This window comes from Lissotriton helveticus, chromosome 5_1, assembly GCF_964261635.1.
Source record: "Lissotriton helveticus chromosome 5_1, aLisHel1.1, whole genome shotgun sequence".
Taxonomy (NCBI): domain Eukaryota; kingdom Metazoa; phylum Chordata; class Amphibia; order Caudata; family Salamandridae; genus Lissotriton; species Lissotriton helveticus.
Window position 1 is genome coordinate 1887977256 of NC_136065.1, and position 72089 is coordinate 1888049344.

Below are 72089 nucleotides of genomic sequence, written 5' to 3' on the forward strand. Positions count from 1 at the left end.
ATGCTGTATCTTTCAAGTCCCTTTTCCTTTCTAAAATAGTTTTTTTATATATAGTCCTTGCTCTAGCTATATCTACACGATTTTTAGGCGTGGCTTTCAGTGCTTTGAGTAGCTCACCATGCGCCTTTGAGCATTTTTTATTGAACCATCTTTTACCCAAAAGCGGCTTCTGCCTAGATTCAGTCTGTAAACTATGATTAATTTCTATGCAGATATTATCAAACGCCCCTATAACTTCTTTATTTTGTGTTCGATTTGCTAAACATATAGCTACTTCATCCTCCACTTTAGACAGTACCTCTTGAAGGAATGTTTCAGGGACTATTTTTGTCCATTTTAACCTGCGTTTCTGATCCTTAATGGCAACATTTAATCCCCCTCTATGTTTCACTGTTTTTAATGAAAGTAGGTCTGTGTGCCTCACTTCAAGTAGGACAGGATTATGGTCGCTAAACACTGATACCTCTGTATAATAATTTATTACATTATCCAACAAAAGGAAGACATAAAAATATAATCTATAATAGTGCCGTCATCTTTTCCTTTAAAAGTAGGGGACCTACTAATACCCTCCCCGCAGCCTGACTCATATAAGTTCCATCTCGCTAGAAAGGTTTCAAGATGCTCTCCTCGCTTGGTGTGTTCCAAGTGGGTAGATGAGGAGAGGGGTGGACCTTCATCATCCTGTCTAGTGCATGGTAAGGTGCATGGGTGAATATTAAAGTCGCCTAGAAATATTAATTCAAAAGTATTTACATTTGCGTTATAGTCTGACAGAAATTTGTCCAGTGCTTCCAGGTTATGACTGGTACATTCATTTGCGTTGGAATTATAAAAATTAACAAAAAGAATCTTGGCCTTATTCTGAGTGGAAAGTTCAACAATCAAACAATTTTCACAACCAGAAAAACACTCAACTAATTTACCTTTTACATCTAGTTTAAAAAGGGTTAATAAACCTCCCTTGGCTCTTCCTGCAACGCTACTGATAGCAGGTTTGCAAAAGTGGCTGTAGCCATCCAGAGAGAAACTATTCGATTGGTCCCAAGTCTCTTGTAGGGCAATAATATCGAAAGATTTTAATGTCTTTAGCCAATCAGCATTTCCAATTTTATTCTTTAGACCAGCAACATTCCACGTGGCAATTTTAAAAATCGGTACTGGTGGTTGGTCAGTGTTCCCCAGTGAGGTAGGCAGTCAATCATTTTCCTCAAGCGAGGATAAAGCAGTATACCGGTTGTATAATGGTACGGTGTAATCAAATTGCCTATTTGCTAGCTGGTAACAATATGCTTCCCCATTGTTTTGACGTTGTTGGGCAATTGGAACACAACCAGCCACCCCCCTTCTGTGCCCATTTGCTGGATACCTATGCTGATGTGGTAGTGGATGTTGCGTGTTATCCGAATGATTGTAGAAGAAACCCAGGGGTCTAGCACATACATAGTTTTACTCAGTTGGTAAAGAGGCTGCTCTGAGAAGGACTGTTGCCACATGTTGTGGATGCTTAAAGTTTACAATAATACAGTCCCCTCTCGAACTCTTTCTAGCATTGCCAATCCAACTGACTCTACGGGTGGATATTATATCATTTGAAAAAGCAAACGGAAAACCACAGTTCCTGTTTAACCATGCAAGAGTTTTATTTTTTAGAGCAGCATGGGTTTCTAGTCTGGAATCAGTCAAACAAGAGTCAACCTCTGGAACATTTGTTAATACCACAGTGTATGGGACACACTCAGGTGGAAGGTTGACAGAATTTTTCCTCCTGGGCCTACTTCTCCCACCAAGTTCTCCCCCAACTGTAGTGTTCTGACTAGCCGTAAGTGATGTCGCTGGTTGTACTGATGGTTGAACTATTGAAGTTCCCCCCGATGGTAAGATAGAGGGTGGAGTTTTCTGTGAGCATAGAGCTGATGTGTTCTGTACAGTGACCGCTGAAGCTGTATCCCCAGTATTAACAGAAGCAGATACTACGGCCCCGGCTATGATGTTACCAGAAGAACTAGAGGAACCTGAAGGGGGGCTCGTAGATATATGAGGCCGAGTCATGAATGGATCTAGGAGGCCCCCTAATCTAGAGACCTCTTGAGTGACCAGCTCTAACTTAGCCACCAGTGGTCTAATCGTTGCTTCTAGTTTTGACTCAAAGATGGTTGCCAGGAGCTCTATATGGGCAGGGTGCAAAATATTGGCCTCAGCGTTATTTATGGGTTCTGATGTACTTCCCCCGCTGTTTGATGCAGTTGATGTAGTACCAGCCTTTTTTGACTTCCTGCCCACCACCCTTTTAACAGGGGCCTTCCTACATGCCCGCACCATCCTCCGAGCTGGTGAATGGGTTGGTGTGGCCCTTGGGGAGGGTGTCGGGCTCTGACTGGGGATAGAATCGGTTATAATTACCCGCTCATCTGGTGTCACCGTGATGGATACATCACTGTTGTCAGTGACGTTAGGGTCAACCAGGCAGCTATCTGAGTGGGACAACGAAGTAGTAGGCAAACTCAGCCTTATCTTGTCTGGGCTTACCCTATTTAGTGATAATCGCCTTTCTTTATTTATTTTATTAACAACCTTGACAAGATAGTTATCCATAGTCCTTATATCATTAGTGACAGCTGGTTTTGTTGCTCTAAGCTTTGACGTACCAGAACCAAGGAAACTATACACAGACAAGGATGTTTAACAATATCTCACCCAGTAAAAATAAAATACTATATAGATTAAAAAAGCCAAGAAACAAGAAACAGTTAAAAATCAGAAAATATTTCTTACAACTAGTCCTGAGTCCAAGAAGATAGAACCAATGTCCCTGGCCCAGCCCAGCCTCCTCCGGCCGCTGAGGGCCCGCCTTTTGCCCGGGCTTAGCCCGGCGCGTCCGGCGCGTCCCGCGCGCGTCCTCGCGGGACGAGGGAGCAAGTGATCCTTTATGCGCCCCCAGGCGCTTCCTGTTTGCGTGCGCGGCGGCGTCCTTGCCGCGAGGGGCTGCTGGGTGTAGTAGTTTCTTGCGGCCCGGCGGAGCCAAGCCCGGCCAGGCCACCAGCGGAGCAAAGCCCAGCCCTCAAACACCACCACGAGGGACAAGAGGTCGACGGAGCCAAGCCCGGCCACGAACACACGGCGGAGCCAAGCCCGGCCGTCTGCAAACACTCCGGTCAGTAAAAGCGGCTCCCCCAGTTCACTGTCGCAAGGGATCCTTTATGCACCCCCAGGCGCTTCCTGTTTGCGCGCGCGGCGGCGTCCTTGCCGCGAGGGGCTGCTGGGTGTAGTAGTTTCTTGCGGCCCGGCGGAGCCAAGCCCGGCCAGGCCACCAGCGGAGCAAAGCCCAACCCTCAAACACCACCACGAGGGACAAGAGGTCGGCGGAGCCAAGCCCGGCCACGAACACACGGCGGAGCCAAGCCCGGCCGTCTGCAAACACTCCGGTCAGTAAAAGCGGCTCCCCTTCAGTAAAAGCGGCTATATATACATATATACACATCATGAGCCCTGCAATAACTGCGTAGATGGTAAATAAATGCAGGGCAAAAAAAGAGAGATCAAACTAAGCAAAGAGAAATGCAAAATTCATACATGGCATATATATATTCCACAACTTTTCCCCGAAGAGGAAAAAATGGGCCGCACACCCAAGTCAGTTCACAAACTCAGCTTTATTTGTATTTTATCATACAGGGGCTGACAGCGCGTATTGATCTACGCGTTTCGGTGTCTCTCCACCTTGCTCACAAGGTGGAGAGACACCAAAACGCGTAGATCAATACGCGCTGGTTCACAAACTCAGCTTTATTTGTATTTTATCATACAGGGGCTGACAGCGCGTATTGATCTACGCGTTTCGGTGTCTCTCCACCTTGCTCACAAGGTGGAGAGACACCGAAACGTGTAGATCAATACGCGCTGTCAGCCCCTGTATGATAAAATACAAATAAAGCTGATTTTGTGAACTGACTTGGGTGTGCGGCCCATTTTTTCCTCTTCGGGGAAAAGTTGTGGAATGTGCAGTGGCGTGGGTTCAGCCGCAGGGTAACGCACCAACGAAGAGCGCTGCAGAACCGGAAATTGAAACCGATGTGGAAGGATATATATATATACATTTCTTTTTTCACACCAATTCCTCAGGTAGAGGAAAAACGGGACGCATTCCTGTAATCTTCTCAGCATACGTTATTTATTTTTCACCATATTTGCATTCAAGGACAAAAAGCGAGATGATCTACACGTTTCGGTATCCCTGATACCTTCAAGGTTAAGGGCAGAGGCTTAAGTATCATTTATGCCGCAGGTGCAGTGGCACCAGAGACTTGAGAGGCCCACTAAACTCTGATCATTGCTGTATTTTATTTCACAACCAGCTGTAAGAAGACCCATGTTGCTTGCTTGCACGAGAGCCCACTGCACCCTCGCTATGCCACTTGCAGAGAGAAGCTTTCACGTTTTTTTTTCTAAATCCCCTTAAACGTTATGAAAAACCATTCAAGGGCAGTGATGATGTGGCTGATAGAAGTGGAGGCAGAAATGCTGCTTTTCTTCTGTTATTTTACTGAGCAAAGAGTGAAAACTGCCAGTCTTCTTCCCTTCTCTACTGTAGAATAAGTACATTGCCTACTTCTTAAGGCGGAAGATATGATTTTATCAGAAATGTCCATAGTTCTAATTGCTATTACTTTCTCCATCCTATAAAATATTAGTTCTTAGGCAGATTCCTCTGGCAGGTGACACCAAACAGTGGCGACTCTAGGGGTGTATTTTAGAGGAAGCACACATTGGGCCACGGATAAAACTGGCAGGGCCACCTTCAAAAGATTAAAAAGTTCACCTCTCACAAAAGAGACTCACCCATACCATCCTCCAACTGGCAGTGCTCATGAAGATCAATAAGCAGCTCCTTGCTAACAGAACATGTCATGACCTTCCTACAGGTGCTCCCGTCTCCATCCTTTTCAATCTAGGTCTTCCCTTCATTAGCTCCTCCCTTCCACTACAGGAATGCAAACAATACACTACTTCTGTCTGGGAACATAGTCCTCACACGCCATCTTGTTAAATGCTAGGCCTGGGGCATTCAGAATGGATCTCATTTGCCTACATTGCTCAGAATCACTCTCACACACAGCTTATCACTAGCGCTCAACATAGACACAGGATGCCCGCTCAAGATTCTGCGCATACCCCTAATAGTAAAAATTTAGTCAAGTGGGCCAGTACGTGTCACTTCGAGTAACACAGATAAAAGGTACGTGGATACCACTGCAGTACTATGCACTACACCCAGGACAGGATACCAATTTATAAATGTAACTGGGCAATCAGGGCAGGGGAACACACCTGCATACTATGCAAGGAGCATGCTCATCCCAACACCGGCTGATTAGGATCTAGCCGGATCAAGTCCCACTACTGAGGCCACCCTGACAAACAGAGCCCATCCCTGGACGCTACACTTTGGACTGAATGCATGCTCTCTTGAATTCCAACTCTTCTCCAAAATACCCAATTACTTTGATGGGCTTGTACCTATAACTTTCTCCCCAGCACACAAAGCGCTCTACGAAATCGGACCCGAATGCCTCAACACAAGACTGTCCTTCTACACCCCCTCCCGCCAGCTACGATCCGCCAACCTAGCCCTTGCCACTGTTCCTCGCATCAACAAAACCACCATGGGAGGTAGATCCTTCTCCTACCTGGCAGCTAAAACCTGGAACTCACTTCCCACTCACCTTCGCCTTACTCAGAACCACCTAGCATTCAGAAAGCAACTTAAAACGTGGATATTTGACAAGTAATTCCCCACCCTTCTCCAAGCGCCTTGAGACCCTCTGGGTATGTAGCGCGCTATATAAATTTATTGACTTGACTTGACTTGCTAAATCCACTATCAATGTATTCAGCTACTGAATTCACTCTTCCCTTCCCTCTATCAAAATTCCATTCTTCTTTTTACCTCGGCACGCCCAGGCATATAGTGCCCCTTCATTTTACATTAAATACAAACCTGTCATATGGCAGGGCAGCTGTTCTCCAGAGATAAATGTTCCTTGTCAGAATCACACTAGTTGCAATTATTTCTATCTGTTTTTCCCTTAGTCTTCCTCGTCACCCTTATCAATTCCTGGACTTTTCATATTTTTTTGCCTTGCTCTACCTCCTCTCCCTCGGCACCGGTATCTGGCATTTTCTTCTGTCTTGACGACTGTTGCTATGTTAAGCGCTCCAATACCTTGAGGTCGAGTTCAGGCGCATACAACGGCGCAAAAAAAATCTAAATCATGATGTCACTTCCATCACCTCTAGCGTTATGGTGAATTAACATCCTTGGTTTGCAGGCCAGATTTAAGTGATTAAAAAAAGTACACTCGCACAATACAATCACGCCTATCCCATATTCTGACGCATTTCGAGCTCATTTGAGGCTCCGCCCTGAGGTCTCGAGATTGGCTTCTATAGAGCTAGCAAACACGGCTTAATCACCTGCGGCCAGCGTGATTAGCCACCCGAGAAGAGTCTTATCGCTGCTGCTATGGTAACTGATTGGTCAATTACCTAAACACGCTGGCTGGAAGACACCGGTTCAGAGGGGTTTGGTGGCGTCTTCAATACGATGGCGCAAGGACGGATTTTCCTGCAGTCGCCTTTCTTCGTATTTTCCAAAGAAGTCCGTCTGTCTGGGCTTTATGTTGATGTAAACGCGTCATTAGGGCGTTACCCCTTAACCCCATTGTCTCACCATTTTCGTTATTTACTTATTGCAGTTTTACTTAGAGCCAACTCTACCCTCAGGTATTGGAGCGCTTTACATGAGCACCAGTTATATTACAGAGGTGACGCATTCATTTTTTATTTTTCTCACGGGGATATTTAGTCATGTGCCCAGAATCTCAGGATGCTGTGCCCAGGCCTAGACTCCACACTGTTTACCCAGTTCCAAAGTCGGCAGCGCTGGCCATTACGCCACATGAAAGCTATTTCTCTCCCAAAGCGCGGCCTCTCTTTCCCTTTGTGAACCAAGCGTTCATAATGCGACTTTTAAATCGCATTATGAACGCTTGGTTCAAGCATAGCAACACGCGTGTATGTATGCAGGCCTCAAGAGACATGGCATTTAGCACGTAATAACTAAACTGTACAATAGATATGGAACGCAGCGCTTAATTTGCACCGGTTGTTGGCAACCTCAACATTTCTTAGCACCAGTGGCGGCCTTCTAAGGGAACCTATGTACCGATGCCCCCACTCAATTAAGCACGGGTCAGTCTTATTACATGGAGTGGAGGTGGACTTCGGGAGACGTTCATGCTTGAGGGGTGGAAGTCCTGGTTTGGGCACACTAAATTTGCTGTATTTTCTGGCTCCTGTGTTTGAAAACGTTTGGCGTTTTATGACTTTATAAACATCCGTGCAGGGTGTTAAAGAAAAAATGTGAGCAGTGACTGCTAATTGAATGAGCAAGATGGTCGCTAAATTCTTCCTTGCCAAGGAAATTGATCTACATAACCATCAGTCCAAATATTTCCACAAATTGTTACTTTCATATAAGTATTAAAATCTAGCTTGGAAGTATAGAGAGTCCCTTCCCTTCTCCTGTCCCATTTCCCCTCCCCCTTCACCTCCCCATCACCTTTGCTTCCCTTGCTCTATCCTTTTTCCTGTCCTAATAATCTAATAATCTGGTGAAAGCTGTGAAACTAAGAAGGCACTAAGGGAGTTGGGCACACAGACACTGTACAGACCTGGTGGTGCCCGGTGCCACTGGTGAGAGCTGGTGAATGTGTTAGTTTAATCAGCTGTTGCAACTAATCAGATCTGGACATGCTGACGCAGGTGCTACAGGACAGGAACAATCATTGCATACCAATTGTGCAACCAAACCAGTGTTCATTGCCCTCCACTGCTTATGAAACCGCCGCACTGCGCTGCACTGCACGAGGAAAGCAGGTCTGGCTTCAAGGGCCTCTTACTTGGAAACGGTCATTGCCATAGTGGGCACTTTTCAACTTCTAGTCCATTGGGGCATGAGGTACGCCTTGTGCTCTCCCCCAGAAGCAGGCGTGGTGGCCCAAAAATGAATAAAGAAACTAGCCTTGGTGAAGGCTGTGGAGAGCAGTCACTAGTCAGGACCAGTTTTCCCAGTTCTAGACATCTGGGAGGGCTTCTGTCGGTGATTTGTATTAATGCGCTGCTATTTATAATTTTCATTATGCATCCAGACAGGTTCACGTTACATAAGAGCTCTTAAAATGAAACTCGTCTGTGTATGTGGAATAAATTAAAAAAGGTGTGAAATGAAACAACCTATGCTCAGCTTTGATGGTACCTTTTTATGGTGGAGTAAGAAACATATTTGATCATGTTATCGAGGTGCATGTATTTGTAGAAAGCTGCTTAAAGGTCACGTGACACCAGAGCCCCACACCCCTTACAAAACGAGGCAAATATTTCAACAATGACACCCAGCAGTTACTGGGGTACAACTTTCCAAAACACTCTTGCGATTTCTGTAGGATGATAGACGACATTTCTTGAAGGTGTGCTGCAAAACATGAAGATAAAAAAGTACATACTCTGTGAGACGACAAGAGAGTTAGCAGCACGGCTTCCTAATCTGTGCAATATTTTTTTATCGAAGGAAAATCATGTTCTAGTACTGCGCTTCACTAATCTTTTTTGTCAAATATGTGAGTGCCTAGCAACCGGCTGATCGCCACTATTAAGCACTTTGAAGACAAAACCTGGCCTTTCTGTTCTGCCATGAAGCTTCTAGAACAAATAGTGAGTGTTTGCAGGGTTTTCCTCTCCGTCCACTTGTGTGGACCTTGACTCAAATTAGAGTAGAGCCAGGTGTCACTCATGCGCAAGCGTGCTGCGAAGGTGTGGCTGTCTCAGTGCAAATCAGACATCTAACTCCACCTGGATAACAATGCACTGCTTTGCACCCCAGTTTCTATATGGTTTGTGTAGGAATGTAGGATCACTTTTCATGGTCACCCCCACTTTTTTTGCTTGTGTCATGTTTGCAGACTAGTCTGACTGGGATCTTGCTAATTAGGACGTGAGTCTCTATGCTTCTTCCCTAAAATGGACTATGGTGAGCACTTAGGTACCCCCCAGATTGGCTACTGGTGTACCCTTGTAAGTCCCAAGTATATGGTACTAAGGTGAACAGGGAATAGGTACACCAGGGGTCTCCCATGGGCTGAAGCATGTGTTATGCCACCCAGGGGAGACTACTTAAACTGTGACTGCAGGGCTGCCATTGCAGCCTGTGTAAGCTGGTGCTAGCACTACTTACGACGGATATAAGTTACCTTATATCTGAGGTCACTGCACTTAAAACCTATAAGATACCCTAAGGCAGGTCTTGCAATGCTGAAGGCAGGGTGCTCGGGTGCCCATGCATGAGCAGGACACCCCTATAATCCACAGAGTCCATTCTCCCGGGTTGTAAGTGCATCAGCAATTACCATACATAAAATGGCCATGCGTCATTACGCGATGGCTAACTCTAAACTGGCTGTAACAAACCCCGTTGTGTGTTGTGTTTGGTATCAAACATGTTGGAATCATTGGAAGTATGATTCCATGCACTGTAAAGCTCCTCTGGGAGGCCCTCAATGCTCCCGGTACCAGTCTTCTAGACCTGGATGGCAAACTATGGCTGCTGCCGACCAGAGACAAGATTCTGCCCTCCGGCTGCTGAGCCAAGCTGGGGCAGAAGAAGGCAGGACAATAGGTTTACCGTCACAGGGAGGTGTGATCACCTCCCAGTCAGGACTTGGTGTATTGGGACAGGGTGTGGGCGCTTGCAAGCGCCACTAGACTGCTTTGAAGGACACATTTGGTGCCCTCCTTGCATACTCTAGTTGGAACTCGTTCAGGGAGCCGTTGGCTCCTGCTCTGGTGCAAGCCTAGACAAAGGACATGGGAGTATCCTCCCTATTGTCCAGCCCCTCCTGTGGAAGGGACCCCTGAATCGTCCCAACCCTTTCCTTAGGTTACTTAAGGGCTTATCTGTGGTTGGTTCCTTAGATTCGTTGTGGGACACGATTCAGATCCGAAACCACTTCATCTTCAACCGTCTGGGCACTTTGGCCTTCGCTGGACTTTGCTTTGGGAACCAAGACTACAACTAGGAAGACTCCTGCTGCTCCTGTGCTCGTCTTCCTGCCAGTCTTCTGCGTCGTCTGTGCCTATGCTCCATACAGGTTCTTCTATGGGTGTCATGGACATCCAAAACACCCAAAGGAATCTCCCTTAAAGTGAAGGAGTCACTTCCCTGCACCTGCAGGCACTGCAACAAATCTGACTGGTCTGTTGTTGATCAGCTCCTACGGACTCCAAAAGGTTCAGCAACACAGGTGGTGGTTCTGCAACTCCTTGGAGGCGGGCACTGTCTTCACAGCAAGTTTGAAGCCAGTATCCCTTGTCGGAACCACTGCAGCAGTACCCCTGTGCATCTCGTTGACTTGCCATTGCCAAGGCTTGTTGTCTCTCTTCACCAGAGATATTTGGGCTTCAAGAAGCTCCAACCTCAAGCATCTCCTGCAGCCAAGATCTTTGCCTGCACTGCATCCTCGCACCATGGGCCTTCATCTTTCGGTGAGCTGCTCTAGGTCCTCTTGTGACTACTGTGCCTTCGGCTCGTGGGTCCTCTTGAGGGTCTTCTTTGGCTCCAGTGGAATCCCCTGCTAGCTCGGGGCCTGTTCTGACTTACCTGCTCATGGTGAGTCACTTGGGCCTTGCTGGTCCCGACACTGCACATTCTTCGACTGCTATGTTGGTTGCCGCTGCCAAGGCTTATTGGTGCCCCTGCCGGACACCCTGGCTCTTGACATCCAATGTGGAACAGTTTGTGAACAGCTCCTGATCTTCCACAGCGTCACCCGGTCGCACAGGTGCAACTTCAAGGGCACAATCAACTCACCTGAGGCTCCAACATCGGTGGACATTCGTCTTCCGTGCCTCCTGGTCATTCTTAGTGGCATAGACTCTGTCCCCTCTGCTTGTAGGTACCTCTCATCTTGAATCCACCTTTGGGTTTCGCCGGACTCTTTCATCTTGTTCGCCAGGAGCATCTTCACTGAAGTCCTCCATTGTGATCTACAGCGGTTTCTGACGTCACTTTGCACCTATGCACCCGGCTTCCCTGGTGTAGGTATCATGGTTCCTGATTATATTTTATTTGTATATTTACAAAGCGCGCTAAAGCCCAGGGGTGTCTAGGCGCTGATACCAGCGAATCCGATACGGTTACCATTGAAGCTGCAAATGAACATGTTAGTTGGAGAAGAGCCTGGTTTTGAGAGATTACAGCGAAGGGCTTTTCTTTAAACAGGCTGGGAGCGGGTTCCATGTTTTAACCGTCCCTACAAAAAGCTTATTCCGCCCCATCGGGCTATCTTTAACCTGGGAGTCTGTAGAAGTTTGCAATGTGCAGATCTCAGATTTCTAGGAGGCACATACCAATTCAGATGTGTCTTCAGAAATTGAGGGCCTGCACAGTGCAATGCCTTAAAAGCTAGGCATTGGGATTTAAATGTGATCTTCTTATCCACTGGAAGCCAGTGCAGGGTTCTCAGACAGTGGGAGACTGGCTGGGACCTGGGGATATCTAGCAGTAGTCTAGCTGCTGCATTTTGGAGACAATGTAGCCTCTGTAGAGACTACATTTGGATGCCCATGTATAAAGCATTACCGTAGTCCAGTCTGGAGAGGGCTAATGCTGTTACAAGTTTTTCAGGGATTTGGGCGGGATGAAAGGCCGGATTTTCCGGATCATTTTTAAGATGAAAAAAATGGTTGAACTGAGTGTACTGATTTGATTATTGAATGTCAGTTTATCATAAAAAATGAACCCTAGGTTTTTCACCTTCTGCACTGGGACTAGAAACTCTCCAAGGCTGGGGTGCCGCCCTCTGGGTGAACAAAAGGAGGTGTCAGTGCTTAACAAAAGGACCTCTGTCTTTTTGCAGTTCAATTTTAGGCAGTTGGATCTCATCCACTGGTTTACATACCTCATGCAGCTATTAAATCAAACAGCTGTCTCATCAACATTACTCGGAACTGACACAACTAACTGAGTGTCATCAGTGTATGAAACCACAGAGAAGCCGTACTGTCTGATGATTATAGCTAGCGGTTTAACAATGGTTAAAAAGCGTAGGGCTCAGGGACGAGCCCTGTGGCACCCCACAGGGAAGTCTAAATTGCTTGGACAAGAAGGCTCTAGACTCTACTGATTGACTGTTCAGGCGTTAGTTATCTCCAGAATTGAATATGGCTGCTCTACCCTATCTGGCCTACCAAAGACTTCCACGGCCCGCTAAAAGCTTGCCTCAACGCTGTAGCTAGACTCTTATCTGGCTCAAGAAAATGTGACCAAATTTCACCACATCAAAGTATTGTGTGTATTGTGGTTATATCTCATTAAAATGTGTTAGTGAGTGTTTATAATAAATATGTCTATGGTTCTTTTTAACTTAATCTACACCATAAGATTAAGTACTGGTAAAACAAGCTGCTTTACACTCCTTCTGGACTAACCCTGAAGGCTGCTCTCCACAACTACCACTTAGAGAGCGTTCTATGGTTGTCTAAGATCACTAAAATCACCATAAGGGTTGTCTGGATTGGTGCAGGGTGCTACACTTACATAAGTGAGCAGCATATACCAAGCCATCCTCCTACAGTTTGTAATAATTTCATTAAATTAGTCTCCTCAGGCTTAGGAGGCAGCCATGTTGGGGACAGGCAAGGAGTCAATATATGTGGAGCCTTCGGAGGTGGCCATGTTAGGAACAACCAAGCAGTTACCATATTTGGAGATCTTTCATATTGAAAATGGAAAAATATAAAATTTTTCATTTCCTGTGCGTAGTTATGTTTTTGGGAATGTGAACCACTGGTTTTAGCGATGCAGCAGTGGACACCCTAGGTTGGTGGACAGGGGAGAAGAACAGCGATGAGGCACATAGGTGCTGCAGCCCTGACTGCAGCACAGTGATTCTGTTTATGTAAATGTTGTTCCATGAAAATGCATCATGACACTATAGCATTAGTATTAACTTTAAGTCTAGCGGAATCAATACCAGATATTAAGGCTATCCACATCAGATACATCTACTTATATTGAATTACTGGAATTCATTTACTCGTCCATAGTTAGCCTGAAAATCTGGCATGGATTCAGCCCTATTGAACCCATGTTCCATACCTCTGCAACAGAGCAACTACCTACAACCAGTGCAGCTGTGATGGCCCCGTGGAGCAAGCTGAGTGGGTCACCTTCTGGGATGGGACTGAAACATTTGACTTGCTGGAAGAAGTCAGTAGGTACTTGGTTTCCCTGAACCCTAAGAGTTCAGATGGGAAGTTGTGTTGTGCTTGGTTGGAGAAGGGTAATATTGCCTTGACTGTGGATAAAGTGGCTGCCTTCTGATAGGCCAGCCTGCTGAGATCTACTGAATCTTAATATAATACTTTGGTTCCTCCAACCTCCATATAAAAGCCTGTCTCAAGTTTCCTTGTTACAGACGACTTGAGTCATCTTCAGTCACCTGTAATAAAGAAATGTCATAGCCCCTCAACTGTAATGACTTATTATAATTGAGTTCTAATGTCACAATGCCTGCTGCCAGTGCCAGCAGCAAGGGGAAAGGCAGGTCATAGAGCATCAGTAAATTTGCACTTTAAAAAAGGAAATGTGGCTTTTCCTTCTTGTGCTCTGTTTTTGTAGATGATAAGCAGAAAGGGGATATTTATGGCAACATGTATATTTTTCCAAGCTTTTGATAATTATAGGAAAGAGGGAATCTCTCTGTGTGTTTCTACTGATTCTGAGCTGCACTGTTTTTTTTTCTTAAATTGGACTTGTACTAAACTGATTCTAATCTCTTTTTGCAACAAATATCTAGCTGCTTTTTGTCTCACTGAATTTTGCACTAGATAATCTAAATGTATTCTTTATGTTTACAAACATCCTGTCCCTTTCATATGAAAGAGCACCACACCAAGGATATAAGTGGTTTGTCAGAAAGGACATGGGGGGGGGCATATATTTTAAGTAATAAAGTACCCCTGCCGTACATTATAAAGATATTGCAAGTCTCCTCGGAGTGCCAAGAATATATAAAATAACTTGCCTTTGCCCTCGTTCCTTGCAATTTCCATACAATGTCTGGTAGGGAGTACTTTATCCCATAAATATACACAACACTCATCTTTTGAATTAGAGGAACTTATAAGGACATTGTTTTCTCTCTTGATCAACTATCTACAGCAGTTAAGACTGGCTGGCGATAATGGGCTTGATAATATGCCCTTGTAAATTGCCATAGAAGCCCATGTTCTGGTGTGAACATGGGCTTCTATTGGAATTCTCAAGGGCATATTATCAAGACCATTATCGCCTCTTTAGCGGCAGTTTCCTGCCGCTAAAGCGGATATAATTTTAACGCCGTTCTTGATAATATGCCCCTGAGTGCTTCCCTTTACCGGAGTTCACATAGATCTCCATATCCCAGTGACAACATCTCTGTATCACTAACTCTCTCCCTCTCATGTCTGTGTTTGAGCCACAGCGTCTAAGCAGATTAGCAGGTTTCGGTGAGCCTTAGATTCTCTAAAACCGCCGTGTTTTTTTACAGGGAAATTGTGTTAATACACCTTAACTTAACGAACAAAAAAAGCCCAGAAAAAAAAGATAGAACGTTTTACAGAGCGAAATATTTCATATGCACGGCTCTTTAAAATGTCAGCATTTGAAGTTCCTGTTTCCTTCAAAGACAGGGCGTTCCGAGAAAGAAAGCCTCGGTGGCTTCCGCTTGTCTCAGTCACTTCCCTCGCCCCCCCCCCTTAGTGATGTCACAGAAACGAGGAAGAAATTGATGTTTCTTAACAAACCGGTTCTCGGAATTTCTCGGGTTAACAGTTTTCCTGGAACAGCTAAGGTCTGAGATAAAATGTAACTGAGCAAACATGCAAGTGTGTCATGAACCCGGAAGTAAGAGCTGGCCCTAGCGCTTACAAGCTGCTGGTAGATTTCGAAGCTCTGAACAGAGCCTCGTATGGTACCACAATAACGAACTTTTACAAAACTTTGAGTTACCTGTTGCGGTAAGTAACATTTCATCGCATAGCACTTATTAATCCCTTAATGAATGTTATCTACTAAAATACTTGAGTGTTATTGCCTTTTATAATGTTGTAAGTTATAATTAATTACTCGGCCACTTTTCCTTCTTGTTCATTGATTATTCCAGCAAACCCTGTGCTTCTTTCAGAGTGTTCAAGTTAAGAGAATTCTTAGGAGGGAGACCTAATTAACATAGGCGATGGCATCACACACTTTGACATTTATGACAGCATGAGAAGTGACATCACTAGGACGATAAAAATTAAAATAATATAATTAAGATAGGACCAAGCCTTCACTGAAATAGCCCCATGGCTTACAAACACAGCAGAGCAGAGCTCTGATATGTCCAACGCATACCCTACAAACAGAAAAGGTCTGTAGGATTACTTTTGGAAGCCTCTACAGTTCAAGAAAGCAGAATTCTGAACAGAGTCACATTTAAAGCCGAAAGTCGTATTTCTCTCACCTGGTGTGAGAAAAAGCTCAATCCAAATTCCAAATGTTTCATTATGCTTCATATTTTTCCTGCGAACCATATAGTAATGAGGTTAATAATCATCGTTTATTAGACATACTGGGAATGATACGTACCACCTCAATCGATGTATCAAGATAATGCTATCTTGCTGTACACCAAATACCATTACTATTTTTTCTCGTTCTGTTTCTTTATTGAAAACAACTAATACAAATATTTGAAATCAAATTCCAAATGTGTGAGATTCACTCGCAATGAGTGAGACTTAAGGTCTCTGGATCTTGTGGTCATCTTCAAGCCTTGTGGAGTCATTGACACTCCACACAAATTCCGCATGGTAGCACTTTTCTTGTTTCTCCTTCCTACGGCGGTGTAAGAGGAAGGGCATCTCATTTTCAAAAAAGGCGGAGATCACATTATTGACAAAATAATACTTATGCGTAGCAATCTAGAAGGAGCCCCTCCCTTCCAGGTACCACAGCCAGCTTGCCCTAGCACCTGCCCCAAACCCACTAAGGTAATTTAAAAGTGGTCCTACAAATGGATACTGATCTCTCACTGTAACCGAACAACAATTTAGTCAAAGCCTCACACTACATTGCATTCCGCCATAACAGGCAGACCCTCAAAGGCCACAAGATGCCGTTCAAGACTGTCTCCATCACTGAAAAGCATTCCACTGTATGGACCCAGGATTCCATTACGTCAAGTATCCTAATTCTCCCAAGCCCAGTCACGAAGCTGAATACACAAATACAGAGCAACCAGAGCCTCTCTCAAAAGGATTGAAAGTAATTCACTTTCTATTCCAGCACCTTATTTCTGGTATTAACTGCACCCACATCTAAAGAATTCAGGTTCCATTAGCAAGTGTTTGTTCATGTAAATGATGGCTACAGATCCTAGACCTAAAAGAATGACCCCCAACAAATTCATCGGCTTCTATGCAAGGCTCCGGAAAAAAACCAATGGGGCATATTAGCAAGAACCCTGTTAAAATTATCGCCGTTTAGTGGCAGGAAACTTCCGCTAAAACGGCAATAATGGGCTTGCTAATATGCGTTATAGAATTCCAATAGAAGCCCATGTTAGATGTCCTGCACATCTAACCTGGGCTTCTATTGGATTTCTATAATGCATATTACCAAGCCCATTATCGCCGTTTTAGCGGAAGTTTCCTGCCGCTAAAAACTGCGATAATTTTAATGAGGTTCTTACTAATATGCACCATTGTTTTATGCAACTTGCAGAAATATAAGCACTACAAAATGTGTTCATGCTTCAAGGGTAGATTGATCCAGATCTGAGGGGTCAGCACAGAGAAGGAACAACCTCCCCTGCACTGCAGCCTAACCACATGGAATTTTTGGTTGCCTAATCGAGTAGCCAGCACACCCTTCAGAAACGTTCTGAAATCCTGGCTATTTATTCCATCAGACTTAAGCCACCAAAGACACCAACACACACTTCCACACTGAACCAAACCACATTTCTTGGCTTTACACACAATACCCTGAAGTAACACAAATTGCCACGAATTTCCACCACATTTTACAGAAATACACATTAACTGTACTACAACACAAATTGCCACTAATACCCATCACACTATCCAGTAACCTTAAATTAAACACACTTCAATCATTTATACCTTCCTTATGTCTGAAGAGAGCTCAATTGGACAGCTTCACTGTTCCATCCCTTGTTTTTTTGAAGGAGTTGCTCCTCCTGCTTATTTTCACATTTCATTTTATGTGAGTGGGCAGCACTATGGGTACATCTTATACCTTTCCTACTAGTCGCTGTCAATTCGCTTTAGACAGGGGTTCGGAAGTCAACAAAGCATGAAAGGTTTTCCTTTTCTGCATTCGGTGGAGAATTTATTTACTACTGCGTAAGCTGTATATGTGGTCAGTGGTCCAGCGATTGACAAGAAGTCCTCTGACTTCTGTATAGAATTTCTTTAGCAGTGACAAATACCTAGGTTTGTCTTTGTAGAATGCACGGATCACTTTTCCCATGCTGCTGCATACGCAGACCTGTGCATTCATGGTATCTATGTGATTGTCTTTTAGTATAGTAGGGTGGTACATTCCACTAACCAAGATTTGGGGAATTGATTTGAGTGACAAACGGCATTTTGTTCTGTACTGCAGATTGTAGAATTGGGGTGCTGTTGGAAAGTGGGTTAGGTAGGGGCAAATGTAGGTCTGCCACTGGCAATAAAGCCACTAACACATGGGAGGACCCAGCATAGGTCTTAGAAAATTATTCCTATGCTCAAACCTTGGTAACATGGCTGCGACAGACAGGCTTAACTTCAAAGACAGGTATGTAAAGCATTTAAAAACACAATTTCAGTAAATGATTAAGACACACACAAAATAAAAATCCAACTCCAATTTATAAAAATAGGTAATATTTTAATCTTTTAAATGACACCAAAAGAACAATAATCCACTTTAGGGAACCGGAGATGTGAATTTTTAAAGATTAGTCACTTTCCAGTGCTTAGAAACCAACAGTGCCCTTTTTAGTAATTTCTTTTTCTCTGACAGGGACACCTTTAAAAATGGTTCTGGAGAATCTCACCAAATGCGCCGCCTTCCCCAGCAGGCGGGGTCCAGTTAGAACTCCTTCCTGAAGTTCTGCCTGCGGGTCCCAAAGTATCCAACACTCAGTCCAAGGTTCTGGAATCTCCAAAAGGGTCCTTGAAAGTGTGACACTTTAATTCCGCAATCCACTTGAACAAAACCACTGATGGGTCTCCAAGGTGTAGATTTAGTTGGTGATGTTCCAGTTGAGCTTCTTTTAACCTGTAGCTTTCAGGGAGTCCACTCCTTAGTTATTTTCCAGCAAGATAATCCACAGGGCCGTAGTTTTGGATGATGCAGTCTTCATAGGTCAGGCCTTCGAGTTCCTTGCACAGCAAAATCTTTTAAGGAGGGCACTTCTTGCTTCATTCGGTTTCAAGCAGCAGATCTGGAGGGCTCTGCCCCTCTCAGATACTTATTCAAAATTCTCTGGGTCAAGCACAAGGTCACTTCTGACAATGAGAGCAGGGTAACTGCTCATAGTTATGACCACATCCTGTAGAGTATGGCATTATTTTGTCCCAGACCAGCACACTGTCCTCCCAGCAGAGTTGTTAACCCAAGGGGTTCTTTATCACCTCTTCAAAGCAGCCAGGCTAATCCACTTAACTCTGACCAATCAGGGCAGACCACTGGAAGGCTGAATTTGGACTTACAAACAAGAAAGTCTTATAACTTCTTGTATGTACACTTTAGTCGAAATTCAACAATATAATATTGTTGGATTTTTCCCTACCATTCTAGTGAGTTTGAAAAGTAGCTCTATCTCCTTCCTATCAGGAGTTATTCTTTAATAAATCCCTGCCATGTTAACCTATTGGCCATAGGATTTGCAATTAGGAAAATGACTTGGGCCAGTTTTCTAGCACCAGTGCTTATAAAAACATATTTTACAAGTATTTCCCTAATTTATACAGGACCCCACCCCCTGTGCAACTAGGGGAGACTTTAGGGGTTCTGAATCTGCATAAATATTGCTTATCCTCCATACCCAGTGCTCCTCTTATCAAAATCGAATTTGAGCAGCACTTTAACACAATGTGGGGACTGAAATGTGAAATTTCATGTTACCCAGGCATATAAAAACTTGTTTTATAAGGGTGTACCTTATAGATAACTGACCCCCACCCCTGGGATAACTAGGGGAGACCCTGGGGGTCCCTAATATGCCAAACATTGTAGGTTTCCCATTTTTAAGTGCCCCTAACACCAAAGTCGAGTTTAGGCACAATTTCCTGTTTAAAAGCAGTCCTTGCAACCAGTGCGGCTTTTAAACTGACCTCAGGCTTCAGCACTGCACACACGCTAGTGCAGAAAAAGCTGCTGGCCTCTAAACTGCCGTACCCAGGGTACTGGGGACTTCTAGGTAGTTTCAATACCCTGACCTGTTATATTATAGGGGCCTATGGGGTAGGTCATGCCAATTACAGGGGTACCCCCACCATACCATAGTGTACCGTAGTGTATGTTGGGTGTTTTAACAGTATTCTAATGTGTTTCTTTCAGCTCAGCACTGGGCCTGGTTAGGCAGAGCCCAGGGTCAGTCAAAATCAGTTAACACCAGCATCAGTCATCAAAAAGTTGGGCAGTGCCCAGGGCACAGGATGCCTCTGCAACAGGTACTATATTAGATTATTTATTAAAGGAAAAAAGAAACGCTATCCAGCATTCCATAGTAAAGGGATCTTTGATAAAAGTATTAAACACCAACCCGACCTTGATAAAAGGGGAACTTAGGGGGTTAAGATAGCGAGAACCAACTTGACAGATGTTGTAAGAAACAAAAGATTGGTTTTGTAGAAAATCTGAGACATGTGAACTGAGTAACCAGACACAGAACCCGTACACCACAAGCCTCACACAAGGTCTGAAGCAAAATGCTGGAAGAGCATAATCCAATCAAACATGAACTAGTGGGATATCTCCTAGCAGATCTAGAGCAAGTCCTCAACTGCAAGATGGTGGAATTTCTGAACACAATACTTTAAATTAAATCATACAGACATAAATCTGTATGAACTAATCCCAAAGATAAGGGTAGCGCCTGTGATTCTGGTGTTATTACAAGGATGTCACGAGAAATTCTGAAAGTCTTCAATTGAATGTTCCACTTTGTATTTGTCAAGTTTGCAAAGCAAGCCAGTCAAGAGCATCTATCCGATTTGAATATTCAACTTTTCTTGACATTTTAGAGGTTCGCATAATGTTTTCACACATTCCCCGTTTCATGCTTAATTCTTATGTTCCTTTGTGTTCATTTCTATATTTAGCCAAAACAGTAGGACAGTGGAAGCAGGTAATGCCCTCCAAATCCTTGACCGCAATGATTCCTGTCTCCTCATCCTTCTTGACCTATCGTCAGCTTTTGACACGGTCAAACATGAGAACTTATTGGAGCTGCTAAGCACTAGAATGGGTCTCTCGGGAACTGTTCTCAAATGGTTTGCTTCTTTCCTTCATAACCGGTCGCAGAAGTTCAAGATCGACAATGTGCTATCTAAACCAGTGCCTGCAGACCTAGGTGTCCCACAAGGATCCTGCCTCTCCCCCACACTGTTCAACCTCGTCATGGAACCACTCGCCACCTTGCTCCAAGCATCCAATGTTCAATTCCATATGTACGCCGATGACACACAACTTTACCTAAAGCTACAATCCCCGGAAGATATCAAACTACTGAATTCCACACTTAGCAACACTCAATCCTGGCTGGCCGTTAATCACCTCAAACTAAATGCGCTGAAAACTGAGTTCCTACTCATCTCACCCCCGGCGAAAACTTCCACCACCCAAACGTGGCTCAATAACCTAACAGCACTCAATGTCCAACCTACTATCGTGGACTCAGCGAAATCCCTAGGCATCACAGTTGACGCCAAGCTCAACATGCAACAGCACGTTAGCATAGCCACAAAAGGGGCTAATTTCCAAATCAACACACTGAGGAAACTCAAACCCTTCCTCCCTGCCAAAGACTTCCAAACTGCTGTACAAGCTTTAGTCATCCCTCGCATAGACTACGGAATTGTGGCCCTCAGCGGACTCCCGCTATCCACAACAGCACCCCTAAGAGCCTCCCTGAACGCTGCCGCGAGACTCATTACTGGCTCAAGAAAACATTCGCATATTTCCCCAGACCTAAAATCTCTAAAATGGCTGCCTTTTGAAGCCAGAATACAACTAAAAATTGCAATAATGACACACTCGGCGGTGCACCACAAAGCACCCAACTACCTCGCGCAAAAGCTGTCTATATCAGGAGGGTCGAGATCCAATCGTAGTACAAAAAATCTACTTCTGAAACCTAGTAGATTCCGGAAAGAAAAAACATACAAGCGCTCCTTCTCAGGAATGGCACCCAGGATCTGGAATGCGCTCCCTCCGGAAACGAGGCTTATCTCCTCCACTGCACTCTTCAAGAAAGAGGTGAAGAGAATCCTTCTGGCCAAGATCTCCTGAACATTACAGAGACTGGAACGGAGTCTCTGCATCGCGCTGTATCTCTGATCACCCTGCCCTTTGGCACTATCCTACTACCTAGAGGGGCACTACTACCCTACTCTCGTCCTATCGACCATTATATGCTACTCTTTGTTGGATCTATATTACTTGTTTACCTGACTGTATTTTGATAGGTTTTGATATGTTTCTGTACATTATTGTTATCCTCTATGTTTAGTGACTACTATATTACTCCCATTATCCTGTTTACCTGACTGTATTTTGATAGGTTTTGATATGTTTCTGTACATTATTGTTATCCTCTATGTTTAGTGACTAATATATTGCTCCCATTATCTTGTTCATTCCTGTTGCCCTTGCCCCTGTCTCTGTGAAGCGCTCTGATATCTGTAAGGATCTTGTTCGCGCTATATAAAACTTTGAATAAATAAATAAATGCAAGGTCTGCACCTATGCATTAAAGGAGAAACCTATTGCTTTACCAATGCTTCTTCCTTGCAGTTCTCTTGAATCTTTTCTGCTTCATTGGTATTCAACCTTAAAGCATGATAACTGGTTGTCTGTGTTCATGGCTTGACCGCTTTCATATATTAGTATGGAGCACTTAAGCAGTCAGACTATCTAGCCTAGTGTTCTGTAGTTTCTGGCATTTTTTTCTCTGTGACCAATTTCTTTATTTAGGGTGTTTGAGATGGCAATTGAAGTCTATTGATTTCTCTCAGCTGTGATGTTAATATTTTTAGCAAGAGTTGGTCATCGTCCGATCTTCTCAGTATATCTCTCCCCATTTATCTCTGGTACTGGCCATCCGTCTGTACTAGGGTTAGAGACTGCCTACGTAATCTAGTAGACTGGTTTCATTGTGTTTTTTCTACTGCAGCTTTTTTATGGTATCCAATGGTTTGGCTGTGTTGACAGGACTGTGGACTGATGGTGGCATGTTGCTTTGGGGTCGTATGTAGTTCTATCTAGAGGGGACTTTGCCTGGTATTATAGCTATTTCTCCTTGTTACTCCTCCCCAGGGAAGGCGTAGCATTTTGATGCATTCCTAGGCTTACCAATCTGGGAATGTGACACAATGGTTAGGCGGATGTGTGGGAACACCCACGCTTCACCAATGGAATGCCTTCCTAGGACAGAGTAATGAAAGGCAGAGACTTCTGCTGCCTTGCATTTCTCCAGATTTACCAAACAGGGCCTTGCTCAAGGTGGCCCTGCATTGCTTCGTAAACAGAGGTTTTGCATCACCCATGCACTACCTTGTGTGGTGCAAAGGAGACAAAAAACTCTGATAAATATGCCCCTCCACCTTTATCCTCCTCTTGTAGCAGAAAGCATATGCGTCAGACTCCTTCAGCAATCTCTAGTCTGACATACTGCATCAGTTCTTCCTGTTCTGTGCCAAAACTACTTACAAACACCAGCGACTACAGACATGCTGTGTTCTTTTGAATACTTAGCTCTTGCCCCCACAACACAGACATTCTTGACATTACCATACGTAACTTGACTGTCTTTCCAACAAACATGGCTAAAGGCCACGTCTGCCTGAAAATCGCCACTGCCATATTTTTGCGATGTTTTAAACCTTTTGTCAAGCATGCCCTAACATCTATTTCATCACCATGTTGACATCTTCTCTCCCTTCATTCTTAAAGCATCCAACATATTTTTACTTTGGAAATTGAATGCATGGCACAACTCTACAGAAACATCTGGCTCTTCCTTTTATATTTATTCCATTGTTGTGCCATTGCTTTAAGAACAAGGAATAGATCTGAAGGACCTAAAAACTGTAAGCCAATATCCTTTTAGCCTTTTCCAGCAAAGTCTATAGAGGCCCATTTTGCCTCCAAGTATAAAAACACCTACGAAACTGAGTTTTTGCCCCCTGCCCAAGCTGGCTTCCGTCCTTCACACAATACAGAGGCTGTTATACTATTGGTAGTAGATGATCTTAGATGGAGATTAGATCGTGGAAAGACACTGCACTGGTTCTGCTCGATATGTGAGCAGCCTTGGACATTGTCGATCACAAGATTTTGACTTGCCGTGTGGAGGATGCAGGGCCTTGCAGTGGCTTGAATCTTGTCTGATGGATCGGACAATCAGTCAGACTGGGATCTTTTACCAGTCAAGCTGAAGAACTGGAGCGCCAGGTCCCTCAAGGGTCGCCTGTCCCCTTATTTTAACCAACCTCTGTATAAAAGCTTTGATAAAGGAATTGGTGAACAGAGGCAGTAATGCAATTGCACGGATGATTCTCAGCTAATTCTTCACCTAGGTCGCACTCATCTAGCACAGACACTGAGAATACCATGAGTTTCATTGCTCACTGGAAGGAACTAAATGCAGAGAAGTAGTCTTACTCAATACTAGTCTTTCTGCTTGAAATTCCCATTACTGGCCGTGATTTAGCCCGGCTTCCTTCTCCCTCAATGGCAGCAAACAGCCTTGGGGGAAAATAGATGGGAATCTTTCATGGCAATCCCAAGTGTATCGAAATGCTAATTTCTGTTGGGGAAAAAAATGAGGAAAGTTGCTCCTTTTAGGACCACTGAAGCACGCAAGATGTTTGTTATTGCATCCATTTTGTCTAGATTGTATTATGCAAATGCAATATATGCTGGTTTACTGGATACCACGGTGCAGACTTCAGATGACAGAATGAAGTAGCAAGGCTTGTCTCTGGGGTTCCTAGGCACACGTTACCCCTTCATAAAAAAAATATGATCTGGCTCCCACTCAAGCCAATACAATTTAAACTTTTGCACAGTTTGAAGAACCGTAAATAACCTAGTTCTGCAATTTATTTCAGATATAATCAATAGGTTCCTCCACACAGCCAGGTCTACAAACACCAATTCATGAATGGTTTCAAAATTCTGGAAAGGCAGATCAGGAGGCATAGTTGAAATCTGATGATAACTTGCCAGGTGTGAGATACTCTTACCTTTAGTAAACTTCTGAAGACCTGTCTTTTCAAACAAGCATACGTGACCGTTCGCTTCGGCACCAAGAGACCTATGGTAAAGGAGCACCTTATACGTTACTTTTAAACAGAACCTTTACACTCATGCCTGTGTGGGCCTGACTAAGTAGTTACCTTGCCCACTCATGCCGCAGGCCACGCCTTACACCAGATACTGCATCCTGTTCTTTTCTTCATAGTCACCATGTGATCTGTTCTTATTACGCTTATCACACTCCCAGAAATCTGTATTTGAGACCTGCTTGGTGGCTTTCGATATAGCTTTTCTGAAAAACAGGAAGACGCAAACTTCCTCTATACAGAAGATAATGTCTGGGAACTGGCCAACGTCTGGTTTCCCAGCACGGGTATTACCCAAACAACCACTTCAGTGTAGTATATTTTTAGCTCCAAGGCCCCCAGGGTTTACCAGATCGACTGTCCATAGCTTCCATCGATAGTTTGCTCTTGTTCCTCCTTCTACAGTAGAAGAACCCCAAGACAAATCACTTAGAAAATCACACATTGTCCTAGACCTAACAATATTTAATTTTTGTAAAAAATTAAGCATACAAATGCGCCCTCATCAACATGGCGTTTTTTTGGTGCGTTTTGATACACTTAAAGTTGTGAATTAAGAGGAGCTCCCTGTGTTGCAAGGAATGTACTTGCTCACCCCACCTTGGAGCAGCCACTTCTGTAAATTCATGGCGAGTTTGAAATCGCGTGATCTTTGCATACTGTGCGTCTTTCAAAGCTCTTTCTTCAATAAAGTGATTTACTCCTGGAAATTCAGGGGTTCGTAATACAGAACTTTAGCAAGGGTCCCGTTGTGCGTACATTAAACAAGTGCAAAAAAGCCTGCATTAGTAACAGTTCATGAACGGTAAGAACTTTACACGTGCAGTAATTCTGGCTTTCACCCAGTTGCAATGCACCCTCAATAGGACAACAGCTTTGGGAATAAGACCATTTTTTTTGCAACATATTTGTCTCAATCCGATTTTATTGTGGAGAATGTAAAAACCCGTCAAATCGAAGATGTGCGTCATCACCTCAGTTCACAAATAGCATGACCTTTAGTTATGCAACTCCTCCACCCTTGCAAGCATTGAATCCTCCTGGCCTGTGCACCACCCTGTGAGACATCCGCCCTGGAGGAAACTCAACTGCGATCCATGGACTGCGCTGCCTTCGTGCTGCCAGCCAGACTTGGCACCTGAAGCCCAGACGTGGCACTGCGGATCACATTGCAGAGCCCAGTCAGAGTTGGGGCTCCCAAGGTCAAACCTTGACGCTCCAGCAAGGTCTGGCCAGATCTCTGCCAACAAGACTCAGCACACATGAAGCAGTCAGCTGCATTTATAAACCTGGCACCTCACCAAAAGGTTCCACCCTCGAGCAACCTCACGGTTGCCAGGTGCAGCCGAAAATCTAATTATACATGACTTGAGCACTATGCACGGTGGACTGGGTTTAGTCTGACTGTCGGAGCAAAGCCACAGCACGAGGCTAGGAGAGATTTTAGGATCAGACCAGATCACAGGTTGCTAAAAGGGAACATTGCTGTCTGCAGAACAGACTCCATGAGAAGTGAACGAGTGCAGTTGGAGCTCCGCCAAAACAGAACCGCAATAAGTCCACGATGCTCACGAGTACAACCACCATTGAACAGCAGCGTTTCAAAGCACAGCAACTGCGGGCCTACAGCATCTGCATGCAGCAGTCCCGCGCCAGAGCAGGTGCCCAACGCGGCTCAAAACTGAAAGTGACTATTCAGGACATCCATGAAGCTAGGCCTCCTGGCTCCATGTTCAAAACTGAAGTGCAAATGGGTTGGCTCATACTTTTTTTTATATATCCATACAGGGTGGCAAACCATTAGGCTTAGTTGCTGGTAGCATTGGATACAAACGTTTGAACCTGCTAATCCTTACCGATTCCAATTCTTTTTAACTAGCAAAAAAAGACGGATTTAACGCCATAGACCTTTAGCTCCTCATTCGAGCTACCCATGGGCAAACTTTAAACAAGGACAGGGCCTCAGTACAACTATCGCTAACTCTTTGGGCCACAACCATTCTTACTGCACGTAGGTACAGTCGTTAATAAGGGTTAAAATGTGTGCTACTTGATAAACTGCTATGGCAAGGTCTACTACCTGGCTCCTCTTTTTGGCCCCCCAGAGACTGTCATGCTTATCCCCTTGATCTAGTTAACTGCTTCCTTGCGGGTGGGGGAAGTTTATGTCCTGCAGCTCTCGACATTATCAGGCCATAATTTGTCAGTCTTCTATGCTGAGTTTACGCAAAGTGCCTTTGCGCAGGGCAGAAGACCGCAGAGGACAGAATTACTGAAACATGTCACAAAAATGATTCTGAACTTCACACTTCAGAACAGATGTGCGTTGTGTTCCCTACAAAACCACCCCCCCCATTTTCAATATAAACTAACACTCCACTGCGATGCTACAGTATTTTTATTTTCTAAATAAATAGTAACTTCTTTTAACATTAAAATAGAATTTGTGCAAATTCGACAGTGAAACAGTTATTCAAAGACAAACCACAAATAAAGAAACTTTAGACAAATGCTTGGTCGCTCTCAAAAACGAGATTTTTGATGAATTGTGAACTGATAAATAAGTGGGTCTCCTCGAAAAACGAGAACGTTTAAATAAACAATTTAAAAAAAAATAATTTACTTCTCTCGAGGCACGATTGTTAAATAATATAAATAAAATGGATTTTGAAGTCCATGACATAGGAATGAACGTCCAGTCAAAAATCTGGACAATGTAGTTATCAAGAGCAGGACTGTCACGAAGGCAAAGTCTTCAGCTGAATCAAGACGGCGGATCCACCTTCTTTGGTTTGGGTTTAAACAGTCTGTATCTGTGTGTGTGTGGGGGGGGGGGAATTGGGGGGGGTATAGGCGGTGTCAGCAACACTCAGCTGCCCGCATCTTTTTGGGGATCACAGCCACACCAGTTCCATAGGTTTTCACTGCCTGCCTCTCGAAGGCCGCCACCATCTTTTTCACCACTTCGTCAAAGAAGACTGTGGCCAGCTGAGAATGCAGCAAAGACTTGAATTCAAACGAAACCTGGAGAAGGGAGATAAGAGCACAGGTCAGGAAGGCCGCTCGGTGTAGAGCTGCGCAGAACGTAAAAACTGGCTTAGCAGTGCGAATTTCAGGACTGAGGTCACAACCTGTGTGCGCGAAATCATACAGTTTAAGTAAAAAAAATAATAATCTTGAAGTGCTTGAGAGAACTGTAACAGGAGTAGGTTACTGCCATTCCTCAGAAGCTTTGCATTTAATCTACTACAAACTGTGGTTCTCTATAAAACTACATTGCCCTGCACTTTGCTTTATTGGTAGCAATACTTCTCAACTAAACATAAAACATTCCCAAACTTTAGCATAATCATGATGCTTACCAACAGGGAATAATTTTAATGAAAATAAAAGCCCACACACACTCTGCGTGAAGCAGCATCTACAAACTATTTCAAATCTTGAAGTGTACAACTTGATTCAGAATTAATCCACGCCTACTTCCATGCCTATCCTACCTCTGAAAATAACGGAATTATCCAACCTGTCTAAAGTTAACACTGGAGTAGGTTCCATTAAAAAACTTCATATGGTGGAAAAAGGGACACCTATCTTCAAAGAAGATGAAACTCCCCTATGAGAAGGGGGCAGATTCCTACCCTTTCCCACTAAGAACCCCGCATGGGGCAGAAAAAAAAGATGTCAGCTCTCATTTCATAGCTTCCCCCAACAGCCATTCAATTTCAAGTCCAACACGAGATAAGGTAGCCCGGACTAAAAGATCTAGTGCCAACATTTTAAACTCCGTTCATAAAAGCCTGTTTTCAGCATTAAAAAGGAAAGTCGAGCTCTTAAGACCCGTTGCTGCACAGCACACTTACATAGAAGTCCAATATGCAGGTATCCGGCTGAGGCCCAGGGCGGAACCGCCAGACAGTCTCCATGTGACTGAAGAGTTTGCCATCGTTGCATACAGCCTGTAGAAAGGAAAAAATATCCCATGAATATTCAACTAAGTGCAGTTGCAGAGAATCGTTACATCATTAACAATTATAATATTCTCAGAGCACCCACAACAAACATTTACTGCAAACATGCTGATACTTCACAATACACAAATTAATAGAAGTTGCATTTCTGCAGGTCCCCTACACACAAACCTATAGAAAGTTGGCGAATTACGCTGTATAGAGCAGTGTAAACAGCAATGATTTAAATTAGGTGTATACCCTTTTTTGATTTTTTTAATACAGTTCCCACACTACTACCTTAGCTGGAGGGGCAGGCCATCCTTAGTGTAGTTCATAAAGCCCACCACCCCCCCCTCAAGAACATAATTAGTTTTTGTTATGGGGTACATAGTTTCACGATGCCTAAACCCACATCGGTTCGATTTGTTTTATCAATGCAGCAACACAGCCCCAGACATGAGACCTTGGCCTGGGGAAACCTACAAAGAACAGAGGGAGAGGACATATGATCTTCGGGACAGGACGAATGCAGCAATTCCTAGGTGGGACTTAAAATGAAAGCTGAAACTCAAACGTAGCCAGAAAGACTAAAGCAAAGGTGTCCTAGGCAGGCCCAGGAGAACCACATCCATGCCAGAAGTTCTGTATATACACGCACGACAAATGTAAATACAATTACTTTTATGTCATTGGTGGTTGTCCTGACTACCCTTTATGGATTGGAACTACACTGGGTGCGCAAAAATGCGCTAAGCCAATTTTCAGCACCAGTTCTTAGCGGTAATGAAATATAGACAACATGAGGGAGGCACATCTCAGAGGACAAGTCCCAAGCAAATACCAGTTTCAAAAACAGCCAGAGCTGAACCCTTACCCGGATCTGATGCTGAGGTATCACGGAAATCTCAGATACGTAGCGCTCGGTGATTGGAGGGAACCCAACTTCCAGCTCCGCCTTTGTGACCCCTTTACAGCACGACAACACCTTGGACTTGCTGCACCAAGGGACGAAGAGCTTGTAGTTTGCCACGTTGGCCACCACTGCGTACATTTGTTCAATCGAATACCTGGATTAAGAAGAGGAAAAAAGAAATCTGGGTTTAGATTGAGAGAAAGGAGGAGTGTAGAGTATAAGCCCAATAAACGACTGGGAGCTTCATGAAGCCCTCAATGACTGCCAGGCAGACCTCCTAATGCCCCCTACCCTCCCGTGACACTTTACGGAATTAAGTTCTGCTTATGTCCTTAAAGTGTCACAGGAGGGTAGGGGCCATTATGGAGGTCTTCTGGCAGTCATTATCACTGAATGAAGAGTGAAGCCTCTCGATGCTGGGGTGCTTTGTGCACATTCCCAGCTCTCCGCATTGGCAATGCCAGTAGGTCTGGGTTTTATGTGATGTGTCTAATGGCGTTCAATACCAGAAGGAAGCCCACAGGAGCTGACAAGAGGGCTACAGTAGCAAAACAGAATTTCGTGCATATAAATGCAAGAGCTCCAGAGGCAACAAAGCCCAAATGCCAATGGCATTCAGTAGGAGAAGAATACTCAAATGGGCCAAAACATGATTGAAGTGGTAAGCCAATGGCCGAAAGAGGCTATGTGTATTGTTAGTAGGTTGACCACTATGCTATCAAAGCCAGACCCAAAAACAAGAAATGCTTTAACTTTGGGACTCAGACAAGTTACGCTTCCCTGGTTTAGGGTCGTATATGTACAAGCCCAACTGCAACACATGGTCATTCAGTTAGGGACTGTTAACAGGGTCTTTCAAACATTAAACAATACGGAAACTTACTCAAGAGCCCTCGCCTCGGCATACTCCATTCGTTTGCTACCGAGTAGAGGCGCTGCCAGGTTGATGAAGGACCGGGCATGCTGCTTGGAAGAGAGAGTCGAGGAAAGCGGGGCCGGCCGGGGGCTTTGCGATGTCAGAATCCCACAGGAGCTCAAGTGCCTGCAACAAATACATAAAAAGGCGGACATTTAGAATCCAAACTATAAAGAACATGGTATGTGTTTAAAGGCATTAAAGTCAACGGCAATACAATAGTACGAAACAATGATGAGGACACTATACTCAGTCTAAGGGTAACCATGAAATGGCGGAAACTATGCATTTTGTAATTTAACTCGACACTAAGCCCCCGCACCGCCGATACTGGGTGGGTGACCGCGTCATACCAACTGTAGAACTTCTCTACCAGGCAATGCCAGGTTTGCACCGTGACGTCACATTGCGAGCTCAACGGGCCATAGATGGGTTGCGCACTTCCAGTTACTACAGAGCAGGCCAACAGGCCCGGGATGTGCAACGTAGCCAAGATACCGGGCAGGATGTTCGGGTAGAGTGCGGTTATAGAAGCCGGCCCATGGAAGGGGTGGGGGAAGGAGGGGAGAGTCGGAGGGAGGCCTGCCGCTGGTTGTAGTACACACTGCTGATGCTAGGTACGGTACCATTACCTGGTACCGGGCTCCCGCGGACGTCGGTAGCTGCCTCCGCTTGCACTGGAGGGCCTTGGGATGCAGAAGCCGCCACCTTCGGTTGCACCCGAAGAGCCTGCGACGCAGGCGTACGCTTCCGAGGGGCCATAACCTGGTAAGAAGCCGTAAGCAAAAGACGTGCCTTCAGTTCTACTCGCGGCACTATAACCAAAGTCTACTCAGTATACACTACAGACAGTGCCCCGCCGCCCCTGGGGGATCTACACGCGCTTTGAGCAAAAACATTTTTACAATTCGCAACTCCCCTGTATTGCGCGGGTATGCACACCTGGCTATGGCCACAGAAAACCCATTTAAGTAGAAAGAAGACTAAAACCTGATCACCCGGAATATATGATTATACCACGATTTCAGTTACCACGCATGGCTTTACCACGCGAATTTTACCTCGCAAGTGGCTTTACCACGCTGGTATTTACAACGTAGCATTTTACTACGCGTTGCAACGTCTTACCTTCACGTCTTTCTCACAAGTGACGCATTCCAGAGGTTAGGGAAACTGGGCCTGTTGAAACACTGCCTCCCTCCCCACACGCCCTCATGATTGACGCCGCTGCGTCCAAGTAACTCAGATGACTAACTTATTTCCTTGAAAAACAAAAAGAGGAATGTTCTGTTCTTGCCGGGGCAGCACGGGTAAAGAGTGCGCGAGAGGAGCCTGTCCTGGATCTTCACATACCCATCCAAGCCCCGTGACCGAAAACAAACGGGTGACCCCAGGGACACAATAGCCACCAAAGTGGAGGGAGATTCCAGCCTCCTCAACCCGCTCTGTTATTTGGTGGAGCCCTGCGCACTCTAACAGTAATCTGGCTGACCCGGGCGGACCTACGGAAGCGGTTGGTTTTTGGATAGGGGTGCACACATTGTATCCTTTTAGTGCGGATGTTCTGTAGTGAACACAACCTCGTGTGTAGTGGGAAGGAGCATTGAACGGTTAACACGGGAACGAGTGTGTGACTAAGACCACCACTCAACCTGTCAACGTTGTAACCCTCTCCCCCCGCCCCCAAGTGTTAGTTCCCACAGACCCTCACGTTAAACTTAAATGGACGGGAGCAGAGCACTGGGCGCAGCAGGAAACCAAGATATTGACAAAATTGAGGGCAGGCAAATATGGATTTTTCTAGTCAAGGGGGCGCAGCGTGCACTGCGTAACCAGTGGAGAGAAGAGAGCGACCATTCGGAAACTGTAGTGCTCAGAAAGACGCTATGGGTAAGTCAAGCCCTAGTGGCTTGCAAACGTACTACGTCCAGTTTTAATTTAGAATGTTTTAAAAAATGCAGCACGCTGAGAAAGGGGTGGTCCAAAAGTAAGGCACTGCCGGGTGGTCCCGGAGAGGGAAGCTGCCGCTGCCCCCTCTCGGGCCTCTGAAATACCAGTTTCTAGGAAATTCTAGAGAATCTGTGGAATTTCCTGGAGAAACAGGAAGAGGTCCTACTACGGGGCCAGAAAGCATTCACGCGCCGTTAAGAGGCCTCAGTTTAGTTTAATGGCTGTAGCCAGGCCTGTGTCTGTACAAAAACCAGTCAACTGGTGAATGATCCAAGGCACCAGTACACAAAACATTAAGCACAGAGCAATCGTAAAGGCGTAGCCGTAGACCAAGCGCGGTCTGCCTACCAAGACCAGCAGGGAAACGGATCAGACGCAGATCTGCCCCAGAAGGGTCCCATCACACAAGACGCCGGCAACTTCAGAGAAAGAGAGCGGTATTCACCCGACGAGCGCCAAAGCCCACACAAAGCGGGGCATTAATCCCCCACTGAGAGACGGGCTCCTTCCCTCCACTGGGTCCCTTTCAAAAGAGGCCGGCACCCACCAACCAGTCATGGACAATGCCATTGCAAGGTATTCATTCAACCTCCACGCAAAATCACACGGCCATCAGATTCACCCCACGGAAAGACTCACCTCACCCCTAATGGAATGCTACTACACAACATAACCGAAGTGTCATCCCTCGTCATTCAGACTCACTCGTCACAGTTTTGTCACTCCGTCTCACCCTAACATCTGGCCCCACAAGCCTACTGTTACTCCCAATTCACAAATGTTTAACACCACTTGTATTAATAACTTCACACCACTAATAAACCACGACTCACAAAATATGAGAGACACCCCAACATGTCAGAGGCCCTCCCACAAGACGGTCGCCTCAAACTCGCCTGTAATCACCATTACACGCAAGGCCCTAAAGCTGCACGTTCAAGTAACAAGATCTATCCGAAACAAAAGGACCAATAGGCCACCCACGATACTACAAAAATAAGCCAGGAATTAGACCGTCCGTTAGGAGGAAAGTAAACAAAGAAAAGGCTACAGTCTATTCAAAATGTATGATCACTCAAAGGTTTTAAAGCGCCCCTCCCCCATCCAATTCTCTACGCCTGTGCCTACTCGACTCTTACCTTACTCCATGCCTGTGGCAAGCTGCCCTCTGAAGCCCCGTGCTGTCCGCCTCTACTAGGGCTCGGAATAGGGCCGAGGCTGCTCTCCTGGTGCTTGCGCTGCCGGCCATTTGGATCGTTCAAGTGCCTAAAAGTGCGGAGAGGAATTAATGTCCACGCGCCGCGCTCTCAGCTGAAGCTCTAATGTGCCGGCCGGCTCGCGCTGCCGCCTTACAAGGGATCCAGCCAGCGCGGCCTGACGTCAGAATGGGGCCGAGCCTCCTGAACCGGCATTTCTTTGGCCGCGCGTCATTTGGGCAGGGCGTGTCATTGGATCCTGCCGGGGGCTCGTCAGGTGTCGGGTTTCAGTGTGGATTTAGGACTGCAAATGCTTTGCCCGTCAGTACGTCAGCGTGGCTGCCATCTTGGAAAACCAATGCCTCCTCCTAATTAGTGACACCTTGCAAACTGAGCTCGCACTAAGTCAGGAGGGGGCCACCTTGTTTATTTATTTATTTATTTATTTATTTATAAATTTTTATATAGCGCGGACTTTACCCGAAGGCGTCAGAGCGCTTCACATTAGGAACAGAAATGAAACATAATGAGAAACATTACAAAAGAACAGATTACAAAAACATACGTTACTTACAAAAGGTAATAATGACAATTGTGAGCAAACAAAATACATGAGGTAGTAAAAATTGTGAGCAACCAAAAAAACATGAGGTAGTAAAGGTAATAGTGACAATTGTGAGCAAACAAAATACTTGAGGTAGTAAAAATTGTGAGCAACCAAAAATACATGAGGTAGTCAAAAGTGCACAAGAGGAAAAGTGACAAGTGTGCAGTTATAAGAGAAAACAGAGTATAATTTGAGGTATAGTACTGCAATAAGTGCTAGACACTCAGGCACAAGAACAAGCGTTACGTAGGCAAGGTGGCACTTGTGCAAGTATCAAAGGTAAAAACATGTGAGAGGTAGCAACCGTGTGTTACAAGGGCAGAGTGGTGTGTGCATGTTACAAAAGGGCACCGAACACAAGAACATGGAAAATACTGCAAAAAGGCAGACACTCCAACCACAGGAATACATTGGGAAGGCACTTCCATGGTCATGGAAAGTAGAAATTATCAGTAGTGGGAAGTCTTCCTCACAAATAGCAAGAGGACGTGAATTACTTTTGGAGGTGTCTCTGGAGGAGGAGAACTTTGAGGTCCCTTTTGAAGGCCTGGGAGGAGGCGGTGGTCCGGAGCTGAGGCGGAAAGGAGTTCCAGATTCTCACTGCATTGCCTGAAAAGGATTGGGCCATTGTTCTTTCCTTCTTGAAAGTGGGAGGTTCAAGCAGTAGATTCTCCGCATTGCGTGAAGGTCTAGAGCCTCCAGAGAGTTTCAGTTTATTCGCCAGGTAGCGGGGAGAGGAGGAGTGCAAGGCTTTGTGGGTGATACAAGCGGTCTTGTAGATAGCTCTAGCCTCAAAGGGAAGCCAGCGGAGGGTGGATAACATCGGTGTGATGTGATCGCTTCTTTTGGCTGTAAGTCTGCCCACCCGGGGTGAAGAGGCGCACTCAAGTATTCTACTCTTTTTAAACTATTTTAAACAAGGGTGCTACACTTATAACATGTGTTGGCTACACATGTGTATTCAACAAGAAACCAGAACAGAAAAATCTGCTCAAGTGTGCACTGTTCCTGGTGGACTGAGTCCACAATGTTTGTACCACAATAAATTCCAAATTCAAATCATATTTAAATTAAATATACCACACACTTAACTTAAGTTTGTACTGTTGTTTACTTAATTCTCTATTTTGAACTTGTAATCATGTAACTTGTATTCATAAACGTTTACAGTTAATCAACATACAATTACATTAAGTTGACATCTTATATACACTCATTATACATTTCATCATGTATTGATCTAACTTCATTATTTATCTTATAAACCACAGTTTGTTGCTGGCCCAATGCATTTCGGAACCGTGGTTCCTTCCTCAGGGGCTGTGTTCTGAAAATTAAAAAATTCCAATTACTAACGCATATCACAACCAAATATATTCTTAAGCTCTATAACTTCTTAGGATCTAACAATGCATATTTGAACCCTTCACTAGTAATGCGGCTATGCCTCAGGTTCTCTTGTTGACACTATATAAATTAATACCACACTAGTATGCATTATCACATGAATTTTCTTACATTGTAAATTGTCTCGTGGCAAACTAACTGCCCAGAAATCCAGTAGATACATCCGGTGTCGATCTCACTCTCATTTAAACAATTGGTGCTAGGTTATCGACCATACATACAAAAAAAGAACAAATGATTCACAATATTGCATTAAATCGTATATACATAGACTGCCTGCATACAAAAATCATGAGGACCTCTGCCATACTTGGTAAAGACCTTCCTATTGTCTTTATCGCACGGGGTAAATACTCTAATATAACATTGCACCCTCTAGCAAAATACTACGGCTATGTAAAGTTTATGCTACCACGTTGTGGGTTAAAGGGTTAACAGACTGTAAATCGATCACTTACTCTAATGGAGGGGATACGTCTTTTATTCCAACCTCGCAAAATTTTTTTTACTGCAGAAACCCGGTTTCTGGCTTCTCACTGTAAGCGTCCTATTAAAGTAAACATGAGGATATCACTGTATGGTTTATTCCACTTTTTTAAGAAACGGTGGTGTATCTCATAAACTGTGCACTTACTTGAGTGCTACTATGTAACTAGAACGAAGAGTGAAAAATCCCTCCGCTTCAAGAATCGTGCCGGACGACGTTAAGTCAGGTCGCTGTTCTGAATATAATAAATAAATACAAGTGTAAATTGGCATGTATATGGGTAAGTTTGTAATAATGTGTTTCTAAGTGTAAACTCGTAACACTTACACGAAATGTCGCAAGAAGCGAATCTCAAACGTGTGTTCCGCTCCCCTTCGGCAGATACGTTTCAAGTTCTGGAGCATTCAATTAATCCGAGTTCTTAAAAATAAAACCGGAAAAGTATTTCTGTAACTAACTGTCGTTACAAGTTCTAAAAGAAGCAGATGGTTTAATGAACAGAATGTTCACACTTACTTTATCAATTTCATACGCGGCGGAACTAGTCCGTCCAACCTGTTGATCGCCGACTACCTGCCGTCCTACTGAGTTTTGGCGCCAAACGATGTCAACCCCTATATCCTGGATAGTGGTTGTTAGGCTCAGGAATGCTGGGAAATGTAGTGTACTCGTTTCGGATAACTAAAACCCGGTCACTGTGTTTTTTTTGGCCCGATAGTAACGCGCAGTAAAGCATTGTTGAATCCACGGTACAGTGGAATATATCGCATATGATGCTGTATTCTAACTAAAGTGCGGATACGTATCGTGTTCACCTTATTAATTTTAGTAAACTAGAGAATCCTGGGATTTATAGTGTTGCACTAACGAATTACATGAGCCATGTCTTAATGAGTTGTACCCGATTCAATACACGATGGAACATTTTCAATCACCAGTAAAGGGGGGTTTATCGGAGGAGGTGTATAATATTTGCTACCATCTAAACGTTTTTATATAAGTTATCATAACATAAGTTTGGCATATATAACACATGTACTCAAATTTATGTTATCGTATAATCCTGTACATATAGCATAATACACAGTATGTCCATTGTCCAATATTGCATTAACAGTAAATCTTTTACGCTTTCCTAAATGAAATATACATCAGACAGTGTATCCATTGTCCAGAATTACATTACACATATATTTCAACACGTAATTTTATATTAACAGGAAATCTTTTACGCTTTACTAACAGAAATGTGCATCAGCATAATACCTAGATGAAAGTGCTGTTGTACCTCATGTTGTGCTGTCTCCTACTTACATGTGAATTTATCTATGGATCGCAAAATAATAAACTTTAATGAACTCTATGTGTACACCTAGCAAACCCATTACTACATGCTTATGCTGTTGTGGTTATTACCATGTGATTCCTCCTCATATATCGCTATACTGTAATGAGTCACAGAAAACAGCTCATGTCAATTTTATCATTAGTCTTAATTTGAATTTTCTCTCTGTTTTGCCGACGTAAGCCTTGCCACATGGGCATTTCAAACTGTAGATTATATTGGAGGTATTACAATCCGATGTGTGTCGTAGTTTAATCTTGGCTCCTGTACTGGGATGTGTGAGAATTATGCCAGTGATTATATTATTGCAATGTATGCAGTTGTGACATTTTTGAGTGCCTTTGTATTGAACGTTTTTAACTTTAGTGGACCCACTCTGTATCAATTCCTGCAAATTTCTGGCCCTAGTGTAAGCAAAGGTGGGTAGTTCTTGAAAGATGCCATTAAACTCAGGTTCATTAACCAGCAATTCCCATCTTTTCTTTATAATTTTCTTGATCTGCATAGACTTGTTAGAAAATTTAGAAACGAAAGTGGGGGTCTTTGAAACTTTCGCAGGTCTCTTCTCAAATAGTTCATCCCTTTCCTTCATTTGTATTCTCGCCATATTTCTCTGCAATATAGTTTCAGGGTAACCCCTGTTGACAAATTTCTCCTTGAATTCTTCAATTTTTTGTGCTGCAACATCTGGGTCAGAACATATTCTTTTGATCCTGATAAATTGTGAATAAGGGAGATTTTCCACCAGGCTGCGCGGATGGAAGCTTGAATGCATTAATGTACTACTGCGGTCAGTGGGTTTAGTAAAAATTTCCGTACTTAATTTGTTTTGCTTTTTCTTAATCAGAACATCCAGATAATGAATTTCATCTTGGCTAATGGAAAAAGTGAATTTTATTCTGGGATCTCTGTTGTTGAGTTGATCAATGAGTTGGATTAACATCTCCTTAGGCCGGGTCCAAATAAGAAAAATATCGTCGATGTATCGACAATATTGTACTAAACCTTGTGTCCATTCCTTTTGTGTAAGAATATAGTCACTCTCAAATTTCGCCATATAAATGTTCGCATAGGCAGGTGCCCCCGAAAAACCCATGGAGGTCCCTGTCAGCTGTCCAAAGTAATCTTCCTTCCACTGGAAGTAACTGTTATGTAAACAAAAAAACAAAAGCTGTAACAGAAAAATATTGTGTTCTTGTGTTGTCTCCATCTTCAATAATGCCCATTCTACAGCATCCATTCCTTGTGTGTGTCCTATTGAAGTATAGAGAGCTGTCACATCAATAGTGCATAATAGCCATTCTTCTTTGACCAAGTAATCAACTGTACGCAGCTTTTTAAGAAAGTCAGTGGTGTCTTTAACATATGTGCACCAATTTTGCACAAATTGTTGTAAAAAATAATCTAGATACTTCCCCAATGGTTCAAAAATGGAGCTGCAGGCCGATACTATTGGTCTAAACGGCGGATCAACGGGATCCTTATGAATTTTAGGGGTCATGTATATCCTTGGTCTCCTTGGATTATGCGATGTTAACAACATTCTTAGGTTGAGGTCGATTATACCTTGCTCTTCTGCTTGTGTTAAGATATCTTGTAGCATACTTTGCAACTTCTGGGTTGGATCTCCATCAAGTACTATGTATGTATTACTGTCAAATACATGTTCGTTAACTTTTCTCTTGTAGTACTCCGTGTCCATAGCTACCCATGCTCCACCCTTGTCTGCAGGCTTCAAGGTCAACTCTTTGTTGTTGGAAACGTTGTATATCAATTGCATTTCACGCTTCGTTACATTAGATGCAGGTTTTTCTTTATAGTTGAGTCTTGCACTATCGTGTTTTACCAGATTCTCGAACATATCTAGCGTTTTGTGCGAACTAGGTGGTAAAAACTTACTTGTTGGTTTTAGTCTCTCATGTACTTCTGAACGCTCTTTTCCAGGATCTTCAACTATATTCGTGAAGTAATGTTTAAGCCTTAGTTTTCTCATGAATTTGAATATTGCCGTGTCTGTATCTAGTTTTGTTGTTGTGGCAGTTGGCACAAATGTTCTTCCTTTATTCAAGATATTTAGTTCTTGTGTAGTTAGTGGATATGATGAAATGTTGATGATTAAACTAGATTCTTCCCCATTCTTAGTTGTTTTCCTCCCTTGTCCTCTCCTTGTCTTATAGTTTCTGGACCTGTCGCTCTTGGTGGACTTCTGTGGATTTGTGGGAGACTCATAGGTGTTTGTTGTAGATCCGTCGCCTGTGACAAAAAAGACGATGTAGATGATGATGTTGTTGCTGTCATGTCCGTGTTATTTATTGCGGGTTGGTTCGATGCCGATTGAGTCGGCAGTCCCATAGTTTTAGTGGCTGGTGGCCTTGTCATAGATGTATCCTGTTCCGTAGCTACACTCTCCTCTGATGACGATGTAGTTTTTTTAGCGACAGGTCCAGAAACTATAAGACAAGGAGAGGACAAGGGAGGAAAACAACTAAGAAGCGGGAAGAATCTAGTTTAATCATCAACATTTCATCATATCCACTAACTACACAAGAACTAAAGATCTTGAATAAAGGAAGAACATTTGTGCCAACTGCCACAACAACAAAACTAGATACAGACACGGCAATATTCAAATTCATGAGAAAACTAAGGCTTAAACATTACTTCACGAATATAGTTGAAGATCCTGGAAAAGAGCGTTCAGAAGTACATGAGAGACTAAAACCAACAAGTAAGTTTTTACCACCTAGTGCGCACAAAACGCTAGATATGTTCGAGAATCTGGTAAAACACGATAGTGCAAGACTCAACTATAAAGAAAAACCTGCATCTAATGTAACGAAGCGTGAAATGCAATTGATATACAACGTTTCCAACAACAAAGAGTTGACCTTGAAGCCTGCAGACAAGGGTGGAGCATGGGTAGCTATGGACACGGAGTACTACGAGAGAAAAGTTAACGAACATGTATTTGACAGTAATACATACATAGTACTTGATGGAGATCCAACCCAGAAGTTGCAAAGTATGCTACAAGAGACCAAGGATATACATGACCCCTAAAATTCATAAGGATCCCGTTGATCCGCCGTTTAGACCAATAGTATCGGCCTGCAGCTCCATTTTTGAACCATTGGGGAAGTATCTAGATTATTGTTTACAACAATTTGTGCAAAATTGGTGCACATATGTTAAAGACACCACTGACTTTCTTAAAAAGCTGCGTACAGTTGATTACTTGGTCAAAGAAGAATGGCTATTATGCACTATTGATGTGACAGCTCTCTATACTTTAATAGGACACACACAAGGAATGGATGCTGTAGAATGGGCATTATTGAAGATGGAAACAACACAAGAACACAATATTTTTCTGTTACAGCTTTTGTTTTTTTTGTTTACATAACAGTTACTTCCAGTGGAAGGAAGATTACTTTGGACAGCTGACAGGGACCTCCATGGGTTTTTCGGGGGCACCTGCCTATGCGAACATTTATATGGCGAAATTTGAGAGTGACTATATTCTTACACAAAAGGAATGGACACAAGGTTTAGTACAATATTGTCGATACATCGACGATATTTTTCTTATTTGGACCCGGCCTAAGGAGATGTTAATCCAACTCATTGATCAACTCAAAAACAGAGATCCCAGAATAAAATTCACTTTTTCCATTAGCCAAGATGAAATTCATTATCTGGATGTTCTGATTAAGAAAAAGCAAAACAAATTAAGTACGGAAATTTTTACTAAACCCACTGACCGCAATAGTACATTAATGCATTCAAGCTTCCATCCGCGCAGCCTGGTGGAAAATCTCCCTTATTCACAATTTATCAGGATCAAAAGAATATGTTCTGACCCAGATGTTGCAGAACAAAAAATTGAAGAATTCAAGGAGAAATTTGTCAACAGGGGTTACCCTGAAACTATATTGCAGAGAAATATGGCGAGAATACAAATGAAGGAAAGGGATGAACTATTTGAGAAGAGACCTGCGAAAGTTTCAAAGACCCCCACTTTAGTTTCTAAATTTTCTAACAAGTCTATGCAGATCAAGAAAATTATAAAGAAAAGATGGGAATTGCTGGTTAATGAACCTGAGTTTAATGGCATCTTTCAAGAACTACCCACCTTTGCTTACACTAGGGCCAGAAATTTGCAGGAATTGATACAGAGTGGGTCCACTAAAGTTAAAAACGTTCAATACAAAGGCACTCAAAAATGTCACAACTGCATACATTGCAATAATATAATCACTGGTATGATTCTCACACATCCCAGTACAGGAGCCAAGATTAAACTACGACACACATCGGATTGTAATACCTCCAATATAATCTACAGTTTGAAATGCCCATGTGGCAAGGCTTACGTCGGCAAAACAGAGAGAAAATTCAAATTAAGACTAACAGAGCATAAGAGCACCATAAGGCTGAAGAATTTAACATCAAGTGTCGCTACTCACTGGGCAAAAGAGAACCACACCATAGCCCAACTACGTGCACAAATAGTGGAAGTGGTTACAAAAGTAGATGGAGTGGATAACACTCAAAAACATGTGCAGCGGGAAGTATTTTGGATCGAGTTTTTAGAAACCATGCAGCCGAAGGGACTTAATGATAAAATTGACATGAGCTGTTTTCTGTGACTCATTACAGTATAGCGATATATGAGGAGGAATCACATGGTAATAACCACAACAGCATAAGCATGTAGTAATGGGTTTGCTAGGTGTACACATAGAGTTCATTAAAGTTTATTATTTTGCGATCCATAGATAAATTCACATGTAAGTACGAGACAGCACAACATGAGGTACAACAGCACTTTCATCTAGGTATTAGGCTGATGCACATTTCTGTTAGTAAAGCGTAAAAGATTTCCTGTTAATATAAAATTACGTGTTGAAATATATGTGTAATGTAATTCTGGACAATGGATACACTGTCTGATGTATATTTCATTTAGGAAAGCGTAAAAGATTTACTGTTAATGCAATATTGGACAATGGACATACTGTGTATTATGCTATATGTACAGGATTATACGATAAATTTGAGTACATGTGTTATATATGCCAAACTTATGTTATGATAACTTATATAAAAACGTTTAGATGGTAGGAAATATTATACACCTCCTCCGATAAACCCCCCTTTACTGGTGATTGAAAATGTTCCATCGTGTATTGAATCGGGTACAACTCATTAAGACATGGCTCATGTAATTCGTTAGTGCAACACTATAAATCCCAGGATTCTCTAGTTTACTAAAATTAATAAGGTGAACAAGATACGTATCCGCACTTTAGTTAGAATACAGCATCATATGCGATATATTCCACTGTACCGTGGATTCAACAATGCTTTACTGCGCGTTACTGTCGGGCCAAAAAAAACACAGTGACCGGGTTTTAGTTATCCGAAACGAGTACACTACATTTCCCAGCATTCCTGAGCCTAACAACCACTATCCAGGATATAGGGGTTGACATCGTTTGGCGCCAAAACTCAGTAGGACGGCAGGTAGTCGGCGATCAACAGGTTGGACGGACTAGTTCCGCCGCGTATGAAATTGATAAAGTAAGTGTGAACATTCTGTTCATTAAACCATCTGCTTCTTTTAGAACTTGTAACGACAGTTAGTTACAGAAATACTTTTCCGGTTTTATTTTTAAGAACTCGGATTAATTGAATGCTCCAGAACTTGAAACGTATCTGCCGAAGGGGAGCGGAACACACGTTTGAGATTCGCTTCTTGCGACATTTCGTGTAAGTGTTACGAGTTTACACTTAGAAACACATTATTACAAACTTACCCATATACATGCCAATTTACACTTGTATTTATTTATTATATTCAGAACAGCGACCTGACTTAACGTCGTCCGGCACGATTCTTGAAGCGGAGGGATTTTTCACTCTTCGTTCTAGTTACATAGTAGCACTCAAGTAAGTGCACAGTTGATGAGATACACCACCGTTTCTTAAAAAAGTGGAATAAACCATACAGTGATATCCTCATGTTTACTTTAATAGGACGCTTACAGTGAGAAGCCAGAAACCGGGTTTCTGCAGTAAAAAAATTTTTGCGAGGTTGGAATAAAAGACGTATCCCCTCCATTAGAGTAAGTGATCGATTTACAGTCTGTTAACCCTTTAACCCACAACGTGGTAGCATAAACTTTACATAGCCGTAGTATTTTGCTAGAGGGTGCAATGTTATATTAGAGTATTTACCCCGTGTGATAAAGACAATAGGAAGGTCTTTACCAAGTATGGCAGAGGTCCTCATGATTTTTGTATGCAGGCAGTCTATGTATATACGATTTAATGCAATATTGTGAATAATTTGTTCTTTTTTTGTATATATGGTCGATAACCTAGCACCAATTGTTTAAATGAGAGTGAGATCGACACCGGATGTATCTACTGGATTTCTGGGCAGTTAGTTTGCCACGAGACAATTTACAATGTAAGAAAATTCATGTGATAATGCATACTAGTGTGGTATTAATTTATATAGTGTCAACAAGAGAACCTGAGGCATAGCCGCATTACTAGTGAAGGGTTCAGATATGCATTGTTAGATCCTAAGAAGTTATAGAGCTTAAGAATATATTTGGTTGTGATATGCGTTAGTAATTGGAATTTTTTAATTTTCAGAACACAGCCCCTGAGGAAGGAACCACGGTTCCAAAATGCATTGGGCCAGCAACAAACTGTGGTTTATAAGATAAATAATGAAGTTAGATCAATACATGATGAAATGTATAATGAGTGTATATAAGATGTCAACTTAATGTAATTGTATGTTGATTAACTGTAAACGTTTATGAATACAAGTTACATGATTACAAGTTCAAAATAGAGAATTAAGTAAACAACAGTACAAACTTAAGTTAAGTGTGTGGTATATTTAATTTAAATATGATTTGAATTTGGAATTTATTGTGGTACAAACATTGTGGACTCAGTCCACCAGGAACAGTGCACACTTGAGCAGATTTTTCTGTTCTGGTTTCTTATCGCTTCTTTTGGCCCCATAAATGAAACGAGCTGCTGAATGGAAGACAGACTTAAGTGGGGACAGGTGAGATTTGGGGAGGCCAGTAAGAAGAGAATTGCAGTAGTCTAGTCTGGAGAGGACCAACGATTGCACCAGGGTTATAAGGTCCTGCTCCGGGAAGAAGCGACGGATTCCCCAAAGAAGGCGCAGTTGGTAGCGAGCAGATTTTGCAATAGAATTGATGTGGGGAGTTAGATTGAGTTTTTTGTCTAGAATGACACCAAGGGATTTTGCACTGTCGACAATGATGGGTTTATTGTTTAGTAGATTCATCTGATCCATCCATGATTGAACCTGGGGAGGAGAGAGTGAGGAGGAGAAGAGGAGGAATTCAGTTTTGGAGGGATTCAGGATCAATTGATGAGTTGACATCCAGTTTTGAATGGAGTCAAGAGTAGATCTTAGGATGGAGAGATCATGAGTGGAGGCAACCTTGAGGTAGAGTTGAGTGTCGTCTGCATAGAGATGATAGTGAATCCCAGATTTGCTTAGGAGGTTTCCCAGTGGTTCTAAGTGGAGATTGAACAATGTGGGTGCAAGTATAGAGCCTTGGGGAACACCTTGACCCACCGCCACAGGAGAAGAAAGACTGTTCGCTATTTTGATCATTTGAGATCTGTCAGAGAGGAAGGATGCAAACCATTTAAGCACAGTGCCCTCCATGCCCATTCTCTGTTGAAGAATATTGAGGAGGGTGTTGCGATTAACAGTGTCGAAGGCTGCGGAAAGGTCAAGGAGAATTAGCAGACAGGACCCCCCTGAGTCGAGTATCCTCAGCGCATCATCAACCACTTGCAGTAGGGCTGTTTCAGTGCTGCAGTTTTGGATGAAGCCGGACTGACAATTGTCAAGAAGATCATTGTCCTTGATATGACGAGAGAGTTGTTTTGCTACACATCTTTCTGTGATCTTCGCAAGAAAGGGAAGGTTAGTGATGGGGCGAAAGTTGTTGAGGTCATTCGCATCAGCAGTGGGCTTTTTAAGCAGAGGGGTGACCTGCCCAGTTTTGAAGGAGACAGGAAGGGAGCCTTGCCAGAGGGAGAGGTTGATCAGAGTGGTCCAATAGGAAAGGGAATGGGTATAGAAGTCAAAGGCAATGGCACTGGGGATAGGGTCAAGAGAATGGTTGGAGGGCTTTGTTTCGCGTATGCACTTGAGAAGGGCATCTTCAGTTATGGGGTCAAAGCTCTGCCAAATGGCTAAGGATTTGCGCTCCTCTGGAGGTGTAGGATGAGCAACCTGATCCACAAGTGATTTCACTTTTCCATCGAAGAAAATAGCGAAATCCGCTGCTCTCTTTGAAGAATCCTCCACCTTGGAGGTTGGGGGAGAGCAGCTCGGAGTCTTGATGAGATCGAATAGTTTCTTGGGTCTATTTTTGGCGGAATCAAGGAGGGTTTTGAAGTGCGTCGCTTTCTCAAGGAAGATGTGCTTGTGGTACTTGGATCTTGCTGTGCGAAGCATGGCTAAATTGTCAGTGGAGGGCAATTGTCTCCATTGCTTCTCCAGGAATCTTAGCTGCTTCCTTTCCTCATAAAGGGATTTGTTGAACCAAGGTGCTGAGGGAGTGGGCCTTATCATTTTGCTTTTCAGTGGAGCGACGTTATTAATTTCAGCTGCAAGAACTGTGAGGCATTGGGAGGTGAGATCGTCAACAGCTATGTTCGGGTCTAGCCTTGGAAGTGATAGCAAAGCTGATTCACGGAGGGGACCGACATCAATGTTTTTGGCATCACGGAACCAGGAGATGGCCCTCTTGGGTTGGCCAAGAGTTATAGAGTGTGAAAGTTGAAGAGAGAATGGGATGAGGTGGTGGTCAGACCAGCCTACATGAATTGGGGTAGTAGTAGAAAGCATGCCTGCTTTAGAAATAACAAGGTCCAGGATTGCGCCTTTGGAGTGGGTTGATTCAGTGCAGTGTTGGATAAGATCATTTGCAGAGAGGAAGGTGGCCAGTGAGTTCGCAGAGGAGTCTTGCGGTGCGCCCCAGTGGAGATTGAAGTCACCCACGATGGTCTGATTGTCACTTTGAGAGTATTGGTCACTGATGAAGTCTTTGAGATCTTCTATAAACGAAGAGCCACTACGAGGCGGGCGGTAAATGATATGGAATCTGAGCGGTGAACGGTGTTGCAATTGAAGCTCAAGAGAAAGGCATTCAAAGGTGTGGGGGGAGCTGATATGAGACGCCTTAAGTTGGAGGGCGTTTCTGAAGATGACTGCAACACCTCCCCCCGTGTTTTCAGTTCTGTCATTCCTAAATATGGAATAACCTGTGGGTAATAGGAGATCAAAAATAGAGTGAGAGGTATCTTTGAACCAGGTCTCTGTGAGGAAGAGCATGTCAAGTTTGTGAAGGGTGATGGTGTCGGAGATTTCAAGTTTGTATTTTACTGCAGATCTGCAGTTGTGAAGCATACAGCGCAGCTCTGTCAAGACTGTTTTGGTGACGGGGGCACTTGGGCTCTGAAGGGTGATCGGGATATTGTACATTTGCGGGGGTGCTCGGGAGGGTTTAGGTGGATGCTTTGTTCTGACAGAGGTGATGGTCGGAATAGTGTAGACAGTGGGGTTGCTAGGGTATGCCTGTTGAAGAAGGGTGGCGTTCAAGGGCTTGTGTGAGTTAACGACGTTTGCAGACGAAAAGTTGAGCTTGGCTGTGTTGGGGTGAGGGGGCGAGGTGCATCTCCGTGGAAGTTGGGAGGGAGTAGAGGTGCATGGAGGGGTGGAGATCTTAGAGCATAAAAGTGAAATGGCAGCTGTAAGCTGGGAGATGGAGGTGATCAGAGAGCCTAGCGTATTTTCCAGTGAGAAAGAGGCAGAGCACGGAAGGTTGGGTGGCTCGATTGAAATAAGGGGGGGGGTGGAATTGGTGGTGGAAGGCAGGGAGAGGTGGGGGGACAGGAGGTGAGTCGGGGGTTGGGGTTCACAGGTGGGGAAAGGTGGAGGTTGGGAGCGGGAGTAAGTGAATTGGGGGTTAAGGGAGAGTTGTCATTGTTGGTGTTGCAAGAGGGAGAGGAATTAAGGACAAATTTAGAGGGAGAAAGGTGCGAAACACGTCGGTAGGGAAGTAGGAGGGGGGAGGTCTGTGTGGCGTCATGGGAATGTAGGAGGTTTGGGAGGAAAAGAGGTGCAGTGGTTGCGGAGGTCCTGTCAGTTAGGAGAGGTAGCAGTGAGGGAACGGTCATCTGGCAGAGTGAGGGGGGGGTTGAGAGAAAGGGAAGTTGAGGAGGGGAAGTGGTTCTGCTGGGCCCGAGGGAGGGAGATGGAGGGGGTTACTAGGAGGGGAAAGGGGGTAGTGCGGCAGTACTGGAGGAGTAGGTGGGAGGAGAGAGATGCAGTGGGAATGTGGCAAAAACGGGGTGAATGACGAGGGGATAAAGGGTTGGAGAGGAGGGATGGAAGGAGGGCTAAGGGGAGCATAGGGAAAGATAATTGGGGGAGAGTTTTGGAGGGGAGGTGGACTAAAGAGGGGGGTGATGGGAAGAAGTATGGGGAGGAGAAGAAGGGGGTGATGGGAAGAAGTATGGGGGAGGAGAAGAGATTGGAGTATCGTGATAGTGCAGATGGGACGAGGAGCGTGTTAGCTAGTGGTAAGGCTGAAGTAATGTGGGAGGGTACATACTGTGGGGGGGGAGGAATAGGAGATGAGGTAAGTTGGGGGGGGGAGGGAAGAGGGCCGACCTGCGCTTCTCGAGAGTGCAGCCAATTGGAGTGAGGTGGGGTCGGCGGAGGAGAAAGGGAGTAATGGGTGGAGCTGGAAGGAGAGTCAAGGGGAAACCCGGTTGCAGAGAAGGGGAGTAAGGAGGGGAAGAGGTGGTCAAAGAGCGAAAGGCAGGAGTCTTTGCCTTGGATCATGACAGTACAGTTGTTATAGAGTGAGATAGTGAGGTAGCCATTGAAGCACCCAGAGGGGGAAATTTTTAGTTGTTTCCCATAAGGGATAGAGGAGGAGGAGGTGACGTTAAGGGAATTGTAAAAACTGTTGGACCAAGAGGGGGTGTCGCGAGTGAAGAAGATGAAATCGTTTTTGAGCCTCCCAAGACGACCATTGTAAAATTGATCCACAAAAAGGGAGTCCGGGAAACGTTCAATAGTGTTATGCTTCAGTCGTTTTATTGTAGCTTCAGACTGGTCGGGAGGATAAATGATTTTGTAGCAATTGGCTCCAGACTTAACTCGAGAGGTGGCCATGTTGAGAAGATGAGGCGAAGGAGGGTGGGGGAGAGATGAGAGGGGTGTTACTGGGAGAGCGGTAGTGAGGAGAAATAAGAGGGCAAAAAGGGGGCGCATAATCCGGGTTAATGTGCCGTCAGGCTGTAAAAAGGCCTAAACGATGCAGCTGGCACTACTTGCTGCGCAGCTGTAAAAGGCCTAAACGGTGCAGCTGGCACTACTTGCTGCGCAGCTGTAAAAGGCCTAAACGGTGCAGCTGGCACTATTTGCTGCGCAGCTGTAAAAGTGTTTAAAATAAATACCACACAATTAAAGAGTTAAGCGGATGGCGATTTTGATGGAGGAATGCATTACTCGCAGACGCCCGCAGGGCTGTCCGATTTCTGCAGGAAGCACTGGCCGTGAAGATGAAACATCTGGAAGACAGGCTGTGGACTCACTTAATACATCTCGGTAATTAGGCGTGCAGGTGCGTGCTGCGCGCGGCGTCGAGGTCTCCAATTCCGCCATTTTCAGGTCAGGCGGCATGAGCTGGTCGTGAAACAGCCGTACTGAGCCAATATGGGGACCGTTTGAGGCTGGGTCAGTAAGATTGAGCTAAAGCAGGCAGTTTCAGGCCGTTACAGCAGTGCAGTGCTCGGAGTCGGGCGGCGCCATTTTGGAGCACATGTGCAAGTGCTGCCAAACTTGTAGGGCTTATCCGGGAGTCAACAGGTGCTCTCCGCTCACACTTCCGCAATTTAAGGTGCCAATAGGCGGGCCTGCAGGTATTCCGGTGTAACATAAGGGCAAGCGGCACCGGACGCGCATTGAAATCGCGCTGAGTAAAAGTTTCACGGGCTCACCTCCGTGCGCGGCATCGAGGTCTCAAATTCCACCAATTTCAGGTCAGGTGGCATGGGCTGGTCGTGAAACAGCAGTACAGAGCCAAAATGGGGACCGTTTGAGGCTGTGTCAGTAAGATTGAGCTAAAACAGGCAGTTTCAGGCAGTTTCAGCAGTGCTGTGCTCGGAGTCGGGTGGCGCCATTTTGGAGCACCTTTCTCATAAATGCCTGTAGGTGGCGCTATTTTATGATCCACAGTGAGTAATGGCCCTTTAATTTCGAAAGATTGTTTTCCTATATCTTTGCAATTTTATATAGCGCGACTCTGGCTCGAGAGCACTTCAGCGCTTTACAAGAGAACCAGACACCTTCCAGGCACGGGGAAGAGTGGTTTTCTCAGGTGCTGCCTTGGACGCTCTTCAGATCTCCTCGAGGCGCCCTGGGCCTGAGTCAATGTAAGGCCCCCTACTGCCTGCAGTGGAGAACTTGTAGGGCCCTCAATAGACAAATGTGTGCCGATTTTCAAATGGCGCCTGCCCTGTCCCGGGCGCCGCCATCTTAAGGACAGGCAGCCATGGCAAATCAGATCAGATGCACTTGTAGGGCCCCCGCCCGCCGCTAAGGGACACCTCCTCACCACAGTCACAAGCGGGAGCAGCAGCCTTCCCTCCGGTCTCAGCAGCAGTGTTCTAGCGTCTCCGGTGCGGCACCAGACTCGTCAGTCCCCCTCACTGCCTGGTGCCAGTCTCGCCGATCGCGGGCGCCATCTTGCCGCTTGAAAACATGCCGATCAGGGAGGGAGGTATGCAATCTCGGCTTTTAGCCCCTTCTCGCCTCCGCCGACCACAGCAGTAGCGCTCAATAGGGGCACCGGACCTTCATGGGCAGATTGTGGCGCCGGGTCACAGGATTGGTGTCCGTGATCGGTGTTTGTGGTGGGCAGCCGCGGAGGAGCTCCGGAGCTCTCCTCTGCCTCCACCAGGCCCCGCCTCCACCAATTGCTGCAGGCGACTATAGCTAATCAATAATTATCTTTAATGTGATTATCATCAGGGCTTTGCCAAGTTTAACACGTGATCAGGAACATCCCCCCTCGGTTTAATTAATTAATTAATTAGAAACAAATATGCTTTAATATAAACTATTTACATGCATTCCATTCATTTATTGCAAGTTTAATGTAATTGCCAATCAATTCTGTAGATGCACGCATGTTCTATTACAGTAACAGGCAGGAAATTATAGGTAGAATTTTTATAATTTGTCAATCACGCTAAGCCTTCTCTTTTCAGTATTTAGTTGCCGCACATAATTGTAGGTTTGATGCGATACTTAATATTGTACATTTCTGATACCTAAAAACACTGAAAACTGTGATACAGTGCGTGGCAAAGTAACTTGTATTTCAGTGGTTTCACTAAACACTGTTTGATTGCAGTTGATCACCAAGTCCTCAATACTCACTCAGCATGCATTGATATAATTCAGACAGTCCTCAAGTTTCAACTGCGTACTCACCAGAAGACAAAAACAGGCACACGTGGACTTCCCCAAATCTCCCTCTATCTTCTAGATATAGGAATCACAATTCTTTAACCAATCATCTTCCATCTCTACACGAGCAGTGTGGGTTTTACTAGTCAAACAATATATCACTGTTCACTGATACCGCGATGATACACATTTAAACCCACTCTGTCTAACACAAAGTCCAGAAACTTTTACATGTACATCTTCTAGGTGTAATAATAAAATGTGTTTTTGAAAAACATGGATTTATGTACACTGTTTACGTATACTTATGAGGAGAATAAGAGCAAGCAATTGACTAATTCAGAGAGGCCTTCAACCTATTGGGTCTCAGGTATCTCAGAAATTCTCTAAGTTTCCTGTTGGTCTCCTTGCCTCTGACCGTGAACTGCTTGTTTATGTTCAGAGCGAAATTATCTGAACAAAGTAGATCTCTGATACTTTCTTGTTCCAGTCTCTCAAATGTATTAAAGGCGGTGCTGGCATTAAGTAGGATGAGTGTACCTTTTCCTCCTGTGTCAAAGACTGTCTTAAGATCTTATTTTACTTTCACTACCACTAAGTTTTTCCCTCTCAGAGGACAGACACCTGTCTGAGCAGGGTGCAAGTTTTACCTCTGTATTGGATTATTCAAGTTTACTCCTGAGGTTTAGCTGGAAATGGGTTGCTTGAAAGCGAACAGCAAATTGGCAGGCATGAGAAGTCTGCCTGAGGTTTTTTTAATCATTTGGATATGTTTACTTCTTTTAACGTTTCCGGACAGAGCCTAACCATATTAAATAATCCAATATGTTACAAAGGTGGAATAAATTTGAAAGCAACAATGCAAGAGACTTAGATGTTCACATTTTAATAATTCAACACAGAGAGCTAAACCCAATCACCCCTACCTGAAGACAGATATGCTCTGTTTTTTTTTCAAAAACAGCAAGCAGCATGTCAAAGGGCAACAAATTACAGATAAAATACATATTACACTACTATACCATTGTACCTAAAAACCCACAGCCAACCTAACCATCGCTCACATCAACCATTAACATTCAAAGGATTTCAGCGAAGGAAAGATGGAATAGGACCCCTACTGCAAGTCGAACCGCTGAGGTGGGCCCATTGCACCCTCCATCAATTTCAATGAGCCACTATAACTTCTAAACAAACTGTGTTTCCAATACTGTTACATTTAATGGTGCTTGGTGTCACTCGGTGTTGCAGTTATAGGAACCCGGTCTCACTTTGTGCTACATTTTAATGTAAGTTTGCATCAATTAGCTCTAACAGAGAAAGTATCACCAACTCATTGATGTATGGGAGCAGTTGACTCAAGACCTGCAGAAGCTTCACAAAGCCAACAGACAGGAGCCCTATGCGCGTAATCAGTTATGGTTTATAACTTGTAAAGTGTTTGAGATACAGAGTCCAGGAAGCCAAAGTTATGTGGAAAAGTCACTTCTTTATTGGAACAAATGTTTTGCTTTTTTTAAATCAATCAGATCACAGTATCAGCCAACGCGTTTCGCTCCCACACTGAGAGCTTACTCAGGGCGCAAACAATAGCAATCGGTCCGATCGTAGTTCCCAAAAAAGTATGAACGATGATGTCGCTATTTCAATTGTAGATGGAAGAGTATATAATAATAAGGCCTGCAGTCATCCAAGTAGTCCTGGAAATTTGAAATATATCAAGTTCCGTTCCAGAGGCTAGTGTAGACTGTGAGTAGGCTGAAAATGGTGTCTCACTGTTCCCAGGCTCTGTGGTTCCAAATATAAACGTCCACAGGCATGGATCGGCGCCACAGCGTCAGAAAAAATTCTTTCAAAAAGAAGCCCCAATAGAATCATGAGACATAACAATGGGTGCAGTCCAAGGTGATAGCTAGCAGTTTCAAGCACCGTTTGTGTCACGATGTGGACGCACGGGTAGTGGTAACTATAGAGTGTGAGTTCGGATGATATCACTATCGAATACTAGTCTTGGCCATCGCATGTATTACATCACATAGTCCATCCTCCCGAGCCTGGAGTTTCAGTATGACGTGCCGTGTCTTTCCCATGGCACGGGAAAGACAGTAACGTGGAGTGATGCAGAGTACAGTGGAATTGAGTGGGGTAAAGTGAAGTATGCATGATGTGGTAGCGTACTGCCATTACATACAACACATTTGCAGTTGAAATGAACATTACATATGCACAGACATACAGCTTTAATGATGAAAGTGTACAGCACACAAACAATGTGTGGAAATGTCATCACCTAGTGCAGTGGTTCCCAAACTGTGCTCCGTGGCTCTCTGGGGAGCCGTCAAGCATAGCCAATGGAGCCGAGCACCAAGCACTTTAATGCGTTTAATGTTGAAGAGTCTGTTGGCTTTAGTTAAACTAATTAGACTTAAATGCATGATGTCGAAGATTTGTAACTGACATGCCTAAAGCTTAAAACGAAGTGTTTGATTGATGGCATGTCGCAGGAGATGACCTCTGTATTTCACTGGATCCCCACGTTCCCTGATTTATTTTGTTAGACTTTTTCCAAATGCATTTTACACCAATGCAAGTTATCAGGAAAGTACAGTTGCCCTGTCTATTAAACACACAAAGTATCATTAAGTATTGTCATTTGTACTTGAATCATGGGTACTTCCAGTACACATTTCTCTCAGTACACACACATTTCCAGACAGGCCTGCTCTCTCCTTGAGCACAGGGAAGTAAAACATCATATAGAGCATAATGCCAACATTTGGAAGCAAGAAAGAGGGACGTTTACAAAAAAAAAATCAGAAGAATTTATTTTACTTTCATTGATTTGGAGGCAATTTTAGGAAGGAGACATCAAAAATAAAGCTCTATGTGGTTTACGAAAAAATGAGTCACCCTGCTGAGACACGTGTGTTAGCACGTATTACGTGAGTAGAAATGAAAATGCATGCAAATATTCTTCAAGTGTAGAAACACTTTGGCAATGGGGCCTACATGCATAGGGGTGCTATCTAGCAATGTTAGTGGGATAAAAAAGGCAAGGGAAAAGAAGTGGAACTGTGAATATTTTATTAGCGGCGCCACCTTAGTAATAAGAAACACCTTACGTATATGATTATAATACCTTCATCGGCTTCATCCCAATTATTTTCAGTGAGAAAAATGCACGTACTTCTGAGGCCGGGCTTACACCCACCCCACCCTCCAAAAAAAGTAACAGCGGGGAGCCACAGGCAATGGCCAATGGGTCAAAGGAGCAGCGGGCCGAAAAAGTTTGGGAACCACTGACCTAGTGTATTGATTTGGTTTGATTGTATTAAAATATTTGTTTCCACCACACTTCAGAATGAATTACAAAAATAATTTGATTTGTGCTTTTCAAAATTCTGATATATTCTTAAACTTCACAGTTCATTCACAGACATTTACATTTTCTTGTGTGCTAGAAAATAAAGTACAATCTTCCTCTAGTACACCCCAAGTATCCAGCATGATTGTCACATAAACCCCCTCACTTTGAAAGTCAGAGAAAGAAAAAATAAACACCAAGCTCCCTCAGAATATAGAGACTGACATTTGACCTCTGTCTTTGAATCCACAGTAAATGTGACAAGACAAGAACAAGATTTAAAGACCTGTTTCCAGAAATCCAGTACTGGTGGGAGAATACAGTAAATGGAGTTTGGGCAACTGAAGGGAAAAACTCTAGCTGGACAGCATAAAACAAATAGAGCCAGTAAAGAGAAAGCGAGTTAATGTGAGTTACAAACCACAAAGCCAATGGTAAGCAATGGATGGAATGCATTCCCAGGGAAGCTTTCCAAATGTACCCAAGATGACTTCAGCAAACCAGACGGCGCAGGCTTCAACCTACAAATGAATGTTTCCTTCTGTAATGTAACTGGTGCTCATGTAAAGCGCTCCAAAACCTTCGGTCGAGTTTGCACTATAGAAAACTGCAAAATAAAAAATAAAATTCCACCCTGGATTGGGTGGTTGTACCCACCTTGGAAACTGATGACACCAGGTGTGTCTCTGCCATTCACATTTGGGGCCAATCGGCGGACAGGGGGGGGGGAACAGCACCGACCAGAGACTCAAAATTTGGTGTGATAAAGGCCGCTTTATTGGAAGCAGGTGCACCCTAACAATGACAAACCCTTGGCCTGCGCCGTACAAAACTATACCTCACTAAATATGCAATTTCCTGACAAACCCCTCACCCCCTCCCCTAACTGGTTCCCCCAATCCAATTACAGTAAACAATTAGCAGAAATGTCAATTTGCCTCTCCACCTGGCTAACTCCTTTATTATGCTTGACCTACCCCCCGATAATCCAACAACAGATCTCCTACACTTCCCCCATATATTAGGAAGAACCGCCCCACAGGCAGAACATCACCCCACACCTGCTCCAGCGACACAACCCAACCCACAATCATCGAGCAAAGAACCAGATGCACCGGCCCCTAAGAAAACTCCTTCCAAAACCACTGCACACCACAAAAACCCCTCCTACCCCCCAGGGAAAGCAATCGCCCCTCTCCCCGCCCCTCCAGACCGCACACTTGAAACCCCCCCCATCAACTGATCGAAAAAACACAGGGAGGGAGGGTGGGAAAATAAATACCTCTGCCAACCCCCCGCCCGGCTGCTGTGTCACCAGGCACCAAAATGGTGACCTATAACGCAAAATGTCCGGTTTTAAAGGGGCCAGCCCAAAAGCAGCCCAAAACTAGCCCAACCCCAGCCCAAATGCTACTAACTAGCCCAAAACCAGCCCACGTACGCTGCTGGCTCTAACCCCCCCCTCCCCCGGCCCCAAAGCCCCCCGGGGGTGGCAGGCCTCCCGCTGGTCGGCCGCCCTCCACAAAGCCCCATTGGGGCCAATCGGCGGAGAGGGGGGGTGGGGGGGGACAGCACCGACCAGAGACTCAAAATTTGGTATGATAAAGGCAGCTTTATTGGAAGCAGGTGCACCCTAACAATGACAAACCCTTGGCCTGCGCCGTACAAAACTATACCTCACTAAATATGCAATTTCCTGACAAACCCCTCACCCCCTCCCCTAACTGGTTCCCCCAATCCAATTACAGTAAACAATTAGCAGAAACGTCAATTTGCCTCTCCACCTGGCTAACTCCTTTATTATGCTTGACCTACCCCCCGATAATCCAACAACAGATCTCCTACACTTCCCCCATATATTAGGAAGAACCGCCACTCGAAAGGCGTGTTAACGGCTTTCGACCCCCCCCAGGACTCCTGCACTTCGGGGTGTCTGCGCACCAACGCCCTGCTCCAGAGCCTCCCTCAAATGTAGCACCTAACTCCATCCCGTACTACAGGTGAAACCCCATCCCCCCTGAAAGTCCACTGCCCCGCACCTAACTCTGTGTGCTCCATCCTTTCAACCGTCCATCTCCTCAAAACCCTCATTTCCTTGTAAAGTTCCTCTGGGTCCTATCAATGGCCGCTGGCCTCTCAGCCCCCCCCTCAACCCACCTGGGACCGAAACTCTGACCAAATGCCTGACACCCTGCCTACCCGCGCCGCCTCCCTAACAGGTCCCTCTTCACTTGTTTAAACCACGCTAACCCTTTGCCCGGTACCAAGCTCACGCCAAGCACACTCTCCCCTTTTCCACTGCGCACAAGCCTGCAAGCGCATGCTAGCTCAGCCCCTTTTCCTAGCCGCTGCAATGAAACAACTTGTTGTCCGCTTCCAACCACTGAGTCCGGTGTTTGACCCAGTATCCCTTTTTGCCTGCTTTATCAATGAGTTCACCAACATAATTCTCCAGCGCCGCTGCAGTTGGCCCCGCCCCTGCACCTGAAAAGACACACATGTGAGAGGCGAGAACTGTCCTTTATGTCGTACGTTCACTTCCATCCCCCGTAGCCTGAACAGGTGCCTCTAACAGTCCGACCTCCAGGGCCCGAGGCCCACCCCAACACTGCCGCGCAGCCTCCGTCGCCGCCCCCACTCAGCAGGAATGCCTCCGTAACGCCTCGGGACCTCACCCATACACCACAGGGTGTGCCGCAGGACCCCCAACACCTGTGCCGCATGCACCCTGCCACCTCCTTCTCGATCGAACCCCCGCCCCACCTTCCCACCGCTGCATCCCCCATTCCCCCGCCGACAGTGAAACGTCACCCCGAAAGTCCCCGTCCATCAAATTCCACCTGAACCGCAACACCCGCTCCTGCGGAAACCACCTATCCCCCCTGCTCCCGCCGCCGCAATTCCACCCCTGCCCGCTCATACGCCACCATGGAAATGCCTCCCAAAAGCCTGTCCCACGCAAGTCCACTTCACTCCCCACCGACAAGCGTACTCAAGGATGCGGCCGCGTCACCACGGACAGCGTCATACCCAAAACCACAACGTGGCCGCCACCCTTGTCCACCGGCAGGCGTGCTTCCATGACCACGGAGTCAAGCTCTCTCCCAAGGAATGACAGCACCGGACTGGGACCGTGCGTCTTCTCTGGCGCCCGGGGCACCCCCAGGTAAGCCACAAGGCCCGGAAAACCGTCCAGCTCCGCTGGCCGTCCGTCGAAACCCGGCCGTCCCACCAGCAAGACGTCAACCAGATAGTGCGTCATCGACCAGAGCCTGTCCGCCAGGAAGAAACCCACTGCAAAATTCACCTAATGGCGCACCCAGCGCACACAAATCCGAACATCCCATGGGCACTGCTGTCACCCTCCATGCCAATCTTGCCGCCCCCTCGTCCTCTGGCAGGCGTGTTTCCATGGCCCGGAGTCGAGCTCCATACCAAACAAGGACAGCACCGTACTGGGACCGTACATCTTCTCTGGCACCAGGGGTGCCCCCCAGGCAAACCACGAGGCCCATAACTGACCAGCAACCGCTGGCAGTCCGCTGAACCCGGCCGTCCCACCAGCAAGAAGTCCTCCAGATCGTGCGCCTTTCTCAGAGCCTGTCCGCCAGGAAAAAACCCACTGCAACAAAGAACTGAAATGCCCAATGCGCCCGAGAGATCGAACCCCCACGCTATGGTCCCCCACAAGTGCCCCCCGTTCAAACCGGGTCCCCACCGACCGGTGATCCCCCTGATGCCTTCGATCCCACCACGCCGCCAACCGAACCTCGCACTGTGCCCAAAACCTTCACCCACCGCCGCCGGGCTCCTCCGCGCTATGTCCCTGATAGTATACGACACCCCCGGGAGCTCCGCCCCCAAAGTCACCGACGGACTCACCCCCCCGACCCCGCACGCTGCTGGGACAACCGAGACTGACCGGGCTCCCTCCTGAGCCCAACCCCGATAGGGGAAACACCCAAACCCGACCGCGCGCTCCACACCAAAAACATGGGGACACCCCATCCCTGCCCCGCTCTCCTCCGTACACACCTGCCCCGCGCTGGCCCTGTGGTCGCATTGACAGCTCAACTCCGCCACCCTCACTGGCAACAAGCCTATGCCCAGAACCTTGACCTCCTTTCCCTCCTCCCCGCACCCCCCCTGGAACCCCCTCCATACCGCGCCATTCCCCGGCGCCCCCCCAGGATCCCCGGTATCCGCACCACCGACAACCGAGGATTACTCAAACCACTCCCCTACTCTGCCACCATCCTTACCTGGCGTCAAGGCCGGCGTCGCCACTGGATCCCGCCGCCTAACCAGCGGAGGCGCGGGGGGGCCGTCACCTTGGCGCTCCTTGCCGTGGGCATACCTGAAACACACTACCAACACCGTTACTTTGCTCCCCCCCCTTCTCGCATCTCCCCCTCCTCCTCCGAATCCTCCACATAGCTCAATTGCCCCCAGGGCCTTACCCCCCTTCCGCATCTCCCCCTCCTCCTCAGAATCCTCCACAAGTGCCAACGGCCCATGGCCTCCTGCCCAGCACTGGGCCCATTCCTCCACCTTTCTCCCGTAACACACTGTTGGCCACCCCTCACATTTTGTTTGCTTTAGATACTTGCACAAAGGCCACCATTACCTACGTAACGCTTGTTCTTGTGCTGGAGTGTCAGCCATTTATTGCAGTATTAAACCTCCACTGGTACTTTGTACGTTTTGCAACCTGCACACATATCACTTTACCTCCTGTAACGCACCGGGTGCTACCTCATGTATTTTGGGTGCGCACTCTTGACACCTTTGACCCATGTAACCCAACATTTGCTTCTGTACTGTGGTCACATGTAATTGTTTCCCCTTGTATCATTGCTGGTCCTATTGTGAAGCGCTCTGACACCTTCGGGTAAAGTCCGCGCTATCTAAAATCTCATAGAATAAATAAACTCGTCCCCCAATCCCGCCTTTCATGGCTCCGTCCTACTCCACTCTGCCACCTGCTGACACAACCACATCAAATCCCCCGGTCCACGTCCTCCCACCTCCCGCCTCCCCCTCCCCTCCTCCGCACTATCTCCTCCACCGGTGCAGTCATGGGTGGACCAGCTGAATCTATGCAAACGACACACCCATCATTGTCGACAGCGCAAAACCTTGGGTCCTAAACGTCACACAACACAATCTACCCACCCTAATACCACCATTGACAAGCCTGCTCGACACCAACTGCACCCTCTTAAAGGGAAGCACGCTCCTTCCCGCCCCATGACCTCAACAACCCTGGTCCCATCGCCGGTTCTCACCAAAACTGGTCTACTGCAATTCTCCCCCCCCCTCAAGCCTCCCACTCCTCCCCCCGCTATCTAGCGACCCAACCAACTCCTCCCCGGCTTTCCAAACTGATTTCCAAGTTCCCCTCCCTCAAGGCCCCCCAAAGTTTAATCCTCTGCTGCATAAAAAGCCTTAACCCTCCAACTATGGATGTGCCATTCCAGTGGGTACGCGTGTTCCGTGATACCGCCAACATTGCAGCACTACTCAGCACCCGTGATTGGGACCTTATTAACATGCACACGTCACTGGTCCAGTGTAACACCCCGCTTCTCACCCCCTACATTTTTCCGTTTCCACTACCTTCATGGGGGGCCCATGCCCACGTAACCCTCACTCTTGTGTTCGAGCCCTCCTGTAATCTGTTTACACACGCTTGTCACTTATGCCTCATGCACTGTAAACTTGCTTAAGCAATACATTCCGGGAAATGCCCTTGCATCCGGTCCGGTCTTATTATAAAATGCATAAATAATTAAATAATAATCAGCATCATATGAACAGTCTCTTGCCTTCCTCCCCAGCCCCCGGCGGCCGTCCTGACCCTTCGGGGTGGGAGTGGTGGGGGACGCACAGCCCCGCTTCCACTCGCGCATTCCAATAATGGTCCCTCGTGGGAGCACGACCGCCCGTGCCAGGCAGTGCCGGCCCATCCCCTCGGTCGAGTGGAGCCGCATGCTGCTCTCCCGAGCGCCAATCTCCGTGTCCCTGTCCAGAACAAGAGGCGTGGTCCAGCATGCCGGGGACGACACCCCCCCCTCCCGCCCCCCCTGCCGAAGGCCCCCCCTCCGCGCTCATCGTGCCTCCAACCCCCCCGCCCAACCCCCGTTCCCCGCAGGACACCCCACCCCCCACTCGAAGGCCCTCCCCAAACAGGACCTCCTGCCCCCCCCACCCCGCACTCCCCCCGTCCACACTCGCCGCAGAACAGCTCCCCCCCAGTCCCACCATCCCCCCCTCTCAACCCCTGCCCCCCCCCCCGCGGACACAGACCTGCGAGGCCCCCACTGAGCTCACCTCCCCCTCTGGGACACCACCCCCCCCACACCCCCCCCCCTCCATTCCCCCGTGCAAAACCAGCTACCGAGAGTCACCTACAACATGCCATTTACGAAACTGCGTCACGAAGCACGACAACCTTAGTGTCACGAGAGAACTGATGCCTAGCGACAGTCTCATGACTCCGATCACACCCACTGAAGCGGCTATGGGAAATAGTACATGCGGCGAGGCTGCGCAGCGGAAGCAAGCTCCAGAGCCAAGACACTCCCGGAAGATGGACCCGAGGCCGAGCCCCAGCATCGTATCCAGTCCGCCGCCGCCGCCTGAGCCACAGCAACTTCAGAAAAAAGGGGAAGGGGGGGGGCTCCAGAAACCCAGCCACCCCGGTAGGCCCCAATCAGCCGCACACCACGGCCACAAAGCCTCCACCTCGCGTCCCCCCGCCCGAACACCCCGCCGACAGACCCAAACCTCTAGTGCGCCCCCCGCAAACATGAAACCACATTACCAAGGAACCAACCATGAAACGTCCCAGCGCATCAATCGCGAGTATTGCACACCAAGGACACGCAGAAAATTAACCCCGTGAAGTGGCATAAGCACACGCACGCACTCATCCTCAAGAGATGCACCATAATAATGCAGTACCGCTACGCCCGCGCATCGATTCTACACAATAAATAAAATCTAACAGGAAAGGTCATTATCTAAAATAAATACCTCTGCCAACCCCCCGCCCGGCTGCTGTGTCACCAGGCACCAAAATGGTGACCTATAACGCAAAATGTCCGGTTTTAAAGGGGCCAGCCCAAAAGCAGCCCAAAACTAGCCCAACCCCAGCCCAAATGCTACTAACTAGCCCAAAACCAGCCCACGTACGGTGCTGGCTGTAACCCCCTCCCCCTCCCCCGGCCCCAAAGACCCCCGGGGTGGCAGGCCTCCCGCTGGTCGGCCGCCCCCCCCAAAGCCCCAATCCACCACTTACAAAGCATAATGAATGTGTCTTTGAAACTGATGCTCATGTAAAGCGCTGCAGCTTGAGTTTGCGCTATATATAACCGTAAAAAAATAGGGTAATCATATATTCGTAGGTGCAATACGGGAGGTGCCTCTCACCATGGAAGCGAGTTCCATTTCCTGCGGTGTTTCTGCTCCAGTATTGTTGACTTTACAAGGCCTTGGGGCTGGCAGGAGTTCGACGTGTCTTGGAGGAACTCCATGCAGGTGTGAATTGACATTTTACAGTTCTGCAGCTTCGGTTACTCGTGGCGAAATCTAGGACAAGCTTTGCGTCGCGTTACCAGGAATGCGACGATTCCTTCATCTGGTTGAGTACTCATTCATGTGCTAAAATGGTTTGTTTGCAGCAAACAATGGGGCCGTTTCCCAGCCCCAGGGGAGCAGGGCCCATTTCTTTTAAATCACACACTGTAACCAAAGCAGGGAGCAATGGGCTGCCAGGCACTACGTTGACAGTCTTAGTAAGTCGACGCCTTCTAGAGATAAGAAGGGTCCGAAAATGGACATATGCAGTGCATCGTAAATAACATAAAACAAGGGAAAAAAGCGTTCTTTGTGTCATTTCCTTTTTAGAAGTAGCAGAACCTTCATTGTTGCTGGAATTGAATATCCTACACGTCGCCACTTTGATTATTCAACAGAACCCATACATTTCCAAATACGCCAGTGAGTTGGAAAACCTATAGATACAGGGTAGGGTGGGGGGAAGCGTGGGTTATGTTAATTCGACCATTGAAACCGCGCTTTTAGTCCCTCTTGGGTTTATTCACCGCATTCCCTTCCTGCCTTGGTTTGCTTTTCTCCGCGTACTACATGCAGGACTACTGACTACAACGCCCATAGTGAGAAAATACAGGACAAGATATATATACGTCACTCTCACTCAAGACATAGGCGTCACATCTTAGTCGCTGCTTACATGGGGGGGTTGGGGGGGCAGCCGACCGAAGGGAGGTCCCCCCCCCGGGCTGTTTGGGAGGGGCGCGTGGGGGGGGAGCTGGGCGGGAACCGGCCAGTTGGGCTATTTTTGGGCTTCTTTTGGGCTACCCTTATGCTACTAGGGGAGCCCAATTATATATATTTCCCTGTCGCCTCCTCCCGGCCACCATCAACTGCACATGGTTTTGCGGAAAGCTCTGCGTTTTCTTGGTTTAGATGAAAGTCATTATGGTACTCATTCCTTCCGCATTGGGGCGGCGACGGAAGCGCACAATAGGGGTTGGTCGCAACAGGATTTTATGTCTTTAGGGCGTTGGTCTTCCAACTGTTTCCAGCGCTATGTGCGGACTGATCCTAGTGCTGCGCCTGCGTCTACTAAGTTTCCTTAACGTCTGATGCTGCTTTTCTTTTTTCAGGTTCTGTGGCCGGCCCCCGTTCTTCTGTTATGACGATCTGGATTGTGGGGCATTCCTTCATAAGGCGTGCGGAAGCTCAAGCTCAGAAGAGTTATTTTGGTCTTATACTTGGTTTCAATCATCGATTGTTTAATGTTGTTTGGAAGGGAAAGGGGGGTATGATTTGGAGGGAGCTTATTCCTGCTTTGAATTCATGGTTGGTAGGTGGTATTTGTCCGGATGTTTTGCTTATACACCTTGGTGAAAACGATCTCTGTGGGGTAAAAGGGGTGGTTCTTTTGCGAACTATGAAAAAAGATCTTTCCCTCATAAAACAACAGTGGTCAGGCTGTCATGTTTTGTGGACCGAATTGGTTCCTCGTAGGTCTTGGAGGGGTGCGATTAAGCCTAGGGCTGTGGACAAGGCGCGGAGAAAATTAAATTTGGAGGTCTCCCGTTTTTGTAGAGATTTAGGTTTTGGGCGGGTGTCTCATAAAGACATACGTTATGACACTTTGGAGTTTTTTCGCCGCGATGGAGTTCATCTGTCTCGACTTGGGATGGATTTATATTTGTTGGAATTGAGAGAGGTACTTTCCAGGTGTTTGAAAATTCAGAACTTTATTGGTTGATGTTTCAGCGGTCATTAGTTGTGTTGTTTCTGGGGGGCAGAAAGAGAGGGGTGTAATTCTCCCCCCCCCTCTCTTTTCTGGGTGGCGGAAATTGGGGGCTCTTTGCCAGTAGGGACATGAAGGTTGTTGGTTTCTGTTAAAATGGGGCTATGGCTGGAGAAGTTTAAAGAGATGTTTCGTGGGGTGGTTACACTGTTTTGGTTAACGTAAGTTGTTGGTGGACAATTTGGGAATGTGATGTTATGCTTGGGGTTGGGATAATGTAAATGATTACGCAGGTTTTATATTGTTGAAGTGTAATTATGTTGTGCAGGGTGGGGGCGGGGTTTGTGACGTATTAGGGGCGGGCCTGACGTTTGGGATTTTAAGGTGATAGTTTAATTAGCGAGGTTTAGTTTTGTAAGGCGTTTGCCAAGGTTGTACTGTTGTGAATATGCACCTGTTTCAATAAAGCGGCCTTTTTCACACTCTCAATCTGGTTTGGTGTCTGCTCACCCCCCCCACCCCTCCCTCCCAATAGCGTAGCTGCCGAGTGTCTCACCTCATGAGTAACGCCTCGACGTAAACTGGGGGTTGAGTGGCACGTTCAGAAATCATTTTTTTAAAAATTATTATTTATTCAAAGCATTGTATATGTTGGTACTTTTTTACGCACTCACAATGTTAAAAATTAAACTACAACTACCAGAATTCATTGTGTTCCGCGCCGCAAACATTTCATGAACAGGACTATTGAGTATTGGGGCAAATTAAGAGTGCTCGAATGTTCTGGAATATTATTGACGTGATGTTTTAATTTTGGGGCAAACAGACGTTTTCGCGGTGCATCTGGAAGTGTCTTACTATAATAATCCACATTTGTATAGCGCACAATCACCCGTTAGGGTCTCTAGGCGCTGGGGGCCGTCGGGAAGATTAAGCGAGCTATTGCCCAGAGTCACATGGTGCTGGGCTAACCTGCCGCCGGAGCCGGGGATCGAACCATGGTCTCCAGGTTCCAGCGTCAGTCGCCCTGGCCACGACGCCACACCTCTCCCCGATGATGTGGATGTTCACCCAGTCCTTCGTTTCTTAAGTTTGTTACCATGGTTTTTTTGGGGGGTTTTATGGAGGGCGCTACGAGACTGCAAATACGCAAAGTGAGACGCGGGACTGGTGAACAACTCACACCTGACCTGCGCAGCTTCAGAGCTTTCTCACTTACACTAAGCACCCCAAACGCCCAAACCACTTTATATAACACCCCTTCGACTACTCCTGGATTTATAGACAAGAACTTTTGCATTCTGGGACTTGTAGGCCAATATCGGCATTAGGAAAGGGTGACACTACTAGTAGCAGCATGCACAATTAAATGGGGCCCAATAGGAGAGTTGAAGGCGTCAAGAGTCTTCTTAGCGCACAGCAACGCCTAACTGAGGCAAAGCGGATAGGGAGCGCCATCAATGCTGCTGATGAGCTTGCTGTCTTGTGTGATACTTTGCCCAAGTTGCATTCTGGGACTCGTAGTTACTCTTTTGCCATCTTGTGGTTTTATTTTAGATATGTTTAGGTCTCATTCATATTCTAGCGTGAAAACTGTAATTCAGTTGCATGCATTTTTGCTGTAAGTCTTGCTAGATGAAGATTTATTCATAGGGCCAGGGAACAGGACGTCATCAGGTGTCAGGAGTTCACTGGCAAGATAGAGGGTCAGGGTGAAAGGGCCGAGCCTGCTCCTGACACTGACCAGGGGCAGTGAGGAGAGGTGGCAGGTGGGGCTGGACGGCGACAGAAATCTGGAGACCCTAAAGGCATCAGATAGCCTCGGCCTATCCGGGGACTCGGAGAAGAGGGGGCACTGGGTGCACGAAAAGCAAAGGTTGAGGAGAGGGGCGCCTGGATCTGGCATCTTTGGCATGCGTACGTGCATGCACAAGGCGACGTCCATGGACAGGCGACTTTTCTGCTCTGGAATGTCGTCACGGTCACGAGGTCCAAGCTCATCCTCAGCAGGGTGTAAGAGATATGTAAATGCAGCTACACATTGTATGCAGGGTGGGCTTTCCCACGCAGGAAAGCCTCATAGAAGTGACGCAGTGAAATCTACAAGATTTCACTGCGTGACTTTTAGGAGGCCATTGCTTGCTTGAAGCAGGCGTAAGGAGTGAAGCAGTGTATTGGGAATAGGCCGCAACACGCAGTGCTGGAGTTGCGTCGTGCTTGCGACACGACTCCGGCAATGCGTGACTTTTCCGTCAACAGATGCGTCAGAATTACTGACGCATCTGTCAATCCTTGCGCCATGGTGCGCCGTATTGTAAATAAGGCGCATCCAAGGTGACACAAGGGTTTTGCAGGGAAAGTGCGCATCTCTACAGATGCGTCACTTTCTTGTAAATCTGCCCCACAATACCGTGCAAATTACAAGCGGGACATTAAAAACCTGCGGCATCCGTCCAATAGAGGGGCTGTGGGCAGGCGCCTCCAAATACAAGTTTCTTTGGTTCGGTCACGTGCGCTATATCAGAAGCATTCAATATTATTCTGCAATATAAAGTACTTTAAAAAAAGCTGATTATTGCATCAACCCCTGGCTGCTTAACTTGTTTCACCCCCACCCCTCTTAGCCGTTTCAGAATAATATTAAATTAAAGTGATAATGTCACCAGACAGCGCCAATATATTCAATTAAATTAAAACAATTCTTTATTTCAGCCTTGATGGCCATAAAAGCACAAAGAAAAGAATACAGCATCTTACAAAGATAAAGTGAGCGTGCATTGCAGTATTTAAAAATAATTTTGAATATGGATATAAAAGAGGTACTACTTAGAAATAGACATTTTATAACATTTAAAAAGGGAGTTAAAAATTATTACTACATTTTATTTAGAATAAAAAGCTAAAATTATCTGATGGATCCAGTTTTTAATATGGATAAACGTACACACCACATAGAGAATAAATATCGGGAGACTGAATACACTATGGGCAGACTGGTGTCGTATTTTAGGAGCCTATAGGCCTCCACACAATGCTTTGTCCCACGGTTCCGGCACACCTGTTGTAGCCATCGGTATCTAACCTTCTTGTATGCCGGGTAGACAAATAGTACATGTCGATCCGTCTCCGGATTATCTTCACAGACCGGACAGCCCTGAGTCAAAGTGTTTCCCCATTTATTTGTAAAGGCACGCAGTGGTAATACACTGTGCCTAAATTGTAAATACAGTTTTATTGCAAGGTGAGGCTGTATGACATCAAGAACAGGTTCTAACTTATATTGATGTATAGTACTCCTCCATCCAGCTTTCCATTTGATCCAATAACACTCGTGCATATATTTTTTGGGTGACATCTGTGAGGCTTATTGGACGATAGTTAGCAGTAGGATTGGTGAGCCCTTTTTAGGTCAAGCCTAGAGCAGGGCATGCGCTGATATAGGAAATCGACTTCTTGGAATCACCTCAGCTTCTGAAGAAGCTCATGCATGTGGTGTTAACACGCTATTGGCCTTTGCGTCTAGCTTTAGGACGCAATTGGCCAAAAGCGTGTGGATATCCCAGCTTCTTGGGAAATGTTTCCTCCCAGAGCGGTTTGCTCTCGGGAGCCAGTAGCGGCCATCTGGTTTTAATTAGTGTGCTTGCTTCTCTGTTTATACAGTGGCGTGGGAAGGCTCTCCTCACGCTCAGCTGCACGAGTGTTAACATGCCTGTAAATCTTGTTTCTTCCTATTAAAGCCCTGTCTACAGCAGAGCATCTCGCACATCCTCTGCAGACATATGCCAGTGTTGGGTGATTTGTGGTATCTGACTTGGGACATTAGCGAATTGGTAGAACACCAGTGGTGTTTCAGTCTGCTTTACGTGACAAAGCTCATTATGGGGCGGTTTTCGTAAAATTAAAAGTTTTATAAACACTTCAGGAAAAGTAAGGAGTGCCGATGTGAGAAGGGACCTGCACCGTACAGACAGGTCTCTGGTGGAAACTAAGAGGCGACGGTTTGTACATACTCTATTTACAAAGTAAAAAGCAGCATTATTAAAGCGAACAGGAAGGAGGAGGATTTACTGAATGTCGATGCAGCTCCGTTCAGAGGGTACAATAAGACCCTTTCTTAAGTACTAACCTGCCGTCTGACCCTGCTCCACAGCCCGACCCCCTGTGGAAGTTGCCCTCTGGGCTAAGGTACAGCACTCCGAACCCTACACCAACTGCACCGCAGACCTAACAGCACCATCTCCCCCTCCTCTCGCAGTAGTGCAACCAACAGGGCACAGCAGTGATGACGTCTGACAAACAGAACAAAATTGGTGGAGCTTCGTTGCGCATTCCAGAGCCTTCTTTCCTAATTTGTATTTCTTTATTAACATTAAATAGCGCAGTGCAAAAATTAAAATGTACACACATGGGGACAATTCACGATTAAGTGAAGGGCCAGGTAAGGGCCACGGAGTAAAAAATGGTAATTAAAATGAACATTGTGTGCTTTGCTCATTAGTTACTAATGAGAGAGGGCATAGTGAATCATAAAGAGATAGAGGCGACAATAAACAACATTGATCAGATTTTACATTTTTATATAGAGAGGTTTGCGTTTAAATGACCGAGCGATTAATAAAATATGGGCGGGATACAAGGAGTCTAATCAATAAAAATTGTAATACATATAATGGCTAATGATGATGTGGTGCGCCATGTGAGAAATCCTGACCTAATCAGTAAGTGCAAGCAAACACATTACAAAATGTACAAATCATGTAGCAGTAAAACAACCTAAATAAGCACAGTGACAAATTCAAAGCACAAACCATTTGAAGAGTCAGCAATAACATAGCCACAAGCAGGAGCATATACAACTGTTTAAAGGGGTTTCTCAGGGAACACTTTCTTTCGAAGTGATTTAAAATTTAGAAAAGCAATCCTGCCGCCGGAATGGGGTGGCGTGGGGGTCCCCGACTTGCAGCTATATTTTTATGCCTCACAGCTTCGTTACTTAGTGGAATGGAGCCGTCTCGAATCCGAGAAGCACTGGTGGTTCCAGGACCAAGCAGTAGCCGGTATGCCCCTGCAGGGTATCCCTTTCCTCCCTAAAGCACAGAGGACGCCTAACCTATATACCTCTTATATCACGAGCACCACGATGGAAGCTTGGGATCGCACTGCCTCTGCTCATGAGCTTACGATGTTCCCCTCCTCACTCCCGCCGCTATTTAACAACCCAGAGTTTCACCCAGGCACAGTTGCCAAGGCCTTCGCGCATTGGCGCCCCTCTCCCTGTAGAGCGCTGGGTCATCTTTTTGACCTAGAAGGAATTATCCAATTTCCGTGACTCCAGACGGATTACGGTATTCCGGAGACGGAGAGGCTGTCCTATTTGCAGCTCAGACATTGGGCTCTCCAGCCACAAGTTAGGCCTGGTGCCCAGCGACTATTGACCACATACGAGTAGTGGCTCGTCACCCACTCTACCGACAAAAACTAATTTCAGACCTCTACAAGCATCTATTGCTCACCACTATGCACACGTATAACGCAGGGCGGGCAATATGGGAGAGGGAATTGGGCCGCACTCTTACTCACAAGGAATGGGACAGCATCTATTACAGGGCCTGGCTTTCAGCGTACCACACAGGCCTCACCGAGACACTGACCAAGGTGGTAACCTACTGGTACTACACGCCGGAATGTCTCCATCACTTTGACCCCCGCCTGAGTGCCTTGTGCTGGAGGGACTGCGGGGCGGTGGGTACACTGGAGCATCTCTTGTGGAGCTGCGACCGCATTAGACAAAATAGACTCTCACTTGGACACACAACTACCGCGCTTCCCAGCCTACAATCTCTTAGGCCTACCCAACCCTCTAATGTACCCAGCCAAGTCCCGAAGGGGGCGATTGATTGCCATCGCCCTGGGGGCAGCCACTCAGAATATACTTGCACACTGGCGATCTCCCCAACCTCCACCGCACTCCGGATGGCTACAGAGACTCTGGATGGTGCTGGGGATGAAGAAACTGACTCTCACTTTGGCGGGTAGGGGGTCCGAGTTCCCTGAGCTATGGCGCCCTTTTTAACGTTGCTCATAACAGAGTTCAGAGAGCTGACCTGCCCTAGATACCTACGACTACTGCTCCTGGCTGACACACAAATACCACAGGTGAGCTCTTCGCACAAGACTCATAGACCACGATGAACCTCAATGTGCTTGCTTCACACTTCCCCATTTCCCTTGTTGATGTACTTGATATGGTGGACGGGGGGAGGGGGAGGGGATTGATGGGTTTCACCCCTTTTTTCTTTTTTGTTTTTCGATGCATTACCTCTCTTTGCACTGTTGATTATTTGCTCTGACAGACCCGCTCCATGCATTTACTGGTGTAATAACGCTAACTGTGACACTTGTTGTTTGTATTAAGTTGACTTTGAGAGCCGAGGGTCGTGTTCTCACCTTTGCTACTTGTTCTGAAAATCAATAAAAAGATTTAAACCATAAAATTCAGAAGGGAGAAATCGGAGCGTTCCAAATTCCGGATTTATTAACTCCTTTGGATCTGTAAACCTCTTCTTTAAAAGAGGAGGGAAGATCCATCTTTTGCTTTTGCTGTGCAGTGTATATGTGTCTCCAGATCAGGATGATTTTTTGGGAAAGATATTTTGAAGTGTGGAGTTTGTGGTCTTTGTAAGTGGGGCATGAGGTTCTAACGGCACAACACGGCTCAACCAGAAATTATATGAGGACATTTTTGGTGCTAGTAAGAGTACTGAAGCAAACAGGCATTGCCATAGCCAAAAGGTCTCGCCTTTGGGACCTTGTAAGTGTTTAGCCATGCAACAGTTTATGTTGTTGCACCAAGGACATTGTGCTGGATAACTAAACACTTATAGGGTCCCAAAGGCAAGACCTATTGGCTATGCCAATGCTTGTTGTAAATTGGGATAATCTCCGCCCCTAACCATGACGGGGGAATCGGCATTCCATATAGGATGGCATTAAACAGGGTCCATAGGTAAGGGGCCCAGATATTAGGTTTGTTGCGAAGAAGGTCCCACGGGATCTTATCTAGAACCGGCACCTAGACGGAAAGCATTTTTTTCTGATGTATTGTGATAGCCAAACACAATTAAAAAATGAATTACGAGTCGTGCTCTCTACTGATGTTCCCACTTTAATAAGAATCGAGGGAGAATGATGAACCACGTCAGTATAACAATACTACTTCTCCGGATGGGAATGGCTTGCCCATTAGCTTCAGAAACAATTGGTGGCAATTTGACACATGTGGAAAACCGGCAGAAACAGACTTCTGCATGTTATTCCACGTTTAATTCTACGTTCCTGGTTATATCACAATTACTGGTTGAAATAATGCAATTACCAGGGTCATGGTGTCTACTTTATGTTAGATTAATGTGTGTTTCTTATCTCTTTTTAAAGAGTCGCCTATGTGAGGAGCCTACATTTGAGACCTGGGGGAATAGCTTACTCGATGAGCCAGAATCAGGTCGTCTACGAATGATTTAGCACCGGGTGCCCCACAAACATGCGGTGCACTAAGGGCGATGGAGGCGGCCCCCTTCCGTCGCGCTCTGGTCCCCAAGCGAGCGGCTCTAGGCACCGGCCCCCCGAGAGAGGCCGGCTATCCCAGGCCAACCGAGGCTCCACGGCACTGCGGTATCGTTACGGTTTAGGGGGGATTCTGACTTAGAGGCGTTTACTGGATGAGCACATGGGGGATACTTTTACTGGATAAACACCAGTGGGAATAATTTACTGGATGCAGTAGTTTACTGGATTGTCACCAGTGGACGTAGTTTAATGGATGAACATCAGGGGGAGTAGTTTAGTGGATGATCACCTAGGGGAATCGTTTACTGGAGGAACACCTGGGGGTGTAGTTTAGTGGATAAGCACCTGAGGGAGAGATTTACTGGATGAGCACCCTGGGGAGTAGTTTACTGGATGGTCACCTAGGGCAGTAGTTTACTGGATGAACAGCTGGAGGAGTACTTTGCTGGATGAGCACCTGGGGATAACGTTACTGGATGAATACCAGTGGGAGTAGTTTACTGGATGGTCACCTTGGGCAGTAGTTTACTGGATGATTACCGATGGGAGTAGTTTATTGGATGAACATCTGGGGGAGTAGTTTACTAAATGAACATCTGGTGGAGTAGTTTACTGGGTGAGCATCAGGGGGAGTAGTTTACTGGATGATCACCTAGGGGAATAGTTTACTGGATGAACACCTGGGGGAGTAGTTTACTGGATAAGCAGCAGAAGGCGAGATTTACTGGATGAACACCCTGGGGAGTAGTTTACTGGATGGTCACCTGAGGCAGTAGTTTACTGGATGAACAACCGATGGAGTACTATACTGG

General features: G+C 45.7%; 1 protein-coding gene across 1 annotated transcript; it reads right to left on the reverse strand.

Annotated features, from left to right (window-relative positions):
• Nucleotides 1-27103: 27103 nt before the first annotated feature.
• LOC144755951 (coenzyme Q-binding protein COQ10 homolog B, mitochondrial-like) lies at nt 27104-33836 on the reverse strand. Its single transcript, XM_078645374.1, has 5 exons — nt 33592-33836; nt 30470-30628; nt 29548-29740; nt 28584-28679; nt 27104-27747 (listed from the first exon to the last, which is right to left on the reverse strand). Exons 1-5 carry the CDS (start codon nt 33699-33701, stop codon nt 27583-27585), a joined length of 723 nt encoding a protein of 240 aa, XP_078501500.1. The 5' UTR covers nt 33702-33836; the 3' UTR covers nt 27104-27582.
• Nucleotides 33837-72089: the final 38253 nt, after the last annotated feature.

What these genes read in the sequence shown, in the direction of transcription:
- LOC144755951 (XM_078645374.1), bottom strand. Translation starts at nt 33,701, where the DNA reads ATGGCCGGCAGCGCAAGCACCAGGAGAGCAGCCTCGGCCCTATTCCGA. An exon ending in TGCCACAGGCATGGAGTAAG is followed by an intron (nt 30,629 to 33,591) that starts GTAAGAGTCGAG and finishes TATTTGTTGCAG; the next exon opens with GCACTTGAGCTCCTGTGGGA. An exon ending in GCCGAGGCGAGGGCTCTTGA is followed by an intron (nt 29,741 to 30,469) that starts GTAAGTTTCCGT and finishes TTCTTAATCCAG; the next exon opens with GTATTCGATTGAACAAATGT.